Source organism: Phasianus colchicus, chromosome Z (genome assembly GCF_987193195.1).
Source record: "Phasianus colchicus chromosome Z, bPhaCol1.hap1.1, whole genome shotgun sequence".
Classification (NCBI taxonomy): domain Eukaryota; kingdom Metazoa; phylum Chordata; class Aves; order Galliformes; family Phasianidae; genus Phasianus; species Phasianus colchicus.
Genome location: NC_143476.1, coordinates 7,292,188 through 7,360,820, shown reverse-complemented (window position 1 = coordinate 7,360,820; position 68,633 = coordinate 7,292,188). Strand labels below are relative to the sequence as shown.

At 48.9% G+C, this 68,633-nt stretch overlaps 3 protein-coding genes and 4 long non-coding RNA genes across 8 annotated transcripts; 3 read left to right on the top strand and 4 right to left on the bottom strand.

Moving 5' to 3' along the window:
- Window positions 1–13,251: 13,251 nt before the first annotated feature.
- Window positions 13,252–16,794, bottom strand: LOC149912373 (maestro heat-like repeat-containing protein family member 2B). The gene is made up of 9 exons (XM_090131045.1): window positions 16,645–16,794; window positions 16,257–16,336; window positions 15,741–15,876; window positions 15,533–15,625; window positions 15,053–15,148; window positions 14,756–14,879; window positions 14,446–14,555; window positions 13,828–13,980; window positions 13,252–13,569 (listed from the first exon to the last, which is right to left on the bottom strand). The coding sequence occupies exons 1-9, from the start codon at window positions 16,792–16,794 to the stop codon at window positions 13,252–13,254; spliced, it is 1,260 nt and encodes a 419-aa protein (XP_089987171.1).
- A 254-nt stretch (window positions 16,795–17,048) lies between these two features.
- Window positions 17,049–17,635, bottom strand: LOC149912372 (uncharacterized). The gene is made up of 3 exons (XR_016462056.1): window positions 17,560–17,635; window positions 17,266–17,388; window positions 17,049–17,142 (listed from the first exon to the last, which is right to left on the bottom strand). It is a non-coding gene; the product is annotated as an uncharacterized LOC149912372 (long non-coding RNA).
- An 86-nt stretch (window positions 17,636–17,721) lies between these two features.
- Window positions 17,722–23,592, bottom strand: LOC149912371 (maestro heat-like repeat-containing protein family member 2B). The gene is made up of 18 exons (XM_090131044.1): window positions 23,523–23,592; window positions 23,132–23,253; window positions 22,851–22,973; window positions 22,561–22,726; window positions 22,327–22,425; window positions 22,060–22,175; window positions 21,062–21,154; window positions 20,636–20,708; window positions 20,480–20,593; window positions 20,321–20,394; window positions 19,870–19,989; window positions 19,619–19,726; window positions 19,276–19,435; window positions 19,108–19,148; window positions 18,820–18,961; window positions 18,375–18,427; window positions 18,005–18,062; window positions 17,722–17,726 (listed from the first exon to the last, which is right to left on the bottom strand). The coding sequence occupies exons 1-18, from the start codon at window positions 23,545–23,547 to the stop codon at window positions 17,722–17,724; spliced, it is 1,692 nt and encodes a 563-aa protein (XP_089987170.1). The 5' UTR covers window positions 23,548–23,592.
- Window positions 23,593–31,046: 7,454 nt separating this feature from the next.
- Window positions 31,047–33,991, top strand: LOC149912370 (uncharacterized). Of its 2 annotated transcripts, none has more exons than XR_016462172.1 (2): window positions 31,047–31,422; window positions 33,680–33,991. It is a non-coding gene; the product is annotated as an uncharacterized LOC149912370 (long non-coding RNA). The 2 variants fall into 2 exon arrangements; XR_016462173.1 differs by lacking the exon at window positions 31,047–31,422 and adding an exon at window positions 32,651–32,792.
- Window positions 33,992–35,042: 1,051 nt separating this feature from the next.
- On the top strand, window positions 35,043–35,857 carry LOC149912369 (uncharacterized). The gene is made up of 3 exons (XR_016462311.1): window positions 35,043–35,208; window positions 35,328–35,621; window positions 35,740–35,857. It is a non-coding gene; the product is annotated as an uncharacterized LOC149912369 (long non-coding RNA).
- An 8,457-nt stretch (window positions 35,858–44,314) lies between these two features.
- LOC149912368 (uncharacterized) lies at window positions 44,315–44,566 on the top strand. The gene is made up of 2 exons (XR_016461484.1): window positions 44,315–44,385; window positions 44,504–44,566. It is a non-coding gene; the product is annotated as an uncharacterized LOC149912368 (long non-coding RNA).
- Window positions 44,567–54,379: 9,813 nt separating this feature from the next.
- LOC149912367 (rho GTPase-activating protein 32-like) lies at window positions 54,380–62,914 on the bottom strand. The gene is made up of 9 exons (XM_090130791.1): window positions 62,563–62,914; window positions 62,163–62,244; window positions 61,540–61,683; window positions 61,161–61,263; window positions 60,933–61,065; window positions 60,685–60,767; window positions 60,217–60,324; window positions 59,718–59,863; window positions 54,380–54,393 (listed from the first exon to the last, which is right to left on the bottom strand). The coding sequence occupies exons 1-9, from the start codon at window positions 62,611–62,613 to the stop codon at window positions 54,380–54,382; spliced, it is 864 nt and encodes a 287-aa protein (XP_089986917.1). The 5' UTR covers window positions 62,614–62,914.
- Window positions 62,915–68,633: the final 5,719 nt, after the last annotated feature.

The following is a 68,633-nucleotide window of genomic DNA, read 5'->3' as shown; positions in this document are numbered from 1 at the left end:
AAGTCTCCAGTGGAGCTGCTGATTTTAACCAGAGATTGAATATTTTGATAGCTGTTAAATCCCTTCTGTCTTCAGCATCTGCAGAGCTTTGGAGAGGTACCAGCTAGTCCTAGTGAGTTGTTGTTTGCCAGTTTGTGCCAGCCTCGTTTGCGGTACTTTTCATCTTCAGTCTCTGTTTGAGGCCCATCTTCATTACTTGAAATTACTGATCCTGGGTTGGTGAATGAATACTTTTGTTGTGACATGGTGGGAAGGGATTATTCAAAGAATTCTTTAAGTTTATTTGCATTTTTGTTGTCTTTTAGTTCGTGGTCGTCTTGGGCTTGGAGATAACTAATTCACTTCTGACTTCCTGCTTCTGTAATACCTAGAAAGTTTCATTGGGTTTGTTGTATCCCGTGCAGTTCTTCTCCAAATTCCTGCTTTGCTCTTCTGTCTTCTTTTCTGCACACTGTCACTAATGATTTTCCCTTTCCTGTTGACTTCTCTTCTCTTGGGTCAGATTTCTTTCTTCTCAGTGAGATTAAGTGCACGTCAGTAGATTTTTAACTTTTTTTACTTATCTAGCTAACTTCCTCAGCTACTGGCTTATATTTCATACTAGTCTTTCTTAAGTATGTATATATACATGAGATTCATTGTATCATTTTTCCCACAAAGTAAAACTTCTAAGATACTTTTGTTACTGCACAGAAAAATCCAGCTTTAAATAATGTTTTGTGGAAAACCCAGCTAATCATGAAATCTTTAGCTGTCAAGAAACGTGCTGCTCAGTCCAGTAAAGCTACTTCTGTTAATTCAGGATTCCGTTAATTAAGCATTCACTTCATCAATGGAGACCACAGTGGAAATGTCAGGAGATGAGGAAGTGGGAGATTTTCCAGCAAGAAACGTTTAAAGCAGTAACCCTGAAGTCAGCTTTAACAATAACCAGAGAACAAAAATTTCAGAGTGCTTGGCAATGGCCTTTAAGGTGAAGGATGAATACTGAGGGAGGAAGAAAGAAGCCACACTCATGTAAAAACAGGTTTTGGATTTATAGCTTGCTACAGGCTACTGAAGATGCTTATGTTCTTCAGTTTCTATAAATCTTTCTGTGTGAACTTGTTCATCCAGATGGAGACTCAGTAATGGTACTGATACTGCAACCTGCAGAGTGGAGTTGTAGATTACTTTCTTAAAGATTACTTGTGAACTTTTGTTATAATTTCACAGAGATCCACATATATTCATGATTTTTAAGAGTGAAGAAACTTTTTATTTATAGCTAGAAGATAATACTTTCTCTGCACCAGCCCTCACGTACCAGATTTATTTCTCTAGCTTTGTTATTCTTGGCAGCAACTGAAACCCACAAGAACTTCCTCTTCATAATCTGCAGCTTTCACTACCCTGCAGCAGTTCTGAGTACTTAACAAGTACATTTCTAAACCAGACATAGAAAGGAGATGTATTTACGATAAAAAGAAATTGCCAAAGGAATTCTGAAAGCTAAGCAAGCTATCACTTTCTTTCTTTCCCCAGTTCCGTCACAGTATGATGAATCACAAATCAAGTTATCTTTTATTCTCTTGGAAAAGCTTCCAACCAAATCCGTGTTTAATGTCATAGGCAGTGTTTCAGCTGGGTTTTCTCAAGAGAGTAGCTCTATTTCATGAAACAATTAAATTCAAATTTGCTTGGTGGCCTAAAAGTCCTCAACTGGATTTCAAGCTTGTAAACACAGTGGGAAGAAAATGATTCCTGAGAAATGAGAACGGAGTCAAGCTGGGGATAAATACTCTAAATAGTAATCTCAGCCACAAATCCTGCTTCAGGAGCAGAGAGAATGCAGGCAAGGTGGTGATCCAGACTGACAAGACATGAAACTGCAGTACTGGTTTATTAAGTCTAGCACAAGCATGTTAATCAAAGTCAGTGAAAGAAAAAAGGAGTTGCTGGACTGAAGTGATAAAATCAGATACAAAATCTGATTTGCTAAAACAATCTGCAAGAGGCAAAATTTCATTGTAGGGAGCACGGTCACAAAAAGGTAGAGAGTGCTGTGCTCACTTACACTGAAGCAAAAAGCTGTGAGGGAGAAAATGAGTATCATATAGGAATAAACAGAAAGAGTATGTGCCAGCAGTAAGTCCTTTCATTCTGTTTGAACTCTAGGAAGCTGTGGGGACTGCACTGGAATCTGAATGCTAACTGCATTGCAACTGTTTTCAGGTTAAAGGTAAGGATCACCCCCAGACTGTCTGATTTTCCACTACATTCACATCAGTGCATATAAAAGCAGTTAAGCAAGATAAGAGCTATGCCTGAATCATAGAAACATATAATCGTTAAAAGGTTGGAAAAGACCACTAAGATCATCTGGTCCAACCATTCACCTACCACCAGTTAAACTGTTTTTGGATATTCTGTTTTAGGAAAGCCTCAGTCAATGTCTTGCTAGTTCATACTTGCCTTCTGCAACACTTTTTGAACAAACAGTTTAGTAATACATTCTGATGGGGGGACATAGCTCTGGTCTTTGGCACTATGTCTGACATTTTCCTTAACTTGCTAGCAGTACCTTACTCCCCTCCCATATACTTACTCTACCAGGCTTTCTCCCTGCTCTGATCCAAAGGATCACTGCATTTTCTGTTGTACGTGGCCCAAATCTTGGTCTTCAGCAAAGTACGTATTTCTGTGTAGACGTTCACTGTTCCAATTGGTCTTTTCCATGGAAGGGATGACTAGGTTCAACTGAAAACAGATTGTTGTAAAGTTTTTTTCCATGCCATATTTTGTCCCATGGAAAGGATGGAATAATGCTGCTCCACTGCCACACTTGTGCTGCTTTTGAGTTGTGTCAGGGAAGATATGCTGCCACAGAGAGACCCGGTGTGAAGGGCTCTTGCCAGTGCAGTGGCTGTTTCCTGAATGCAGTCCCTGTAAAGATGGGAAACAGATCTGACTGTCAATTCTTTTTCTGCTATTTTGTAACTGCTGGAACTTTTACTATTTGATGCAGATGCTCTTACTAAAACCTCTGTCAGTTGCCATCCCTAGGGAAGTGGTGATACTTGGCTGAGAGTAGAAAAGGGAAACCTCAGTTAGAGAAAGCGAGAAGCCTGGGGCAGGGAGCAGGGGGAGCACCCACCATAGATTTTCCTGCTGGAACCAGCTGGGAAAGGCTTCATGCACTTCTCTTTCTGCTCCCTCTTTGCTGAGTGGGAGGCAGAACACTTCTCCCCAGACATCCCCTGGTGCCTTCTGACGTGTCCTGTGCGGCACCTCTGAAGCACACAGCAGTCCCTGCAGATGAGAGAGCTTCCTTCCATGCTTTCCTGGGGACGTTCGAGCAGATTGCATTCTTCAGGATGGTTACTTTTTGTCCTAATTACCAAGAACAGCTTTACAAGGTTACTCAAACAGTGGTCTATGCAGAGGAAATTGTGTAACTTGTGACCTGATGGCACTGTGACTGACTCAAATGGGTTTTGAACGTTCAGATCTGGTGTTATTGGCTCTTGTTGTCCAGTACAGTTTCTTTTCAACATGGGCAGAGTGTTGAAATATTTCTTCAGTACACTGCATCTTCAACATCACACAGGCAAACAAGAGCCTCACAGCTCCTCCCTTCAAATTCGTGACAATTATTTAAATACCACAAGAAACATCACAAGAAGGATTGTATTTTTCTTTTTCTTTTTCTTTTTTTTTTAAATATATATATTTTTTCTCTGTTTACAGCCTTTAAATTTATGGCTATGGTGGATTGCCTCCAAGTGGCAGCTAAGTCCCCACTCAGTTTCTCACTCCCTACCTGCAGTACTTGGGAGAAGGAATTGGAAGAGCAAGAGTAAGAACAGATTATGGTTCAAGACAAAGACAATGTCTGTATCCCCAGCTTTTATGGTTGAGCATGACGTCATATGATATGGAATTTTGTTCAGCTGGAGTCAGCTGTCCCTCCCAGCTTCTTTTGCAGCCACAGCATCCTCACTGGCAGGGCAGTATGGGAAGCTGAAAGTCCATGACTTGGTGTATGCACTGCTCAGCAGCAATCAAAACACTGCTGTGCTATCAACATTATTTTCATCCCAAATTCAGAACACAGAACCACCCCAACTGCTATAATAACTCTGTGCTACCTGAGACCAGGACACCTCCCAACCCCTTCCCTTCTCTCCAGCCTACTTTCAGTGGGGCCAGAAAGGGAAAAAAAGACAAGGCCTATATACCGTGCAAGCGCTGCTCAGCAAAAGCTGGAACACCAGTTTGTTATCACCACTCTCTTGGTCACCAATCTAAAGTAAAGCCCCAAAGGAGCTATTAAAAATTCCAGCCTAGCTGGACTCAGTTCAATCTCTGCCCCTTTTTCCATGCCATTTACATCATGGTCAGTAATGCCCCACTATCTAATGCCTCTTTGTCAGCCACACCTCTCAACCTCACCTTCAGCACATCTACCCATTCCCTGTGTAACATCTGTAAAATGTACAGCAAATATCCACCAGGTTCATTCAACTCTGCCTGTCCATGCCCACCCCTGGGCCTTCCCTTGCCCAAGCCCAGGCCCCCACACCATCCTGGGGCTGTGGTCCCTTTCCCAGCAAGACAACAGCAGGCTGGGCTTCGGCCCTTCACAGCCCTGCCATGTCAGCCCTTTGCCCAGCTGAGCCCACCTGTGGCCCAAACCCACCCCAGCTTGTGGGCCTGTCCCCCCCCAAGGAGACTCCACACCCAAGGTCTGCACCACTGTCCCTGACCGCCTTCCTGTGCTTGGGAACACAGGATGGGATCAGGTTGCCAGGGCCTGCCCTGAACTCCCCATGGGGACCCCCAACACTCTTGTCTTACAGGGTGCCCCTGGCCCATCTTCCCATGCTGTGTCACTGAGTGGCAGAGAACTCTTCCATCCTCTTAAAAAAATTGTTGTTGTTTTCAGCTTTTGTTTGTTTCTTACTTTCTGCATCCAAGCTGTGTTTCTTGCCCAAGCGTGAACCTTAGAGATGAATCTTTCAAAACAACAGAACATAAAACCATACTTCACAGCAAAGTTGTGTTTGCACTTGTGAATGTGTTGACAAAAAGGCCAACTTTCAAGAAAGAAAGAAATTCAAGGGAACACAAGAGACACAGGAATAGAATGTAGGCAGAAATATGGCCTGCCTTACGTATGAATGGGAAAATACTTCTTCTAATGTAATATGTAAATAATTATAGATGACGACCCCTAAGAAATACCTTACAAAGAGTTGCTTTTTCCAACATCTTCTACTTTGTTTGGTTCAGGTTGTTGTTTTTTATTCAGTTTTTGTGTCTCCTGGGCTGGATCTTATTGCCTTCTCTGGGCTGAACAGTTGAAACCTATCATTAAAATATTCCTTCTGCTAGATCTTTGAGAGTGAGCACTCAACCTCTGCAAATCCCCATTAGTTCTGTATTTTAAGTTGCTGTGGAAGTTTGTTCTGCCGTGTCACATGCACAGTGTGCAAAGTGCAGTGTGAAGGGTCAGGCTGTGTCAGGTGGAATTCCCAGTCCGAACTGAACGTTGCTCAATTTTCCCACTGCCCAGAAGCATTTTGAGAAATGCCCTTTCAGTCATGCCTTTAAGCAGGAATCTTCAGACTGTCCGACTTGATCCACCAGCCCTCACAACATGGGTATATGAAAGCTGGGGCCAGGACTTTATTCCGGACTACAGGATATTTTAGTACTGCTCATCAAAGCCGCTGGTTACTCTTACCAGTGTAGTGCACTCCATGTTCTTAGAGAACATACTTCTAAACAACTTAGCTGGCCTTTCAGCATGTTCTGCTTCTCACCTGAGTTAACCATTAAAGAAGGCTGAACAAAGGACATTATTTTCCTACTGATGGCAAACAAATCCAAAGAGAATGATACGGTAGAATTGACAAAGCAGCATGAAATAGAAAGAAGGAGAGCTCTGACACTGATGACTCAAAACCAGCAAATACTCCAAATTTCAAAGCCAGCGTAATTTGAAAACTGTGATGAAATCATAGGAGTATGTTTAGCAAAAAACACTGTGATTACCTCTTTCTTGACAGTCTGCTGCTTCATGGATACTTGATGGATATTATGTGCATTCATAGCAGTACACAGTTTGAGCAAATGAGTTTCAAAGTACAAAGCTAAATGTTTTCATAATTCAGTATTTTAGGATGAACATAGTGCAGGTGTGACCTAGAAAATCAGTTCTCTAGAAACATAGTCCATTTCTTTTGTTACATTTTGGCTTATTGAAGGATACAGGTAAGATTGCATGTTACAGTTATCACTGAAGCACATATTTTACATAAAATATGAAAGAGGGGAAGGTTGAGCTCATCACAGCACCAGTACTTTTTGTGAGAGCACTTACATAGTGTATGTTAGCCTCCAGAACTGCTGGATGTTCTTTCCCCAGGTCAGGAGGTAGTGCTTAAAATGGAGATTGCTTATGTTACCTGAAAGCAAGTAAACTGTGTTACAAATACTGATGAAATGATTTAATCTTCTTCATTCATACAAATACAATTAAACCACTTTTCTCCACTCTTCCCTCTAATCCTCACATTGACACAGAGTCAGTGGGACAGTTGTTATTCTGGGGTTTGCTATCTGATAGAACAAAAAAATAAAGGACTTATTCATTACAGAATGGTTTATGGTCAGTGAAGCTCTGACTACCTGTTCTCTTTAGCTGTACTGTATTCTCATGTCAGGAATGAGAAAATACAAATTTGTCCATTTCATCTCTCTTTTGGGAACAAAAAAAGTTGTAGCAATTTTTGTTTGGACACGTGCTAATATTTCTTCCTGATTTAGGACAGAATGGTTTGGAAATGGCTTTAACAGAGTGCTTTGGAAACTGTTCCCAGCTAATGAAAGCTATTAAGTAGCCAGATCTAGCTGAAGGAGGATGGCTTTGGTAACCTGTGTAGAGCAACATGCTGGTTTTGCTTTGCAGTATAATTAGTCTCTGGATGAGACTAATTTTATGAACTTTTTTAAATTTTAAATGTAAAATATATGTGTGGTTTATGAAAACCAAGCATCTGCCACAGAGACACTAAAATATGTACCCTAAAATATCTGCTGCTAATACACTGCTAAGTACATTAAACAAATTAACAACGATCCAAACGGACATTTTAACACTGAAATTATGGTTACCTGTCACTTAACTCATGTATCTTCCTGTTAATTATACTCCTGATATACAGACCTTACTTGCTTTAAAAATATATCTTCCATGTTTCTGAATCATCTTTTCGTCTACTGACCACAAGACTTGCTTCACTCCCAGAATGAGCAGATCTCATACATTTTTCCTCTTAATTGTATAGGATTGATTCCTCTTTATCATTGCTCAGTGATGTCTACCCTAGAAAAACAGAAGACCAGTTTGTCACCTGTCAGATGCTGGCAGAATAAGAGACACTGATTGATGGAACGATGACTTCAATCTCCCCACATATGCCGAAACTGCCCTAAATATTCTTTTGGCTGTGGTATTTACAGGAAAAAATGCTGGAATATGCCAATAAAGGAAATGAATATGAAGGGCAGACTGACTTTTCTGCTGGTGGTTTTCGCTACACAAAAACTTAACTCCCAGGCGGTGACACCTTGTACTAATGAGAAGCACCGTTATCCAGGGTCTTTCTTAACAGCACATGAAGCTTACTTGAGGTTTCAGCTTTCTCTCCCCTACTAATTGAAACTAGAAAGCACAACTAATGCATTTGATAATTAAATTGCCAAGTTACTTCATGGGAAACCGCTCACACCACTTCAGCTTGTGTTCAAATCAGCAACCGGCTGGAGAAACGTGGTGTCTTTTCATCATTCTGTTGTCAAAGGGCAAGCTTGGAAAACAAACTGAAACATGCATGCTGGCTTTCTGTCACTGAATAGGCGGTAGCCAAAAAGTGAATGCTGACACGGACTTAAAGATTGGAGATCCTGAAAGTGAGGGAGGCAAGTTTTCCTAAGATTTCATTAGAACTCTCCAATAAGGTAAGGCAAGGCTGCACTTACAGGCACTGAAACTGTTGAAAACAGAAATAATTTCTGTTGAGAGTCAGAGTTGTAGTTCATGGGAGGAACTACTCTCAAAATCACCTCGTCTGAATGCAGTTTGATAGCTGGATAAGCTAATGGTGTGAATTAAGTTTCTGTCTGTACATTCCCTTTTATTTATTTGTTGATTTGTTTAGTTTGCTTTTCAGGGAGGAGGAGGCAGTAGGACAAGACCAGCTGTTTTAACATCAGGCTGTGAAAAACAGCCACCAAATAATGCAGTAAATTATTCCTCTTGTCCAGTGAGCAGCACTATGGAACCACCTTCAGTGAGAAAATAGAGATTATTAAATACAGAACACTTCACAAGGATTATATTAAGAAATCTTTGAAAATAATTTGTTTCGACTTCATTTAGAATAAAAAATGTGTGCATTTCTTATGCTGCATGTTGGTGGTAAACTTGAGACACACACAAAATGAACATACTTCTACATGTATAATAAGCCATGGTGCAAATGAGAAATCTTTTTTAAAAGAAATAGGTTGTTTTTCACTGAGGGCATTCTGAGTCTTCATGCTGGAAAACTATGGCTCTCATTTCAGTACGATTTTAATTGCAAAGTCTCTTTCAGCAGAAAAACAATGAACTGCTGGATGGGTAGATGAAGGTACGTGATTAATGGAGTTGTTACCTGGAAAGGGAAATATTCAGCCACATTAGAAGCCTAGCCTGTTTCTGTTTGCATATTTGGCAGCCTTAAAAAAAAGACATTAACCAGTACTGCTGTGTCAGTGGGGTTATGTCATATTGTGTGGGGACACCAGTGGTTCTTCCCTATATGATATTCTAAGGTTAAAAAGGAGAGGGAAAGAGAAAAAAACATAAATCAAAACCAAGTTGTTCATTTTTGCTGTTGTAGTGTTCCTTTTAGTGCATAAATTAAAACATAGTTTTATTTTATCTTAGCCATTTGTCAAGGAAATAAGGAAAAGTTTAAACTTGTGCTCTTGTTCTTGAAAAAGCAACGAGCAACTAGTGCATGATGTAGTAACCTTTTCATCTTAGCAGCATTTCAGTGCTTGTATATGTTTGCAGAAAATAACACTTTTTTTTCCTGGCATCTGTCTGTAACGCCATCTGCTGCTGTGCTTCAGGCAGCTTCAACTGTGTGAACTTAGCTTTCCAGACAGTTTGCCAGATGTGGAGCTGCTGAAGATGTATCCTCCTTCATCCCCTACTGAGACCTTTGATGGTGTCCAGCAGACGCAGTGCAGAATGTGCAGACCTCAGCTGTAGTGAAAGCATTTCTTGCTTCCTCAGTTCTGCTTGTGACTTCACACGTCTGAGTCAGCAGGATGCGCACTGGGGACAGATAACAGCATTCTTCCTGCCGCTCCAGGTTTGAATTAAACACACGCAAGGAGAGCTTTATTTCTCTTTGCACATGACACACAAAGGAAACAAGTTACATGAGTAAGTAACAGCGTGGTCTCCAGGAGAGACACTGGGCCACTTTTGCTTTTCGTCCATGAATTGCAACAGAGAAAACCATTAAAAACGTTTCCCAGTCTTCTTGTATTACCAGTGGTGAATCTTTGCATCTCATTTTCCACCTTGTGACTGTCACTATTCTCTCTTGCTCTTTGTTTCCTATTGTGAATACCAAACTTGCATTTAGGAATTACAGAAAGAAAATCATTTCTTCTGTTAGAGTCTCTGAATAGATTGTGTAGGTGTATGTAAAGTCCTTTATTTTTTAAATGTTTTCCTACTGTTTGTCTTCAAGTAGGCCATGGGTAGTTGCTGAAGGAAATAAACTAATAAAAGTATGTACCGAGAGATCTTCTGGTTCTTAATTTGTAATTCCAGGGAAAAAAAATCTTCTAATCTTTTTCGTTTTCCCTTTCTTTAGGTACACTTAATTTTATTTATTTACGTATTTATTTTTCTGTCATGGACATTTATGGAAAATGAAATTAAAACTTCCTTGCTTAAGCATTCCCTTAAAGCAGACCTAAATTCTCTCTCCATAAGTAATTTTCTCATCAGATAATCACATTGTGATCTGCTGACTCATAGACCTGCCCCTGTGACACAGCCCTGCTCTGAGCTCTGGGTTTATTTACCAAACAGGCTGAACACACATTCATTTCTTTCTGCTGCAGAGTTCGTATCTGATCCCATGCAGCAAGTTAACAGATATTGTGTGCACGGATAGAGAGGATTGTTTTTGTATTTTGCTATTCTGTGTCGAGGACATGCAGCTGCTGCCATCTTCAAAAGATCAAGATAACGTGTGAGCTAATAGACCTGACACGATTGCACTAAAGCAGTTTCAGTCTGAGTTTATGGAAGTAAGCTGTAGTGGCAGGTTTATGAATCAGCAGATCATAAAGTTGCAGTGAATGGAGGTTGAAAGCTTAGTATTTCTGTGCTGAGAAAATCACCCAGCGTCCAGAGGAACAGACAGACATTACAGCCATGACACCTCTGTGGATTTTGTTATGCCTGTCCTTCTCATGGACGTAGGCCCTGAGTCTTCAGAATTTGTAGACAGAAGTGCCTTTAAACAACCTGTGCGTCAGTTTTGGACTGGGCCCTAGGGAAAAAATAGCCTCCTACCACCCCCTCTCCTCAATTTTGCATGCGTGTAAGAGGCTCTCCTGTAGGCTCTTGGTCTGTGCTTAAGAAGCAATCAGAAACGTGCCAGAACATCCAGGTGCATCTCATGTAATAACTAAGTGCTGCTCCTGGGCCAGCAGTCGGACCTGTGCTTTTTCTTCATGATGCTTTTCTGCAACGTACAGCAAGGCATGTGACCTTTGTCTGTGAATAAAATGTATCATAGAATCATAGAATCACAGGATAGCCTGGGTTGAAAGGAACAATGATCACACAGTTTCAACACCCCTGCTGTGTGCAGGGCACCAAGCACTCAACCAGGCTGCCCAGAGCCACATCCAGCCTGGCCTCAAATACCTCCAGGGATGGGCATCCACAGCCTCCTTACTCTTCTCCAGTGTGAGAAATGCTATTGCTGGGCTACCTTTGAGTTTGTTCTGTGTCCTCACGATGTTCTAGTGAGGCCAAACATCTGCCAACCTGTCTAATTGAGCGTGGCTGACAGCTGCTTTTGCTTCTGGAAGTCTGTAAACCCACTGAATCTAACTAGGAGCACAGCGTAGTTGTGAGAGATGTGTGAACTTGCAGCCTAATTCCACCCTTAGCTGTGCAGCCCATCTGCCACTGCTGAGAGTGGCTTCTATTACTGTTGGTTCACATTTCGTGCTGTTGCCAAAATAATGCAAATTATTGTGTGAATATTTCCAGATTTGCTGCCAAGATAAGCAGAGCTGGCAGATAAATACCTCTTTGGCATCTGAGTTGCCAAGAGACATTGCTGAGCTTTGAACGAGCGTCAGCCACTCAGTGAGGAACCACCCACAGCTCCAACATGGACCAGATTCTCTCAGTGGTACTCATGTCTGACTGCACAACTGAGGAGCCTCCAAATTTAAGGCGTCTGCAGCAACTACACTTGAGTGTCTAAATGTAAGTGTCTGAATCTAGAGCTGAGCTACACAGCTTCTGGTCTGAAAGACTGTTAAAATTAAAGCCTGCCACCAAGCACTATCTGCCAACATATTATGACACACTTTGTCATAGATGCTAGGGATGTGAGGAATTTAAGGGGGAAAAAGAGACGTGTAGATGTGTCCTAGTTTCATGAGAGACACATGCACTTAGACTGCTGAGGTAAACTTGTACAGTTCATAGCTCAACTAGTTTTTCAATTCTGAAGGCCACTCAGACTTTCAGACCCTTCAGTAAGGGTGATGGAGCACTGGAGCAGGTTGCCCAGAGAGGCTGTGGGTCTCCTTCTCTGGAGACATTACTCAAAACCTGCCTGGATGCGTTCCTGAGTGACCTAATCTAGGAGTTCTGCTAAGGCAGGGGATTGCACTCGATGAGCTTCCCAGGTTCCTTCAGCTATAAATAGGAAGACTGCTAAAAAAATACCCTTTTCACATCTCAGCCAGGATTCTCGCATTTATTTATTTATAATAAATGATACAATCTTCTCCTCTTCTCTTCTCTTCTCTTCTCTTCTCTTCTCTTCTCTTCTCTTCTCTTCTCTTCTCTTCTCTTCTCTTCTCTTCTCTTCTCTTCTCTTCTCTTCTCTTCTCTTCTCTTCTCTTCTCTTCTCTTCTCTTCTCTTCTCTTCTCTTCTCTTCTCTTCTTTCTCCTCTCTTCTTTCTCCTCTCTTCTCTTCTTTCTCCTCTCTTCTCCTCTCTTCTCTTTCTTTCTCCTCTCTTCTCCTCTCTTCTCCTTTCCCCTCCTTCCCTTTTTCCTTCCCTTTTCCTTTCCCTTTCTCCTTCCATTTTCCCTTCCCTTTTTCTTCTACTCCTCTCATTTTAAATTTCTTTTTCATTCCCTTTTTCCTTCCCTCTCTGTTTCCTCCTCATTCCCTCTCCTTTCCCTTTTCCCTCCTCTCCCTTCTCCTCCCCTTCTCTCTTTTCATTTTCTTTCCTCTCCTCTCTTCCCCTCCCCACTCCTCCCCACTCCTCCCCACTCCTCCCCTCTCCTCCCCTCTCCTCCCCTCTCCTCCCCTCTCCTCCCTTCTCTTCTCTTCTCTTCTCTTCTCTTCTCTTCTCTTCTCTTCTCTTCTCTTCTCTTCTCTTCTCTTCTCTTCTCTTCTCTTCTCTTCTCTTCTCTTCTCTTCTCTTCTCTTCTCTTCTCTTCTCTTCTCTTCATTTCTATTTTTTCTCTTCTCTCCTCCTTTCCCCTCCTTCTCTTTTTCCTTCCCTTTTTCCTCTCCTCTCCTCTCCTCTTTTCTCTCCTCCTTTCCCCTCCTTCCCTTTTTCCTTCCCTTTTTCCTTCCCTTTTTCCTCTCCTCTCCTCTCCTCTCCTCTCCTCTCCTCTCCTCTCCTCTCCTCTCCTCTCCTCTCCTCTCCTCTCCTCTCCTCTCCTCTCCTCTCCTCTCCTCTCCTCTCCTCTCTTCTCCTCTGCTCATTTTAAATTTCTCTTTTTCATTCCCTTTTTCTTCCCTCCCCTTTCCTCTCATTCCTCCTCATTCCCTCTCCTTTCCCTTTTCCCTCCTCTCCCTTCTACTCCCCTTCTCATCTTCTTCTCTTTTTTTCTTTTTTCTCTTCTTTCATTTTCTCTTTTTCCTTTCGTTTCCTTTTCTTTTTCTTCCTTTTTCTTCTACTGGCTCCACCGTTGAAGGCAAAACTCTCTTATTCTCTTCCACGTCTCACTAGAAAATGGAGAGTCTCAAGTTGTGACTGAGTAATTTCCACCTCACACAGACTTTGAGAGGAAAAAAGAAAAGCTGCCTCCTCCCTGGATCCCTCTGGCAGAGGCAAGCTACAACAACAGCAAAGGCAGGAGTGCCAGTACCTGTCTGTGGGTCCAGGCGGCCGGGAGAAGTTGTTCATCACGGCCTCAGTGTGACAGCGGGTGAGGATGACCACCGCCTGGCACAGGAAGGGCACGAACGTGCTCTGCTGCGTAGATGACGCGCAGCTGCGCAGGATGTAGAGGATGGGTGGCACCTGGAAGAAGAAGGGGAGAAGGAATGACTTGCTGCATCCTGGACTCTGCAGGGCCTGACCATGGACATTCAGCGCGTGAGCAGTGCCTGCTCCCTTGACATGCTGCAACGCCTAAGCCTAAATTTCAAACCAGCCCCCCTGTCCAAGCCCTGGCTCTGCGCTCAGGCTGTGCTGCTTTAGTACCAGAGCAGACGGCACAGGGCATGGTGCAACAGCCAGAAACAAACCAAGACACGTGGAAGAAAGAAAGTCTCTTACGTTCCAACAGATGTCCTTCCCGTGCATCTGCAGAAAGGTGGTCACCCACTTCCCAGCAGCACGCACGCGCACTCCTGTGGCTTTCCGGATGGTCTCCTTGGTGGCCATCATGAAGTCGACGGTGCGTTCGACGGGGAAGTTTCTGCACACGATCTGCAGAGAGATGAGAAGCAGGAGAGATCCCATCACTGCTCTGCGCAGCTCTTCAGAGCACAAAGCAGGCTGGAGGGCATTCTTAGCTCAGTGGCTTGCCGGCCATTCACAACGCTCCTGCTGTCCGTACCCTGCTATTTACACGGAAGGCGGCTGAGCCTTCGCTCAGCTTCTGCACCCATGGTGTCTGCTGACATGCAAAGCCTACCTCCCAGCAGCCACAGTCACACATGCACGCAAGTGCACACACACACACACACACACACACACGCACATCATGGAGTCAGCCCCTTGCACTGCGTGCCTGAAGGCCAGCCATAGCTCAGAGCCTCCTGCTGCTTGCTGAGAACAGCGGTCTTAGGGTGACAGCTCATTTTGGAAACGGTGTGAAAGGCTGGGAGCAGCACAGAGTCGTGCAGAAGCCTCCGCACAGAGATCCCACCACCCCTTTCTGGGTCCACTTACCATGGCCATTTTGGACGTGGTCTGGAGCTGAGAGACACTGCTGCAGGCATGCAGTCCCTCAGACAGGCTCCCGATGTCTCCTGGCTCCATGACTCCATTGGCTGCTTTGGCTGGAAAGAGCCCAGGGAGAAAAGGGAAGTCATGCTTCTGGAAATGGAACCGCTCTCCACGGGGGAGAGACAGAGGACAGGGTGGGGACGAGAAGAGAGCTGTGCACGGTGCCTCTCCCTCCTGTAAACAGGGCCCAGCCCATGGGCTCTGGCAGTGCTACGGAGGAGGGCAGAGGGCTGGTGCAACCTGCTCTGCTCACCTTGGATTCGGAGAAGGGAGCTCAGACAGGAGACAGCCAACTGGCGGGATGCAGGCATGGGGTCGCACGTCAGAGGCGCCAGCAATCCCACCAGGGAGCCAAAGTGCTCGCAGGCATCTGCTCTCTGCAGGGGTGAGAGGCAGGAAGAAAGCTGTAGGCAGCCCCGGCTCTCCCTGGCTTCTCCGCCTGTGCCTTCCTCACGCCGTGGCACAGCATGCACAGCTGGGCGGAGCTCGCCTTCCAGCTCAGGGGCTCTGGGGAGGGAGCAGGGGGCATGCGGTGGGGCTCTTTACTCACTCGAAGCTCTTCACAAACAGCCAGAAGCTGGGAGCAGGTCTGCAGGGCCCTCTTGCGCTCCCACACGTTCTGCGACACCAAGGATTTCTGCAGGACCTGGGGTAGAGCATCTGTCTCACTGAGGACATCTTTGCTTTCCCTCCTGCCACCCCTCTCCCTGTCCCTCCTTCCCCAGCACTTTCCCCCAAGGCTGCCCTGTGGCTCCACGTGGCCTCCAGCCTCACTGAGCGCCGGCACTGCTGCCCCCGCTCTCTGCAGTCATCCTGCCTGCCAACCCGGGAGCTTTTCCTCGGCTGTGGCCTGCCAGGGGCTGGCTCCTGCCTTTCCCCTGCAGGGCCCATCGCTCTGCCCATTTCTGAGCTCGCAGTGAGCTGGCACGTCAGCAGGAGATTGCTCCCCTCTGATCACCCTCTCAGTCCCCAGATCTGCCCCCACTGCCGACAGGCACCATGCTTTCTCCCTTGCCCCACACATACTCACATGCACTATGTTCTGAAAGAAGCCGCCGCTGGGCTCTGTCTGGAGCAGAACCGCCATGAGCCGGCCCAGAGCTTTCAGGGACGTTTGCTGAAGCTGAAAGCAGAAGAGGGCAGTGAGGTTTAGCATCACGGCTGCTGCCAGAGCACAGGCTGTGTGTGCTGAGGTCGGGTTTGACCGAGAGGTGGCCGGGAAAGTTACGGCAGGTTACCTGCAGGTACTGCGCTGCGTGCTGTGACTTCCTGATCTTCAGCATCATCTCTGCTGAAGGGTGCGTCACGATGTTCTTGCAGCACAGGACCAACATCTCCCGCATGTCCTTGCTTTCAAAACAGGGCTTCAGCTTGCTGACAGGAGGAAGAAAGGAAGAGAAATCAGAAAGGGCCTTTAGCAGTGCTCTCCAGTCTGGTTCAGACAGCATCTGACTTTCTCCTAATCGACAGCTACCAAGCCAATACCCCCAGCTCCTGCTGCTGAGCACTGTCTTCAGTTCCAGCAGCGCCCACCTCCTCCCAGGCAGCAGTGAACCAGCTCCCTCTCTGAAGGGAAGGAGACCCCAACTCTCCCTTCTCTTCCCTGCCAGGGGACAGGAGCACCAGGGCCTTTCTCCCTGCCCAGAACCTCAGCTCTGCTGGGCACAACAGCCCAGTCTTCACTCCTATAGATGCGGCTCCTCGCCCCCTACCCCCTCCAGACCTTCAGGAGCTACCCAAAATGGGGACCTTACCTCAACTGCTCCAGGGCCAGGACCACCTTGAGGGGCACTGGGGAGACAGGGATGCCCGAATAATATTTCTTCAGCAGGTCCTGCAAGTCCAGAGAGACACTGTCAAGGTGGGCAGGGGGCACATGAGAGCTTTTCCACCCGGCTCCGAGACAGGCACAACTGCCACACACCAGCCCCATCACTCCCATGTTTCCCATGGAAGCACTGCAGGATGCAGCAGCTCGACAGCTGGTGCACCTAGCCCGCTGCCCAGCCGCTGCATCCAGCACCCAAAGTCCCCACCAGCTGGAGACGTGTGGCTGATGGAGACCTGTGTGCCCCCAGGGAAGTGGGCTGCGTGGCACAGCCCAGAACTCCGCTGCAGACAGCCCTGCCTCTAGGCACTCACCATCAGGATCTCCAGAAGCTTTCCCTTCAAGGAGGGGTTAAAGGATGCAGAATCACCCACGACTGCTTGGAAGGCAGAGCTGAAGTCGGTGATGCTCTGCACCAGCGCGAGGTTATTCTGCAGGTCCTGAGGCCCAAGAGAGAAGAACATTCTTTGAACTGCGGGATGGGACAAGGGCTGCAAGGGGGACAGGGCAACGCTAAGGGAAGGGCTTGGGTCTTCATCTGGGCACAAACCATTCCCCGGGGGACCGTTGGAAAGGGAAGGCCCCTCTCAGCATCCCCCCTTGTGGAGGGGCTGCAGCTGGGCGCTCAGACACCCTGGCACGCTTTGAGCTCTCACCCGGCAGCTGCAGCTGTAGAGCATCAGGATGTTGCCCACGATGTCTCCCTCCAGGTGGGCGAGCAGCTGTTCCTTGGAGGCACGCAGTGCCAAGCTGCCGTGGGCGAGCACGAGAGCGCTGCGTGTGGCCTGAGCTCTCGTGCTGTCCAGCTCCATCTGTGTGGGAAGAAATGCCTTGAGACACTCGCTCAACGGCCCCCAGTGCCCCGCGATGCACCTGGGCTCCAGGGCAGAAAATAAGGCAGAAGAATGCCAAGATGGAAACCCGTAACGCTTTACCTTCTTGCGCCTGGAAATCCTCGCGTTGCGGCCTTTGCACAGCCTGGACGCAAACGTGGTGAGCGTGGCCAGGACTGCTTGGAAGTTACTCTCAGCCGCGTGGCTCAGAAGAGAGACCATTCCCTGCACAAAAGAACAAGGGGCAGTTGGCACAGGCCTGAATCTACAGATCCTCTCCTGAGGAAAAGGGCAGCAGGGAGGAGATGGAAAGGCGCGGAGCAGGGCCAGGAGAAGCCCTCTGCCCCAGGGACGGAGCGGGGATGCTCGCAGGAGCTGGAGGAGAGCAGGGCTCACCTGGGCCTCACATGGGTCCTCCGCGTTTGCTTCCTCCAGGTGCTGCAGCAGCTTCTCCTGGACGTGGAGGACTCCCTTACAGGCTCCCAGCACTGTGCCCAGAGCCTTGTACAGGAAAGACTGCAGGGGAAGGGAAGGAAGAAGTTGAGATGTGGCAGCAGCTTAACCTGTTGGGGAAGGGCCAGGTGGAAGGAGCCACGCTCCCCGGGAGTCACTGAGAGCAGCTGCAGGGTTGAGCTTTATCCATCCCTGGGCAGATTGCAGGGAAAGGCCCTCTGGGGGCACAGGCTGGGGAATCAGCACCAGCATCCCGCGTGGGCAGAGCACCAGCCGCAGCCCCAGCCCCAGTTGGACACCTGCAGCTGCACCGCTGGGTGGAGCCGGGGGGAACTCACCTTTTCTGCAGAGCTGCTGGCAGAGCTGCTCAGCCACCGGCTCAGCTCACAGCTCAGGGCCTCGATCCAGCCCTCATCCCGTATGGTGTCCATTGACGCCCTGAGGAACTGTTGGAGAACAGGAGAAGACGATGTTCCCTTGCCCTTTGCCTCTTCCCTCACTCCCAATTGCTGCAGCCCTCTGGGGAGAGGTGTCTGGAAGAACAGTTCCTCTCCCAGCTCCCCCAGCATTCCCTCCCTTAAAGCCACCTGCCCCCCTTCTCCTAAGACCCCCCTTGGGCTTGGGACAGAGCGGAAGAGGCAGCGCCTCAAAGGCTCCTCAGCAGCACTGGAGAGGCTGTTCCTGTCCCGTGGTGGCTCATATGGGAGCGGGGCTACTTGGGGCAGGCAAGCACTTCTCTGCACCCAGCAGTGCTGTACCTTCAGCAGACGGCGCTCCCACCCTGCAGTGTCCAGGAAGCTCTCATCTTTCCCTGCACAGCAACAGGAAGAAAAAGACCCTTACTTGGGATCAAGGCACAGAAGAAGAGCTGCTGCAAACCTGGCTTGGCCTGGGCACTTGACACTGCCAAGCTGGGACCCGCACCCCCTCCACAAACTGACTTGTCCCTCCCCACAAACACTGTCCCCGCAGGAACACAGAACTAACTGAGGGGGCGTGAAGGGCCCATCCGTGTCCTGGAAGGGGCAGATCCCCGCGGGGAAAGATCCCCGGGCCTCAGCGCTGTCTCCCTGGAATGGGAACAGCAGCAGAGCAAGCACTGGGCTGCAGGCAATGCTTCCCCTCTGCCACCCTGCAGAGAGAGCTGCATTTTCACTCCCGCCCTTCCCTGCCTCCGCCTCTCCCTCCCCACCAGCACTTTACCTTGGAGACACTGCAGCAGCAGGGGGATCTCAGCGGCCCACATGGCCCCCACAGCTCTGTGGAACCTGCTGTGGAGGTTTTGCATCAGCTGTAAGGCAGCGGCCTGGAGTTCGCTGCCTGCAACAGGGCTCCCTGCCACCACCTGAGCGAGAGCAAGGAGAAGCAGGGTCACTTCTGCAGCAAGAGCAGCGGCTTCCCCCCAGGATGGAAGCAGCCAACAGCTCTGCCCGTGGCCGTGCTGCTTCCTCCCGGGGGCTGGTGGCACTGGGCTCTGGAGCATCTACTCACCAGCAGGCGCGCCAGCAGTGTCTGGGGAGTCAGTCGTGGGCCTGTGAGGAGAAAAAAGTGCTGAGTCAGACTCCAAGACGCTCCGTGCCCAGCCACGCGCAGCTCCGCTGTCCCTTCTGGGTGGTAGCACAGGTCAGCAGAGCTCACTGGCGGAGCTTCTGCTCCTACCTTGAAACATGGAGCTGAGGAAATGGGGATCCAGCTCCTCTACTCGCCGTCCTGTCAGATCCTCTCTCTCGGCCAGGGCTCGGACACAGCGCGAGACCGGGATCAGCATGCCGGTGTGCTGGGCTGGCACCACGAACAGCAGCAGCCGTGGCCACAGGAGCTGTCGGGAACGAGGCAGTTGAGCGTGTCAGCATTCCTGCCTCCGCTCAGAGACGAAGAGGACTCTGCGAATTTCCCTGAGCCTTGCGTGCTTCAGAGCACGCTGGAGGAGAGACCTGGGGTGGTGGGATGAGGAACAGGTGGTGCGAAGGCAAGGAGCAGCAGCAGGGCAGATGTGACTTACTTTGGACATCCCTGTCGCAGAGACGTCCAGAGACCCCAGGATGTCCATGCACAGCTCCTGCAGAGCTCCTTCTTCCTGGGCTTCCCAGGCAGAAAGGTCTCCAGCTGCCTGCACAACAACGGTGTTGAAACCTGGTTACCTCAGTTCTCAGGAGCCTCTCAGGAGGCTCAGGTGCGGCCCCAGCGGTGCTTCTGTGCCACCCTCTGAGCAGCACAGGTCTTCCCAGAGAAGATGCTGCCCACTGTCCTTACCCTTCTTCCAGCGGTGCGGCTGAACTCAGTGAAGATGTGCCCCACCACATCCCAGGCTGAGCAGCTCCGGGTGTTTGAACTGAGCAGGTCCTTGATGAAGTGCAGAACTGCTGTCCTCACCTGCCAGGGGTCAATTGTGGGTGTGATTTTTCTGGTCAGAAGGCAAAGGGAAGCCACCTGCTCATCGGGGCAGCCCTTTGGGCACGAGCAGAGGCAACAGGAGCAGAGGAGAAGCCTTGGCTCCTGAGGTGAGGGCCAGGCCGTAGCACCAGGCTGTGCACTTTCCATGCACAGCACAGGGACCTGCCCGCTCCACTCTGCCTGCTCTCCCACAGGAGCCATCATGACCGTGTGGTCAATGCCCCAGCACCTCTCTAGTCACCCCAGCCCTGCCCGTGTTGGCAGCAGCATCACCACCCCAAAAGAGCTTTCTTTTCCCAAAGCAGCTCACCCGGATCCTGAGGTCGCTGCACAGACACTGCACAGCCTCAACCACCTGGGGCAGCTTCTCCATCATCACGGGCTCTGCAAGACATGCACAGAAGCATGAGCGGAGCCACAACCCCGATGGCAGAGGGGATCCCTGGAAGTCCCAGCCTGTGGTACTGACCATCAGAGCGAGCCAGAGCACCGAGCAGACCCAGTGCTGCCACGCGTCCAGCCTCCCAGTCCTCGCCCAGCTGTGACTGCAGAAACAGGACCATTTCCTCTGGGCAGATCTGGGCTGCAGGAAGGAAATCCCAGGCTATGTTAGCAAGAAACTCACGCCTATTCCTGAGGTTTATGAGAGGGGTTTTGGCCAGGGCACTGCAAGCATTGCCAAAGCTCCTCTCCTTACCCTGCAGCAGGATGCAGTGGGTCAGCTCCGCACGATCAGCCTCGCTGTGCTGCTTGGTGTTGTCATAGAGCTGTGGGAACAAAGTCCATATGAGAAAATCACATCAGCACTGAGGACGGAAAAGACGCTGTGCTGCTGCTCTCGTCTCCCTGGGCACTCTCAGGAAGAGGACAGGCAGACAAAACCCAGCCTGCCTCACAGCATCCCCGGGGGGACAGGCACAGCTCTGGAACAGCCATGAGCATGCAGGAGCCAAGGCTCAGCTGCATTAGTCAGGGGCTCAGACCTGTGCACTCCTCCTGAGACTTAGGCAAGAGGGAAACTGCTGTGGGCACAGGGATAGGCTCCCCTTACCTCGTAGAACACGGCACTCGTGACGTCCAGAAACCTGTCCTTCTGGATGACAGACTCAATGCCCTCTAAGGCCTCCAGGAAGACAATGAGGCTCTGCAAGAGACCAGGAGAGGAAGAAAGGGATGAAGCCACATCTAGCCACTTGGGAGTGGAAAAACTCCCAATTGTTTCTTGCAGGGAGAAGCTCCTGCACAGGCTTTTTATCCCCCACCTCCCAGCAGCCCCGTGAGTCTCTCTGCTCTCAGTCGAGCCGTGTTTGGGCATCATTTGCAGGCATTTCCCACCCAGCAGCCCTCTTCTCCCCCATCAGATGCAACTGGATGTGGTCCCCCCAGTTGCTAGCACAGAGCTCCTCAGGCTCTCAGGCACCCATTCCTCCTTTCTCCAAGGGCTCCCCACCTCCTCCCTGCACCCCCCGACCCCTCGTGGCACTTGCACTGGCCCCACGTCCACCCTGAGCCCTGCACAGCGTCTCACCTTGGCCACCCTGCAGGTGTCTTGGATCTCCTGACACGGGTGCACGAGCCAGAGGAGCTGCTCCCAGACGTGCTCTTGGTGCAGCTCCTCTTGCAGGAGAACATCCAGCATGGCAGCCACGGCCCCGAGGACAGCCTGTTTGTCCTGGAGAGGGATGGCAGAGGCCCGGCATCAAAGACCGAAGGTCTGCCCTTCCTACAGAGAAGGCTTTCTCTTTCCCTTCCCCTTCCCCAACCCCCACGCCCAGCAGGAGATGAGCTCGCTCTGGAGGGCAGGCAGGTTTTCCCCAGACCCTCATCCCCAGCTCTTCCTGCCACATGCTGTGACATGCAGCTGCTCCCTGCCACAGAGCCACTTCGGGGCCCTTTGCAGAGCCAGCCCACTCCCTCCCATCACTGCTCAGCTGCCAGCCCACTGGGCACAGACAGAGCTGCCACATGGGTGCCCCCACTGCCACCCTGGGCTGGGGGCGCAGCAAGGCTCACCTCCTCCTCCTGGCAGTCCTGCCAGTTCCTCAGCACAGAGAAGAGCAGCTCCTGAAGGTTCTCATAGATCCGCTCTTTCTCCATGGCAGGCCAGGGGCATTGGGATCCAGAGGACAAGTTAGACTTCACTCCATCCAGCCACTGTTTCAAAACTGAAAACAAACAAACAAACAAAAATAATGAATAATATATATATATATTTTTTCTAAAACAGAGTGAGAGAAAAGGGAGCCTGTGAGAGCCTGCAGCAGGGCGAGGTGCAAGGGCTGTCCCAAGGCCCCCTGCTCTGGAGCCAGCACTCACCAGCACAAGCGAGGCGCAGGGTCCGGCCGCTCCTCACCTGGCCCACCACACTGCGCAGGCCAGCCAGCATCAGCCACGTGAAGGGGATGCACTGTGGAGCTGCAGAGGAGAAGGAGAGGTCCACAGTCAGAGCCCTGGCAGCAACAGAGGAGGGGGCGAAGCCCTGCATCCCCCAGAGAGGAAAGACCCCTTTCCCCAGTTGTCATAGGTGTAAGGTGGCTGAGAGCACTCTACCGTAGATGCTGAACAGTTTGCTGAGGGTGATGAGCACGAAATCCTTGGATACCTCCCCGATGGCCTTCAGATGGCCCTGGAGCTCAGCCATCACCAAGCTGAAATGCATCCGGGCCAGAGCCACCAGGACGTTGCTGGCAGCCATCCTCACGTTGTCCCTGACACCCTGAAAAGGAGTCACTGGTGACACACCGTCCAGGAGACTGCCTGAGACCCCGGGAAGGGCTGAGTCACCGCCGTCCACCAGCACAACACCAGCACGGGCTTTGCCTTTGGCTGTAACCCCTCACCTGGGCTGCCGTCAGGTCCCGGGACACCTCTGCCAGCAGCCGGTTCACCACTCCGCACGGCGGGCGGCTGTCGTCTTCCCACAGGGCGCCCTCCAGCTCGCGGTACACCTGTGCTCGATCACCCTGGGGACAGGGACCAGTCATGCTTTGCTTTGCCCTTGCTCTCGGGGAGCCGCCCACTGCCACCCATCACCGTGCCGGTGTGGTGCCGCGGCCCGGCACCCACAGGACCACGGCACTGCGCCACGGCAAGGATTCACGGCCGGACGTCCCCAGCTCACCTCCCGGTCTTGCAGGCGCTGTTGCAGCACAGTCACAGCAGAGACAGGGACAGGGCTCGGCACCCTGCTTCTCTCCCTGCGACGCGTACGTCTGGGCACGCAGCCCACACAGGCAAAGAGACCTGGAAGCAAAGAGCGGAGCAGCTGCCGCCGGTGTCGCTCGGAGCCAGGGCCGAGCATCCGGCCGGCTCTGGGAGGAACGCTCCTCCAGCCCCACGGTTGGCGGGGACGGGGGAGGGAGCTTTCCCCTTGCTGGGGTGCCGGGGAAACCACGGCGGGCAGCTGCGCTCAGCAGAGCGAGGACGGTGCTGCCGGCGCGGCCTGAACTGACTCTGGAGGCACACGTGCGCTCGGGCGGCGTCACGGCGTGCGGAGAGGTGGAGGGACTCACCTCGAAGGGCTCTCAGCCGCTCCATGACAGCAGGAAATCTCCAGGTAGACGCAACGCTCTCTCTGGTTCCGCTTCCTGCGGGTCCCACAAGCGGACTGAGCCACCGCTCCCACCGCTGCCACGAGGGCGCACGAGGTACCACTGTGACATCACAGCGCAGTGTCACCTCACAGGGAATGGCTGGGGACCAGGCAGCACGCAGGGCAGCCCTGCAGGCCCCCAAACGCAGCATGTTCTGTGATGCACTCGGCTCTGGGGTTCCGGTTCCATGCGGAATTCCAAGCAGGGAATGACCTCAGCTGAGGGAGAGCCCCTGCCAGGGAGCAGCTGCTGGGCACCGCTGCCCGGCACTGTCTCAGTGACTGGGGACTCCATGCCGGGAGGTCCCTCTGGATCGCATCCCTCCCTTCTACTCTGCCAGCTGTACCACCTCACTGGGTATCATCAGCAAATTTGCTGAGGGTACACTTGTGTCATGGAATCATAGAATCATGGAATGGCCTGGGTTGAAAAGGACACCATGATCACGTAGTTTTAATCCCCCTGCTGTGTGCAGTCACAACCAGCAGCCCAGGCTGCCCAGAGCCACATCCAGCCTGGCCTTGGATGCCTTCAGGGATGGGGCATCCACAGCCTCCTTGGGCAACCTGTTCCAGTGCCTCACCACCCTCCGTGTGTTGTTTCCACTGCCTGTGACATTGATGAAAATGCTGAAGAGCACCAGTCCCAGGATGGACCCTTAGGGGACACCACTCACGACTGGCCTCCACCCGGACTCAGAACCGGTGATAACAACCTCTGGCTGTGACCATCAGACCAATTATTTACCCACAGAATGATTCAGCCTTCAAATCCATCTCTCTCCAACTCAAAGAGAAGGACGCAATGTGGGAACATGTCAAAAGCCTTCCACAAGTACAGGGAGATGACAGCAGTTGCCCAATGCCCACTGATGTCGTCACTCCAGGAAGGCTTCAAAATACATCACTAGAATTTCAAACTGTGCATTCAGCTGGTTTTATTGAAATGAAAATAAAGTGATAAATACATAGGAAAATAAAGAAAACACACCTCTTGAAAGTACTGCAAATCTTATTGTACCAATTTCAATAGGCTAGTTAGGAGTAGAGAGAATAACTTTAAAATAATGGAATTTGAATTGCTTAAGCATTTCTTCACTAAATGCTGGCTTAAATATTAAATCTCTGTCACTTACAGGTATTTGTATTGAGCTCAAGCGTTTGGCTTATTAAAGGAAAAAAAATCTGAGACATTACCATCTCAGTTTTTGTACTAATACGATTTGACAGCAGCAGTAAAACGGAGCCATTGCTAATTGCTTCTACATAGAGATTATTAAGGAATTTCTATCTGAACAGCAGAATACTTGCATTTCTAATAAAACCTCCAGAAGAGAAATCACGCTTTGGTTCTGCTGATGTGTTCTTATCAGTTATTGCAGCTTTCAGGTAACTCTTAGTTTGCCCTTATCAAACTTTCTGTTTAGGGGAGCAACTCATGTGAGAAAGGAGGAAAGATGATACGTGGAAAGTATTATACACACTAATCTCTATTGTAGAAAATGCTGGCATACAAAATAATCTCCTTTATTAAAAAGTGTACAGTTAAGAGTCCAGCCCACATGAAGATAGAAGCTTCACTTCTTTTGGTGTCTATCTGGAGCTCTGCTGCTACATTTCTAATAACATTAGAAACATGACAAACCTAGCTAGCAACACTAACCTTAGAGTCTAAACCATGAAAAAGAAAAGGGAAGGCAGCAATTTCACATTTCCACTGCTGTCACCGTCCCAGGAGGTGACTAGGCTGCATTATTTTCAACAGCTGAAGTCATCAGGGCCCAAACTGTTTAACTGTAACTCTGAAAGTCACAATTAATACAGTACAAATACAAGTACTCTGCTATGCAGTGTGTCCTGACTCAGACTGAAATTAAAACATGATTGCTTATCTCTGTGGCTGAAAGGAAAAACTGAAATCTTCCATTGAGTGCAGCAGTCAGCTCCTCCAGCTGACACAAGGCCAAATGTTTATTGCACTCACTCATAAATAAAGCATGGGGCAGATCTGCTAGGTTTACAAATTGCTGGAGGAGATGGTGTCTGCAGATTGCCTTTCCTTTGCCCTCTTCTACTACATGTGAGAGGAATCCAAACTGAGTTCTTCCTCTGCCTGGGGCATTTGGAACCCACACAGTCAGATCCGATACTAGGAGAAAAATTCTAAGAGTGGTGAGGTGCTGAACACCTCAATAGAAAGCAGAAAACTCTCCAAATCCTGTCCTTATTGCTTGTGTCCCACACTGAAGTTAGCTTTTCCCTTCCCACCAAGGGCTGCAGTCTTTGATTCTCTCCATCTTCCCCCATCTTGCTCCCTTGCCCGTCACAGGAAAGCTCTACTTTCTAAAGTGCACACGATGCCTTGTTTACCTGCTGCCATGCTGCTCAGTACTGTCTCTTCTCCTGCTCTGTGCTGGAATACATTCAGACACAGCCTGATTTTCCAAGAAATCAAGCTCACAGTTCTGTTCCGACCATTACTGGATTGTGGAAGGATGCTCCCAGCAATATGCCATTCAGCAGGTAGAGCTTGTTGCTGGGAGGATGGTAAGATTTGACTCAGAAAGAAGGCTGTCACTGCAGCCAAAACCTTGTCAGAAGAGAGACGTGAGCTTGTCATTTGTCCATTGCATTCCTTGCAGGTTTGATATAGCACATGAAGATTTCGGTACATCAGCAGTGAGCTTTCACCATTCTCATCTTCACTTGTGATTGCTTGGGTGATTTACATACCAGCAGCACAAGGAGCCTTTATACTTCTTCTTCCTTTGTTTTCTTATTGGAAAATCACTGTGAGACAGGTAAAATGGTTTACAAGTGTCAGTGCAATATATTTGCTTCTAGTAATGCAGATGTATTGATGCCTTGTTTTTCATCTGGCGAATGTACTTTGTAAGTTATGTACTTCTTTGTAAGCAGTAAGCAAGTACTTTTAATTACTGATACAAATTATTTTACCTGGACTTGAGCAAGGCCTTTGACATGGTCCCCCACCACATCCTTCTCTCCAAACTGGAGGGATGTGGATTTGATGGGTGGACCACTCGATGGATAAGAAACTGGTTGAAAGGCCGCAGACAGAGGGTGGCCATCAATGGCTCCATGTCCAGGTGGAGGCTGGTAACGAGCGGCGTCCCCCAGGGGTCTGTCTTGGGACCGGTGCTCTTTAACATCTTTATCAATGACATCGATGACGGAATCGAGTGCACCCTCAGCAATTTGCTGACGACACCAAGCTGAGTGGTGTGGTTGACACGGTTGAAGGACGGGATGCCATTCAGAGGGACCTCGAGAGGCTAGAAAGGTGGGCCTGGGTGAACCTGATGAGGTTCAACACGGCAAAGTGCAGAGTTTTGCACTTGGGCCGGAGGAATCCCAAGCATCCCTACAGACTGGAAGGAGAAGTCCTTGAGAGCAGCCCTGTGGAGAAGGACCTGGGGGTCTTGGTAGACGAAAAACTTAACATGAGCCAGCAGTGTGCCCTTGCGGCTCGGAAGGCAAATGGGATCCTGGGCTCCATCAGAAGAGGGGTGGCCAGCAGGGACAGGGAGGTGATTGTTCCCCTCTACTCTGCTCTTGTGAGGCCCCATCTGGAGTACTGCGTCCAGGTCTGGAGCCCCCAGTACAAGAAAGACAGGGAGCTGTTGGAGAGGGTCCAGAGGAGGGCCACAAAGATGATCAGGGGACTGGAGCACCTCCCCTATGAGGACAGGCTGAAAGAGCTGGGCTTGTTCAGCCTGGAGAAAAGAAGGCTGCGGGGTGACCTCATTGCAGCCTTTCAGTACCTAAAGGGAGCCTACAAACAGGAGGGAAATCAACTCTTTGAAAGGGTGAGTGACAGCAGGACAAGGGGAAATGGTTTTAAGCTGAGGGAAGGGAGATTTAGGTTGGACGTCAGGGGGAAATTCTTTACGGAGAGAGTGGTGAGGTACTGGAACAGCTGCCCAGGGAGGTTGTGGATGCCCTGTCCCTGGAGGTGTTCAAGGCCAGATTGGATGGGGCCCTGGGCAGTCTGGTCTAGCATTAGGTGGGATGGTTTGTGGCCCTGCGTGTGGCAGGGGGGGTGGAGATTCATGATCCTTGAGGTCCCTTCCAACCCTGGCAGTTCTGTGATTCTGTGATTCCTTGATAAAATTCCTTACTACCTTCAGTTTTATAGTCAAAGCAGTGTTTGAGCTGGTAATGTATTCTTGAACAGCACTGCTGCCTTTAGCATTTGTATGTTTAGATATGAAAAGAGAACTTGGTCATTATTTCACGATGAGAGAACCTTGATTTCACACAACAGAATTACAATACTGTAAAATGCCACTGTAAGAATGTGGCTTTTCTTCTTTCTTTTTTTTTTCTTTCTTTCTTTTTTTTTTTTTTTTAATTGCAATGGTGAGTGTATGATTGATTCAAGATAAACATTTTTTTATAAGTCAATCTCTATACCTGTTTTGAAAAATATGTGTTTTTATTTCTCATTATTTAAAAATTGTCAGGCATGAAGAATCAGGAGGTCACTCATGCTACAAGATCAGTAAATGTCTCATATCAAGGTTAGAGAACATTCTCTCTGTACATTTTAACAGAGGAGCTGCCTCTGTACGTAACTGTAGCTACACACGATGAGCTTTTCTTGAAGGTAGGCAGGAAATTTGGTCTGCCCTGGAACAAAAATCCAGTCCTGTTCTGACTGCTATACTTTTCACTGAGATAAAAAAATGGCATCATTCTGCAGGATGAACTAGATATACGGAATTTGGCACTGCCCTTAAATTTTGTGTAGTGAACTGAGGGACATCAGAGCTTTACAGATTTCTACATATTCTCATGGAGAAATCTAGAGAGGTCACAGGACGTAACACTGAGCTTCCAAATGAATAACAAAACACTGATGTTTTTCAGAAGACCAGAAGCTGTAGAGGACCAAGTAGCCTGGCTAGAAAAAGAGTGCACTGAATAATTGGCTGGATTAAATGAACTGCAGTGTATTTGCAGTGTTTATTCTGGAGTACTGCAGGACTTGACTGATTTTTGGCATCCTATGAGGAGATACTACAGCATTTACATTCTGATTAAATCATAGAATCACAGAATGGTCTGGGTTGAAAAGGACCACAACGATCATCTAGTTTCAACCCCCTGCTATGTGCAGGGCAGCCAACCACTAGACCAGGCTGCCCAGAGCCAAATCCAGCCTGGCCTTGAATGCATACAGGAGTGGGGCATCCACAACTTCCTTGGGTTTTGCCTCTCTGGTAGTATTCCAAAGACGTCATGCAGCCTGGAGGAGAGGACCAAAGTTCCACCTGATGAGGACCTGCTGAAAACTGAGAGATTCTTCAGTCTGTGTTTGTCTAGTCTGAACTATGGGCAAATTGTCAGGTGGATCCTCAGGGTCCAGAAGAATGTGTGATTGCCAAAGTGAAAGACAATTTGCTGATAGTCCATGGAAACAGGAATCCTCCTGGCATCTGGCACTCAAAGACAAAGAGAACAGGAAAACCAGATGTGTTTCCCTGCCCATGGCAAACACCAGCCTTTCCATCCTTCCTGATGCCCACAGACGCCAACAGCTGATGCCCTCAAGTACAGGCAGCCTGGACTTATTTTCATTACATATCTTTGTCCTGATGTCCTTCTAGAAGATTGGATATTTCTCCATCTCAGGAGCAGAGGGCAGGAGGGGTCCAAGGTGAGGGCACACTCTCCTCTATTTTTCTGGCACTCAAAGACAGAGAACATGAAAACCAGATGTGTTTCCCTGCCCATGGCAAACACCAGCCTTTCCATCCTTACGGTCCTTACTGCCTTCAATAGTGATATTTGGCTGTCTTTTACCACTTCATCTGTTTAGCTGCTGTCATTCTAACGAAAAAGTACTTACAAGCATTTTTAATGTTTTTATATTAAATGTCAGAATTAAGGAACCATTATTATTACCAAATATTTAAAACATTCAACCCAGTGAGAAGTGAACTGATGTTGCATTTAGCATTCAGATAAGAACTTGACATTTCTCCGGGAAATTCTGTAATCATCATAGTGTTTCACAGTTTTCAGTTTATGAATACTAGTTAAGTCTTCACTAATACATTATCTTCTTCCCCCTTTATGCTTTCTATATTGCTTCTGAAGCAGACTTACCTCATGATTGAATAAATGTATAGTAACGTCCAAGGTGCTTGGATTGAACAAAAATAATCCCAGTATGGGGTTCAGTCAGACTTCTATAGAATAGGTGAATCTTATGCACTGGTGCCAGAGATTTCCAATAGACGACAGGAAGTTCAACAGATGAAAAGTGCACCTAAGTAAAAAGTGCTACTTTAATAAACTATAGTCTCATTGTCAAGCCTTGCACTGTCTCAGCAGATTATTACAAAATGTTCATTCAAGCAGGAATTCAGAGATGCGTCTGAATTGATAACAACAACGAGTAATTAAGAAAGCTTGACTGCAGTCTGCTTGAGGATTCCAGTCTGAAGTGTGTTCCACCTGATGACAACTGGGAATGTCTTTCTCTCACCATTAGAACCATTGCACCTCTGACTAAACACATAGCTAATCACCACTGAAAACCTAGGTGCAATTTCTGCAGTGCACAGACCAACTACGCGTTGATTAACATTCAGAGAGATTGTGCAGGTGTCCTTTTAGGAACTGGCCTACAGTATGCTAAGAGGGATGGATGTGGGGACATTAGGATAACGTGCCCTCTGCCTTTTAAGACAGCCCCAGCAGAGCAGGTCAGCAGGCTGAAGAGCTGAGTGGGTCACCAGGGCTCAGAGACTTCACTCGGCCATCTGCAAGTTGAGGGACTTCAGCCCAAGCTGCCCTTTTCCATGCAGGCAAGGAGGCCAAGAGAAGGTGGATCGGCACGGTTCTGGTGCAGACAGGGGCTGCAGTGTGAGCAGGCCTACACAGACAAGGCTGTGCCCACACAGAGTGACAGCAGCTTTCGCTGTGAGCAGATTCCCAGGGGGCCTGAGCCATGGCAGTTCTTGATGGCAGCATGTTCCAATCAGCCCTGGAAGTCTTCTCTGGACGTCTGTCGCATTCTGGAATCCACACTGAGGACGCAGTCGCTGTGTCAGAGCAGCTGGCAGAGTCACGGGGAACCGTGACGTAGTTGGCCCAGGGAGCAACAACAAGGCCTGCACTGCTCAGCCAGCCCAGGCCAAAGGGGAGCACGAGAGAGAGCAGAGGAGAGAGGGGGGGAAAGAGGGCCAGGAAGGAAAGGCCTGTGCCTGAATGGACGTGTAGCAGCAGCTGCTGACAGCAAACTCGGTGATGGCAGGGGCACAGCAGAGCAGTGCAATGCTGGCAGCTTCCTGTGTCTTTCACACAGGCACTGCAGACATGGCCAGCACTGGGAGATCAGCAGAACTGCTGCACACCTCTGCCAGCCCAGGCCAGAGGAGTGCAGAACAGTGAGCTGCTGCTGAGGGGAGAGAGGATGGCCTGAGAGCTGACCTGAGAGGCAGGGCTGGCTGTGTTACAGCAGCCTCTGTGTCCTCCTCCTGTGTCTGTGAGGGCCAGAGGGCCAGAAGAGAACATGCCCAGACAACGAAGCCCTGCTGTCCTCTGCTGCTCAGCTGGAGAGATGTTCCGCCTTCCTGAAGGACGCTGATCCAAAGGGAAGGAATCAAAGGAAGTCCAGGCTGGCTGTCCTTGTGGGCATCAGCTGCTGGCAGCTGCCTCTGTGCTGCCATGGGCAGGGCACAGCACACACAGTGTTTGCAGTTCCCTGTGTGACACTGGCCCTGGTGACCTGACAGCCATAGGGAGACAAGAGAAAGAGCTGCCTCCCTCTGCCAGATGAGGCAAAGGTGAGAATCCCAGAATCACAGCATGGCCCGGGTTGGAAAGGAGCTCAAGGTTCATGAATCTCCAACCCTTGGCTCTCCAAGGGTGCACAGGGGGCTTTGTTCTCCCTGTGGTGCAGCTTCAGTGCCAACTCACAGCTGAGCTGGTTGGCACACTGTGACAGCCTGCCGCTCTGAAGCTCTTGGGGCAGTGCTCAGTTCTTTCTGAAGTACTCTGGAAAATGCTGCTTCTCCTTCACCAAGTCTGTTTCCAGACAGACGTCTTTTTCTCCTCTGTACACACAAACAGTATCTTGTAACTCCCTGGCACAGTGCTCAGAAGTGATACTTCTGGAAGCACGTCAGAGAAAAGTGGCCTTGTCCCAGTGGACTTTCAGAGCAGATGAGAACAAGTCTTGGTTGACGGCTTTCTTCTGCTTCTGGAACTGCACAGGCAGGTTGTGTGTTGTCATACTTTATGCCAGAGTGCCAAACTGAAGCAGTTTCTGCAACCTCTTTTTTTCATACTTGTCACTCTTTGCTATTTCTGAGACCTTAACTTAGTCATTTTTAATGCGCTCTCATCTAAACTACTGTGTCCTCCAGTGTCAGTGTTGTATGAATCAGGACTGTGGGATTTCATCAGTGAAAGGATTCTGCTCTAATGACTGTCATTCTAAAGCTGATATTGTTTCTACCGCATCAGGCTTGCAGGAAGCATCTTTGATCAACAGAGAAATCAGAAAAATTGCTTTTCCTATTGCAGTTTCCTTTTAACTAGTGATGAAAGCTGTCAGTTTATTTTTGGCACCAGAAATCCTGGGATGCAACCAGGTTAGATAAGAAGTGACACTGAGTGCACAGTAAAGGAGCATAGATGAGATAGCATCACACAGCTCTGGAAAAGATGTTCCAGCTCTGTGTCTACCTACACCTTCAGAAGATGAAAAGTACTGGCTTACTGAGGTGTCCTGGGTTGCAGGTTCTGTTAGTCTCCTTTTTTGGAAGAGCTGCTTGCATTAAATACCTTGTAAGGTGAATGAGCTTGATAGAATCAGGGTGTGAAGGAGATGGATTGCTGTTTCCCTGAAGGTGCAGGAGTATTGCTGTGCCTACAGTCAGTAAACAAGGCAGAAATCACTGTGTTCCTCAGAATGAAAAACAAAGAATAAAAATCTTTTTGTGAGTGACAGCACACCTGAATGAAGCACAAATCTAAACATTTAAAATAAGGGCTAGTGTCAAAGGGACTTGCAGTATTTCTCGTGAAGAAATATTTGATGCTTCTTTAGGAAAGTCATCATAACAAAAGTGTACTGATGTCTTTGCTGAGGATTTCCTTGGTTCCAGCCTGAAGGTGTGCGCAGGCATGAGCAGGCAGTGCTGAGCTGCAGGTGAGTGCCTGTGTCCCACAGCAGGAAACCCGTGGGTGTCTTCAGGGGGTTGAAATGGGCAGAGCTGTGAAACCTGCAGGCTTTCACTGAAATTGTCCTCTGCTTTATTTTGTAATCTTAGTTTCACCAATGCTTTCCAATATACTTTTCGTATGAATGCAGATACATGGGATAGGATTTAAAGTTTTTATGGTGCTGCTGTACAATTTTCTGTGGTCATCATAAGCCAATAAAAAAAATAAATGGTAATCAGGCAATCTATTAACAACCTGTGGCACGTGTAAAACAATGAAATTCCTTGCAGGAAGACAATATTGCTATATAATACTGTGGCTATCCAAAACTGTTAATTATACTTGATGAGCTGGAGATAATCCTGAAATGCGGGACTTTGATCTTAGCCAAGAATAATAAAAGTTATTATCGATCTTAAATTGGCAGCTGCTATCAAAAGCCTGTGTCTTATTTCCCTTTTAGTAACACTGGCTAAATCAGAGAAACTGCTAAAAGAATTTCATGATTGCAGCTTAGGGATTCTTTCCCACTTGACCAGAAGTAATCAATGTCCAAAAATGTCTGTAAATAATTATTCTATCTTATTTTGCCAGATGAATTGATATTTGAGATGAATGGCAAAAACATTTTGCGTACATAGATAAGCAATGCATATTTGCTGGATAGTTCTAGAGAAAAAGCTCCAGTTATCAGATCGTTTCCATGCAGAAATAAGATTTACAGAAAAATTCTCATTATTATTATTCATGCATGAATAAGTTCAAAAAAGAGATGTGGAGGATGTTGTTTCAATTCCAGGTGATTTTAGGAAGGACTGTCAGTATGGAAAGGCTAGTGTCTGCCATGGGCAAAGAAACACTTCTGGTTTTCAGGTTCCCTTTGGCTTTGAGTGGAAGAGGCCATGAGGAGAGTGTACCCTAAACTTGGAACTTTTTTGACGATTGCAGCAGAGATGGAGAAGTGTTCAACCTTCTAGAAGGACTTCAGGACAAAGATATGTAATGAAAATAAGTCCAGGTTGGCTGTCCTTGTGGGCATCAGCTGCTGGCATCTGCATTGCTGCTGCCATGAGCATGGCACAGCAGGTAAAAGATTGCTTTTCCTTGTGTGACAGACGAGCTCTTGACCTGACAGCTAGAGGGATGTAATAGAAAGAGCTGCAACCTCTGCCAGACATGGCAAAGGTGAGTGGGATGTTGTTTCAATTAGTGCTGATGTCAGGAGGACTGTAAGGATGGAAAGGCTGGTGTTTGCCATGGGCAGGGAAACACGTCTGGTTTTCATGTTCTCTTTGTCTTTGTGTGCAGAAAAAGAGGAGTGTGTGCCTGCAACTTGGACCCCTCCTGCCCTCTTCTGCTGAGATGGTGAAATGTTCCAGCTTCTAGAACGACATCAGGACAAAGATATGTAATGAAAATAAGTCCAGGTTGGCTGTCCTTGTGGGCATCAGCTGCTGGCATCTGCATTGCTGCTGCCATGAGCATGGCAGTGCAGGTAAAAGATTGCTTTTCTTGTGTGACACAGGAGCTCTTGACTTGAAAGCTAGAGGGATGCAATAGAAAAAGCTGCAACCTCTGGCAGACATGGGAAAGGTGAGTGGGATGCTTTTTCAGTTGCTGCTGATGTGAGGAGGACTGTAAGGATGGAAAGGCTGGTGTTTGCCATGGGCAGGGAAACACATCTGGTTTTCATCTTCCATTTGTGTGCCAGAAAAAGAGGAGAGTTTGCCTGCAACTTGGACTCCTGCTGCCCTCTGCTGCTCAGAGGGAGAAATGTCCCAGCTTCTAGAAGGACATCAGGACAAAGATATGTAATGAAAATAAGCCCAGGCTGGCTGTCCTTGTAAGCATCAGCTGCTGGCATCTGCATTGCTGCTACCATGAGCATGGCAGTGCAGGTATAAGATTGCTTTTCCTTGTGTGACAGAGGAGCTCTTGACTTGACAGCTAGAGGGATGTAATAGAAAGAGCTGCAACCTCTGGCAGACATGGCAAAGGTGAGTGGGATGTTGTTTCAATTAGTGCTGATGTCAGGAAGGACTGTAAGGATGGAAAGGCTGGTGTTTGCCATGGGCAGGGAAACACATCTGATTTTCATCTTCTCTTTGTGTGCCAGAAAAAGAGGAGAGTTTGCCTGCAACTTGGACTCCTGCTGCCCTCTTCTGCTGAGATGGTGAAATGTTCCTGCTTCTAGAAGGACATCAGGACAAAGATATGTAATGAAAATAAGCCCAGGCTGGCTGTCCTTGTAAGCATCAGCTGCTGGCATCTGCATTGCTGCTGCCATGAGCATGGCACAGCAGGTAAAAGATTGCTTTTCCTTGTGTGACACAGGAGCTCTTGACTTGAAAGCAAGAGGGATGCAATAGAAAAAGCTGCAACCTCTGGCAGACATGGCAAAGGTGAGTGGGATGTTGTTTCAATTAGTGCTGATGGCAGGAAGGACTGTAAGGATGGAAAGGCTGGTGTTTGCCATGGGCAGGGAAACACATCTGGTTTTCATTTTCTCTTTCTCTTTCAGTTCCAGATAAACAAGGGAGAGTGTGTCCTCACCTTGGAACTCTCCTGCCGTCTTCTGCTGAGATGGTGAAATGTTCCAGCTTCTAAAAGGACATCAGGACAAAGATATGTAATGAAAATAAGTCCAGGCTGGCTGTCCTTGTAAGCATCAGCTGCTGGCATCTGCATTGCTGCTACCATGAGCATGGCAGTGCAGGTATAAGATTGCTTTTCCTTGTGTGACACAGGAGCTCTTGACTTGAAAGCAAGAGGGATGCAATAGAAAAAGCTGCAACCTCTGGCAGACATGGGAAAGGTGAGTGGGATGCTTTTTCAGTTGCTGCTGATGTGAGGAGGACTGTAAGGATGGAAAGGCTGGTGTTTGCCATGGGCTGGGAAACACATCTGGTTTTCATCTTCTCTTTGTGTGCCAGAAAAAGAGGAGAGTTTGCCTGCAACTTGGACGCCTCCTGCCGTCTTCTGCTGAGATGGATAAATGTCCCAGCTTCTAGAAGGACATCAGGACAAAGATATGTAATGAAAATAAGCCCAGGCTGGCTGTCCTTGTAAGCATCAGCTGCTGGCATCTGCATTGCTGCTGCCATGAGCATGGCACAGCAGGTAAAAGGTTGCTTTTCCTTGCGTGACACAGGAGCTCTTGACTTGACAGCTAGAGGGATGTAATAGAAAGAGCTGCAACCTCTGCCAGACATGGCAAAGGTGAGTGGGATGTTGTTTCAATTAGTGCTGATGTCAGGAAGGACTGTAAGGATGGAAAGGATGGTGTTTGCCATGGGCAGGGAAACACATCTGGTTTTCATTTTCTCTTTGTCTTTCAGTGCCAGATAAACAAGGGAGAGTGTGTCCTCACCTTGGAACTCTCCTGCCGTCTTCTGCTGAGATGGAGAAATGTCCCAGCTTCTAGAAGGACATCAGGACAAAGATATGTAATGAAAATAAGCCCAGGCTGGCTGTCCTTGTAAGCATCAGCTGCTGGCATCTGCATTGCTGCTGCCATGAGCATGGCACAGCAGGTAAAAGATTGCTTTTCCTTGTGTGACAGAGGAGCTCTTGACTTGACAGCTAGAGGGATGTAATAGAAAGAGCTGCAACCTCTGCCAGACATGGCAAAGGTGAGTGGGATGTTGTTTCCATTGCTCCTGATGTCAGGAAGGACTGTAAGGATGGAAAGGCTGGTGTTTCCATGGGCAGGGAAACACATCTGGTTTTCATCTTTTCTTTGTGTGCCAGAAAAAGAGGAGAGTTTGCCTGCAACTTGGACTCCTGCTGCCCTCTTCTGCTGAGATGGTGAAATGTTCCAGCTTCTAGAAGGACATCAGGACAAAGATATGTATTGAAAATAAGTCCAGGCTGGCTGTCCTTGTAAGCATCAGCTGCTGGCATCTGCATTGCTGCTGCCATGAGCATGGCAGTGCAGGTAAAAGATTGTTTTTCATTGTGTGACAGAGGAGCTCTTGACTTGACAGCTAGAGGGATGTCATAGAAAGAGCTGCAACCTCTGGCAGACATGGCAAAGGTGAGTGGGATGTTGTTTCAATTAGTTCTGATGTCAGGAAGGACTGTAAGGATGGAAAGGCTGGTGTTTGCCATGGGTAGGGAAACACATCTGGTTTTCATCTTCTCTTTGTGTGCCAGAAAAAGAGGAGAGTTTGCCTGCAACTTGGACTCCTGCTGACCTCTTCTGCTGAGATGGTGAAATGTTCCAGCTTCTAGAAGGACATCAGGACAAAGATATGTAATGAAAATAAGCCCAGGCTGGCTGTCCTTGTGGGCATCAGCTGCTGGCATCTGCATTGCTGCTGCCATGAGCATGGCAGTGCAGGTAAAAGATTGCTTTTCCTTGTGTGACACAGGAGCTCTTGACTTGAAAGCTAGAGGGATGCAATAGAAAGAGCTGCAACCTCTGGCAGACATGGCAAAGGTGAGTGGGATGTTGTTTCAATTAGTGCTGATGTCAGGAAGGACTGTAAGGATGGAAAGGCTGGTATTTGCCATGGGCAGGGAAACACATCTGGTTTTCATCTTCTCTTTGTGTGCCAGAAAAAGAGGAGAGTTTGCCTGCAACTTGGACTCCTGCTGCCCTCTTCTGCTGAGATGGTGAAATGTTCCAGCTTCTAGAAGGACATCAGGACAAAGATATGTAATGAAAATAAGCCCAGGCTGGCTGTCCTTGTAAGCATCAGCTGCTGGCATCTGCATTGCTGCTGCCATGAGCATGGCAGTGCAGGTAAAAGATTGCTTTTCCTTGTGTGACACAGGAGCTCTTGACTTGAAAGCAAGAGGGATGCAATAGAAAAAGCTGCAACCTCTGCCAGACATGGCAAAGGTGAGTGGGATGTTGTTTCAATTAGTGCTGATGTGAGGAGGACTGTAAGGATGGAAAGGCTGGTGTTTGCCATGGGCAGGGAAACACATCTGGTTTTCATGTTCTCCTTGTCTTTGTGTGTAGAAAAAGAGGAGAGTTTGCCTGCAACTTGGACCCCTCCTGCCCTCTGCTGCTCAGAGGGAGAAATGTCCCAGCTTCTAGAAGGACATCAGGACAAAGATACGAAATGAAAATACGTTCAGGCTGGCTGTCCTTGTAAGCATCAGCTGCTGGCATCTGCATTGCTGCTGCCATGAGCATGGCAGTGCAGGTAAAAGATTGCTTTTCCTTGTGTGACACAGGAGCTCTTGACTTGACAGCTAGAGGGATGTAATAGAAAGAGCTGCAACCTCTGCAAGACATGGCAAAGCTGGGTGGGATGTTGTTTCAATTAGTGCTGATGGCAGGAAGGACTGTAAGGATGGAAAGGCTGTTGTTTGCCCTGGGCAGGGAAACACATCTGGTTTTCATGTTCTCTTTGTCTTTGTGTGCAGAAAAAGAGGAGTGTGTGCCTGCAACTTGGACCCCTCCTGCCCTCTGCTGCTGAGATGGTGAAATGTTCCAGCTTCTAGAAGGACATCAGGACAAAGATATGTAATGAAAATAAGTCCAGGTTGGCTGTCCTTGTGGGCATCAGCTGCTGGCATCTGCATTGCTGCTGCCATGAGCATGGCAGTGCAGGTAAAAGATTGCTTTTCCTTGTGTGACACAGGAGCTCTTGACTTGAAAGCAAGAGGGATGCAATAGAAAAAGCTGCAACCTCTGCCAGACATGGGAAAGGTGAGTGGGATGCTTTTTCAGTTGCTGCTGATGTGAGGAGGACTGTAAGGATGGAAAGGCTGGTGTTTGCCATGGGCAGGGAAACACATCTGGTTTTCATCTTCTCTTTGTGTGCCAGAAAAAGAGGAGAGTTTGCCTGCAACTTGGACTCCTGCTGCCCTCTTCTGCTGAGATGGTGAAATGTTCCAGCTTCTAGAAGGACATCAGGACAAAGATATGCAATGAAAATAAGTCCAGGCTGGCTGTCCTTGTAAGCATCAGCTGCTGGCATCTGCATTCCTGCTGCCATGAGCATGGCACAGCAGGTAAAAGATTGCTTTTCCTTGTGTGACACAGGAGCTCTTGACTTGACAGCTAGAGGGATGCAATAGAAAGAGCTGCAACCTCTGGCAGACATGGCAAAGGTGAGTGGGATGTTGTTTCCATTGTTGCTGATGTCAGGAAGGACTGTAAGGATGGAAAGGCTGGTATTTGCCATGGGCAGGGAAACACATCTGGTTTTCATCTTCTCTTTGTGTGCCAGAAAAAGAGGAGAGTTTGCCTGCAACTTGGACTCCTGCTGCCCTCTTCTGCTGAGATGGTGAAATGTTCCAGCTTCTAGAAGGACATCAGGACAAAGATATGTAATGAAAATAAGCCCAGGCTGGCTGTCCTTGTAAGCATCAGCTGCTGGCATCTGCATTGCTGCTGCCATGAGCATGGCAGTGCAGGTAAAAGGTTGCTTTTCCTTGTGTGACACAGGAGCTCTTGACTTGAAAGCAAGAGGGATGCAATAGAAAAAGCTGCAACCTCTGGCAGACATGGGAAAGGTGAGTGGGATGCTTTTTCAGTTGCTGCTGATGTGAGGAGGACTGTAAGGATGGAAAGGCTGGTGTTTGCCATGGGCAGGGAAACACATCTGGTTTTCATTTTCTCTTTCTCTTTGAGTGCCAGATAAACAGGGGAGAGTGTGCCCTCACCTTGCAACTCTCCTGCCCTCTGCTGCTGAGAGGGAGAAATGTCCCAGCTTCTGGAAGGACATCAGGACAAAGGTATGTAATGAAAATAAGTCCAGGCTGGCTGTCCTTGTGGGCATCAGCTGCTGGCATCTGCATTGCTGCTGCCATGAGCATGGCACAGCAGGTAACAGATTGCTTTTCTTTGTGTGACACAGGAGCTCTTGACTTGAAAGCTAGAGGGATGCAATAGACAGAGCTGCAACCTCTGCCAGACATGGCAAAGGTGAGTGGGATGTTGTTTCAATTAGTGCTGATGGCAGGAAGGACTGTAAGGATGGAAAGGCTGTTGTTTGCCATGGGCAGGGAAACACATCTGGTTTTCATGTTCTCTTTGTCTTTGTGTGCAGAAAAAGAGGAGTGTGTGCCTGCAACTTAGACCCCTCCTGCCCTCTTCTGCTGAGATGGTGAAATGTTCCAGCTTCTAGAAGGACATCAGGACAAAGATATGTAATGAAAATAAGTCCAGGTTGGCTGTCCTTGTGGGCATCAGCTGCTGGCATCTGCATTGCTGCTGCCATGAGCATGGCAGTGCAGGTAAAAGGTTGCTTTTCCTTGTGTGACACAGGAGCTCTTGACTTGAAAGCAAGAGGGATGCAATAGAAAAAGCTGCAACCTCTGGCAGACATGGGAAAGGTGAGTGGGATGCTTTTTCAGTTGCTGCTGATGTGAGGAGGACTGTAAGGATGGAAAGGCTGGTGTTTGCCATGGGCTGGGAAACACATCTGGTTTTCATCTTCTCTTTGTGTGCCAGAAAAAGAGGAGAGTTTGCCTGCAACTTGGACCCCTCCTGCCCTCTGCTGCTCAGAGGGAGAAATGTCCCAGCTTCTAGAAGGACATCAGGACAAAGATATGTAATGAAAATAAGCCCAGGCGGGCTGTCCTTGTAAGCATCAGCTGCTGGCATCTGCATTCCTGCTGCCATGAGCATGGCACAGCAGGTATAAGATTGCTTTTCCTTGTGTGACACAGGAGCTCTTGACTTGAAAGCTAGAGGGATGCAATAGAAAGAGCTGCAACCTCTGGCAGACATGGCAAAGGTGAGTGGGATGTTGTTTCCATTGTTGCTGATGTCAGGAAGGACTGTAAGGATGGAAAGGCTGGTATTTGCCATGGGCAGGGAAACACATCTGGTTTTCATCTTCTCTTTGTGTACCAGAAAAAGAGGAGAGTTTGCCTGCAACTTGGACCCCTCCTGCCCTCTGCTGCTCAGAGGGAAAAATGTCCCAGCTTCTAGAAGGACATCAGGACAAAGATATGTAATGAAAATAAGTCCAGGCTGGCTGTCCTTGTGGGCATCAGCTGCTGGCATCTGCATTGCTGCTGCCATGAGCATGGCACAGCAGGTAAAAGATTGCTTTTCCTTGTGTGACAGAGGAGCTCTTCACTTGACAGCTAGAGGGATGTAATAGAGCTGCAACCTCTGCCAGACATGGCAAAGGTGAGTGGGATGTTGTTTCAATTAGTTCTGATGTCAGGAAGGACTGTAAGGATGGAAAGGCTGGTGTCTGCCATGGGCAGGGAAACACATCTGGTTTTCATCTTCTCTTTGTGTGCCAGAAAAAGAGGAGAGTTTGCCTGCAACTTGGACTCCTGCTGCCCTCTTCTGCTGAGATGGAGAAATGTTCCAGCTTCTAGAAGGACATCAGGACAAAGATATGTAATGAAAATAAGCCCAGGCTGTCTGTCCTTGTAAGCATCAGCTGCTGGCATCTGCATTGCTGCTGCCATGAGCATGGCACAGCAGGTAAAAGATTGCTTTTCCATGTGTGACAGAGGAGCTCTTGACTTGACAGCTAGAGGGATGTAATAGAAAGAGCTGCAACCTCTGCCAGACATGGCAAATGTGAGTGGGATGTTGTTTCAATTAGTTCTGATGTCAGGAAGGAGTGTAAGGATGGAAAGGCTGGTGTTTGCCATGGGCAGGGAAACACATCTGGTTTTCATCTTCTCTTTGTCTGCCAGAAAAAGAGGAGAGTTTGCCTGCAACTTGGACCCCTCCTGCCCTCTGCTGCTCAGAGGGAGAAATGTCCCAGCTTCTAGAAGGACATCAGGACAAAGATATGAAATGAAAATAAGTCGAGGTTGGCTGTCCTTGTGGGCATCAGCTGCTGGCATCTGCATTGCTGCTGCCATGAGCATGGCAAAGCTGGTAAAAGATTGCTTTTCCTTGTGTGACACAGGAGCTCTTGACTTGACAGCTAGAGGGATGTAATAGAAAGAGCTGCAACCTCTGCCAGTCATGGCAAAGGTGAGTGGGATGTTGTTTCAATTAGTGCTGATGTCAGGAAGGACTGTAAGGATGGAAAGGCTGGTGTTTGCCATGGGCAGGGAAACACATCTGGTTTTCATCTTCTCTTTGTGTGCCAGAAAAAGAGGAGAGTTTGCCTGCAACTTGGACCCCTCCTGCCCTCTGCTGCTCAGAGGGAGAAATGTTCCAGCTTCTAGAAGGACATCAGGACAAAGATATGAAATGAAAATAAGTCCAGGCTGGCAGTCGTTCTGGGCATCAGCTGCTGGCATCTGCATTGCTGCTGCCATGAGCATGGCAAAGCAGGTAAAAATTGCTTTTCCTTGTGTGACAGAGGAGCTCTTGACTTGACAGCTAGAGGGATGTAATAGAAAGAGGTGCAACCTCTGCCAGACATGGCAAAGGTGAGTGGGATGTTGTTTCAATTAGTGCTGATGTCAGGAAGGACTGTAAGGATGGAAAGGCTGGTGTTTGCCATGGGCAGGGAAACACATCTGGTTGTCATCTTCTCTTTGTGTGCCAGAAAAAGAGGAGAGTTTGCCTGCAACTAGGACCTCTCCTGGCTTCTGATGCTCATAGGGAGAAATGTCCAAGCTTCCAGAAGGACATCAGGAGAAAGATATGTAATGAAAATAAGTCGAGGTTGGCTGTCCTTGTAAGCATCAGCTGCTGGCATCTGCATTGCTGCTGACATGAGCATGGCACAGCAGGTAAAAGATTGCTTTTCCTTGTGTGACACAGGAGCTCTTGACTTGAAAGCAAGAGGGATGCAATAGAAAAAGCTGCAACCTCTGCCAGACATGGCAAAGGTGAGTGGGATGCTTTTTCAGTTGCTGCTGATGTGAGGAGGACTGTAAGGATGGAAAGGCTGGTGTTTGCCATGGGCAGGGAAACACATCTGGTTTTCATGTTCTCTTTGTCTTTGTGTGCAGAAAAAGAGGAGTGTGTGCCTGCAACTTGGACCCCTCCTGCCCTCTGCTGCTGAGATGGTGAAATGTTCCAGCTTCCAGAAGGACATCAGGACAAAGGTATGTAATGAAAATAAGTCCAGGCTGGCTGTCCTTGTGGGCATCAGCTGCTGGCATCTGCATTGCTGCTGACATGAGCATGGCACAGCAGGTAAAAGATTGCTTTTCCTGGTGTGTCACAGGAGCTTTTGAGTTGAAAGCTAGAGGGATGCAATAGACAGAGCTGCAACCTCTGCCAGACATGGCAAAGGTGAGTGGGATGTTGTTTCAATTAGTGCTGATGTCAGGAAGGACTGTAAGGATGGAAAGGCTGGTGTTTGCCATGGGCAGGGAAACACATCTGGTTTTCATTTTCTCTTTCTCTTTGAGTGCCAGATAAACAGGGGAGAGTGTGCCCTCACCTTGTAACTCCCCTGCCTTCTTCTGCTGAGATGGTGAAATGTCCCAGCTTCTAGAAGCACATCAGGACAAAGATATGTAATGAAAATAAGTCCAGGTAGGCAGTCGTTGTGGGCATCAGCTGCTGGCATCTGCATTGCTGCTGCCATGAGCATGGCAAAGCAGGTAAAAGGTTGCTTTTCCTTGTGTGACACAGGAGCTTTTGAGTTGAAAGCTAGAGGGATGCAATAGACAGAGCTGCAACCTCTGCCAGACATGGCAAAGGTGAGTGGGATGTTGTTTCAATTAGTGCTGATGTCAGGAAGGACTGTAAGGATGGAAAGGCTGGTGTTTGCCATGGGCAGGGAAACAGATCTGGTTTTCATTTTCTCTTTCACTTTGAGTGCCAGATAAACAGGGGAGAGTGTGCCCTCACCTTGTAACTCCCCTGCCCTCTTCTGCTGAGATGGTGAAATGTCCCAGCTTCTAGAAGGACATCAGGACAAAGGTATGTAATGAAAATAAGTCCAGGCTGGCTGTCCTTGTGGGCATCAGCTGCTGGCATCTGCATTTCTGCTGCCATGAGCATGGCACAGCAGGTAAAAGATTGCTTTTCTTTGTGTGACACAGGAGCTCTTGACTTGAAAGCAAGAGGGATGCAATAGACAGAGCTGCAACCTCTGCCAGACATGGCAAAGGTGAGTGGGATGTTGTTTCAATTAGTGCTGATGTCAGGAAGGACTGTAAGGATGGAAAGGCTGGTGTTTGCCATGGGCAAAGAAACACATCTGGTTTTCATCTTCTCTTTGTGTGCCAGAAAAAGAGGAGAGTTTGCCTGCAACTTGTACCCCTCCTGCCCTCTTCTGCTGAGATGGAGAAATGTCCCAGCTTCTAGAAGGACATCAGGACAAAGATATGTAATGAAAATAAGTCCAGGCTGGCTGTCCTTGTAAGCATCAGCTGCTGGCATCTGCATTGCTGCTACCATGAGCATGGCACAGCAGGTAAAAGATTGCTTTTCCTTGTGTGACACAGGAGCTCTTGACTTGACAGCTAGAGGGATGTAATAGAAAGAGCTGCAACATCTGCCAGACATGGCAAAGTTGAGTGGGATGTTGTTTCAATTAGTGCTGATGTCAGGAAGGACTGTGAGGATGGAAAGGCTGCTGTTTGCCATGGGCAGGGAAACACATCTGGTTTTCATCTTCTCTTTGTGTGCCAGAAAAAGAGGAGAGTTTGCCTGCAACTTGGACCCCTCCTGCCCTCTTCTGCTGAGATGGTGAAATGTTCCTGCTTCCAGAAGGACATCAGGACAATGATATGTAATGAAAATAAGTCCAGGCTGGCTGTCCTTGTGGGCATCAGCTGCTGGCATCTGCATTGCTGCTACCATGAGCATGGCACAGCAGGTAAAAGATTGCTTTTCCTTGTGTGACACAGGAGCTCTTGACAGCTAGAGGAATGCAATAGAAAGAGCTGCAACCTCTGCCAGACATGGCAAAGGTGAGTGGGATGTTGTTTCAATTAGTGCTGATGTCAGGAGGACTGTAAGGATGGAAAGGCTGGTGTTTGCCATGGGCAGGGAAACACATCTGGTTTTCATTTTCTCTTTCTCTTTGAGTGCCAGATAAACAGGGGAGAGTGTGCCCTCACCTTGCAACTCTCCTGCCCTCTGCTGCTGAGAGGGAGAAATGTCCCAGCTTCTGGAAGGACATCAGGACAAAGGTATGTAATGAAAATAAGTCCAGGCTGGCTGTCCTTGTGGGCATCAGCTGCTGGCATCTGCATTGCTGCTGCCATGAGCATGGCACAGCAGGTAACAGATTGCTTTTCTTTGTGTGACACAGGAGCTCTTGACTTGAAAGCTAGAGGGATGCAATAGACAGAGCTGCAACCTCTGCCAGACATGGCAAAGGTGAGTGGGATGTTGTTTCAATTAGTGCTGATGTCAGGAAGGACTGTAAGGATGGAAAGGCTGGTGTTTGCCATGGGCAGGGAAACACATCTGGTTTTCATCTTCTCTTTGTGTGCCAGAAAAAGAGGAGAGTTTGCCTGCAACTTGTACCCCTCCTGCCCTCTTCTGCTGAGATGGAGAAATGTCCCAGCTTCTAGAAGGACATCAGGACAAAGATATGTAATGAAAATAAGCCCAGGCTGGCTGTCCTTGTAAGCATCAGCTGCTGGCATCTGCATTGCTGCTGCCATGAGCATGGCACAGCAGGTAAAAGGTTGCTTTTCCTTGTGTGACACAGGAGCTCTTGACTTGACAGCTAGAGGGATGTAATAGAAAGAGCTGCAACCTCTGCCAGACATGGCAAAGGTGAGTGGGATGTTGTTTCCATTGCTCCTGATGTCAGGAAGGACTGTAAGGATGGAAAAGCTGGTGTTTGCCATGGGCAGGGAAACACATCTGGTTTTCATCTTCTCTTTGTGTGCCAGAAAAAGAGGAGAGTTTGCCTGCAACTTGGACTCCTGCTGCCCTCTTCTGCTGAGAGGGTGAAATGTTCCAGCTTCTAGAAGGACATCAGACAAAGATATGCAATGAAAATAAGTCCAGGCTGGCTGTCCTTGTAAGCATCAGCTGTTGGCATCTGCATTCCTGCTGCCATGAGCATGGCAGTGCAGGTAAAAGATTGCTTTTCCTTGTGTGACACAGGAGCTCTTGACTTGACAGCTAGAGGGATGCAATAGAAAGAGCTGCAACCTCTGCCAGACATGGCAAAGGTGAGTGGGATGTTGTTTCAATTAGTACTGATGTCAGGAGGACTGTAAGGATGGAAAGGCTGGTGTTTCCATGGGCAGGGAAACACATCTGGTTTTCATCTTTTCTTTGTGTGCCAGAAAAAGAGGAGAGTTTGCCTGCAACTTGGACTCCTGCTGCCCTCTTCTGCTGAGATGGTGAAATGTTCCAGCTTCTAGAAGGACATCAGGACAAAGATATGTATTGAAAATAAGTCCAGGCTGGCTGTCCTTGTAAGCATCAGCTGCTGGCATCTGCATTGCTGCTGCCATGAGCATGGCAGTGCAGGTAAAAGATTGCTTTTCCTTGTGTGACACAGGAGCTCTTGACTTGAAAGCTAGAGGGATGCAATAGAAAGAGCTGCAACCTCTGGCAGACATGGCAAAGGTGAGTGGGATGTTGTTTCAATTAGTGCTGATGTCAGGAAGGACTGTAAGGATGGAAAGGCTGGTATTTGCCATGGGCAGGGAAACACATCTGGTTTTCATCTTCTCTTTGTGTGCCAGAAAAAGAGGAGAGTTTGCCTGCAACTTGGACTCCTGCTGCCCTCTTCTGCTGAGATGGTGAAATGTTCCAGCTTCTAGAAGGACATCAGGACAAAGATATGTAATGAAAATAAGCCCAGGCTGGCTGTCCTTGTAAGCATCAGCTGCTGGCATCTGCATTGCTGCTGCCATGAGCATGGCAGTGCAGGTAAAAGATTGCTTTTCCTTGTGTGACACAGGAGCTCTTGACTTGAAAGCAAGAGGGATGCAATAGAAAAAGCTGCAACCTCTGCCAGACATGGCAAAGGTGAGTGGGATGTTGTTTCAATTAGTGCTGATGTGAGGAGGACTGTAAGGATGGAAAGGCTGGTGTTTGCCATGGGCAGGGAAACACATCTGGTTTTCATGTTCTCCTTGTCTTTGTGTGTAGAAAAAGAGGAGAGTTTGCCTGCAACTTGGACCCCTCCTGCCCTCTGCTGCTCAGAGGGAGAAATGTCCCAGCTTCTAGAAGGACATCAGGACAAAGATACGAAATGAAAATACGTTCAGGCTGGCTGTCCTTGTAAGCATCAGCTGCTGGCATCTGCATTGCTGCTGCCATGAGCATGGCAGTGCAGGTAAAAGATTGCTTTTCCTTGTGTGACACAGGAGCTCTTGACTTGACAGCTAGAGGGATGTAATAGAAAGAGCTGCAACCTCTGCAAGACATGGCAAAGCTGGGTGGGATGTTGTTTCAATTAGTGCTGATGGCAGGAAGGACTGTAAGGATGGAAAGGCTGTTGTTTGCCCTGGGCAGGGAAACACATCTGGTTTTCATGTTCTCTTTGTCTTTGTGTGCAGAAAAAGAGGAGTGTGTGCCTGCAACTTAGACCCCTCCTGCCCTCTTCTGCTGAGATGGTGAAATGTTCCAGCTTCTAGAAGGACATCAGGACAAAGATATGTAATGAAAATAAGTCCAGGTTGGCTGTCCTTGTGGGCATCAGCTGCTGGCATCTGCATTGCTGCTGCCATGAGCATGGCAGTGCAGGTAAAAGATTGCTTTTCCTTGTGTGACACAGGAGCTCTTGACTTGAAAGCAAGAGGGATGCAATAGAAAAAGCTGCAACCTCTGCCAGACATGGGAAAGGTGAGTGGGATGCTTTTTCAGTTGCTGCTGATGTGAGGAGGACTGTAAGGATGGAAAGGCTGGTGTTTGCCATGGGCAGGGAAACACATCTGTTTTTCATCTTCTCTTTGTGTGCCAGAAAAAGAGGAGAGTTTGCCTGCAACTTGGACTCCTGCTGCCCTCTTCTGCTGAGATGGTGAAATGTTCCAGCTTCTAGAAGGACATCAGGACAAAGATATGCAATGAAAATAAGTCCAGGCTGGCTGTCCTTGTAAGCATCAGCTGCTGGCATCTGCATTCCTGCTGCCATGAGCATGGCACAGCAGGTAAAAGATTGCTTTTCCTTGTGTGACACAGGAGCTCTTGACTTGACAGCTAGAGGGATGCAATAGAAAGAGCTGCAACCTCTGGCAGACATGGCAAAGGTGAGTGGGATGTTGTTTCCATTGTTGCTGATGTCAGGAAGGACTGTAAGGATGGAAAGGCTGGTATTTGCCATGGGCAGGGAAACACATCTGGTTTTCATCTTCTCTTTGTGTGCCAGAAAAAGAGGAGAGTTTGCCTGCAACTTGGACTCCTGCTGCCCTCTTCTGCTGAGATGGTGAAATGTTCCAGCTTCTAGAAGGACATCAGGACAAAGATATGTAATGAAAATAAGCCCAGGCTGGCTGTCCTTGTAAGCATCAGCTGCTGGCATCTGCATTGCTGCGATGAGCATGGCAGTGCAGGTAAAAGATTGCTTTTCCTTGTGTGACACAGGAGCTCTTGACTTGAAAGCAAGAGGGATGCAATAGAAAAAGCTGCAACCTCTGCCAGACATGGCAAAGGTGAGTGGGATGTTGTTTCAATTAGTGCTGATGTCAGGAGGACTGTAAGGATGGAAAGGCTGTTGTTTGCCATGGGCAGGGAAACACATCTGGTTTTCATGTTTTCTTTGTCTTTGTGTGTAGAAAAAGAGGAGAGTTTGCCTGCAACTTGGACCCCTCCTGCCCTCTGCTGCTCAGAGGGAGAAATGTCCCAGCTTCTAGAAGGACATCAGGACAAAGATATGTAATGAAAATAAGCCCAGGCGGGCTGTCCTTGTAAGCATCAGCTGCTGGCATCTGCATTCCTGCTGCCATGAGCATGGCACAGCAGGTATAAGATTGCTTTTCCTTGTGTGACACAGGAGCTCTTGACTTGAAAGCTAGAGGGATGCAATAGAAAGAGCTGCAACCTCTGGCAGACATGGCAAAGGTGAGTGGGATGTTGTTTCCATTGTTGCTGATGTCAGGAAGGACTGTAAGGATGGAAAGGCTGGTATTTGCCATGGGCAGGGAAACACATCTGGTTTTCATCTTCTCTTTGTGTACCAGAAAAAGAGGAGAGTTTGCCTGCAACTTGGACCCCTCCTGCCCTCTGCTGCTCAGAGGGAGAAATGTCCCAGCTTCTAGAAGGACATCAGGACAAAGATATGTAATGAAAATAAGTCCAGGCTGGCTGTCCTTGTGGGCATCAGCTGCTGGCATCTGCATTGCTGCTGCCATGAGCATGGCACAGCAGGTAAAAGATTGCTTTTCCTTGTGTGACAGAGGAGCTCTTCACTTGACAGCTAGAGGGATGTAATAGAGCTGCAACCTCTGCCAGACATGGCAAAGGTGAGTGGGATGTTGTTTCAATTAGTTCTGATGTCACGAAGGACTGTAAGGATGGAAAGGCTGGTGTCTGCCATGGGCAGGGAAACACATCTGGTTTTCATCTTCTCTTTGTGTGCCAGAAAAAGAGGAGAGTTTGCCTGCAACTTGGACTCCTGCTGCCCTCTTCTGCTGAGAAGGTGAAATGTTCCAGCTTCTAGAAGGACATCAGGACAAAGATATGTAATGAAAATAAGCCCAGGCTGTCTGTCCTTGTAAGCATCAGCTGCTGGCATCTGCATTGCTGCTGCCATGAGCATGGCACAGCAGGTAAAAGATTGCTTTTCCTTGTGTGACAGAGGAGCTCTTGACTTGACAGCTAGAGGGATGTAATAGAAAGAGCTGCAACCTCTGCCAGACATGGCAAAGGTGAGTAGGATTTTGTTTCAATTAGTGCTGATGTCAGGAAGGACTGTAAGGATGGAAAGGCTGGTGTTTGCCATGGGCAGGGAAACACATCTGGTTTTCATTTTCTCTTTCTCTTTGAGTGCCAGATAAACAGGGGAGAGTGTGCCCTCACCTTGTAACTCCCCTGCCCTCTTCTGCTGAGATGGAGAAATGTCCCAGCTTCTAGAAGGACATCAGGACAAAGATATGTAATGAAAATAAGTCCAGGCTGGCTGTCCTTGTGGGCATCAGCTGCTGGCATCTGCATTGCTGCTGCCATGAGCATGGCAAAGGAGGTAAAAGGTTGCTTTTCCTTGTGTGACACAGGAGCTCTTGACTTGACAGCTAGAGGGATGTAATAGAAAGAGCTGCAACCTCTGCCAGACATGGCAAATGTGAGTGGGATGTTGTTTCAATTAGTTCTGATGTCAGGAAGGAGTGTAAGGATGGAAAGGCTGGTGTTTGCCATGGGCAGGGAAACACATCTGGTTTTCATCTTCTCTTTGTCTGCCAGAAAAAGAGGAGAGTTTGCCTGCAACTTGGACCCCTCCTGCCCTCTGCTGCTCAGAGGGAGAAATGTCCCAGCTTCTAGAAGGACATCAGGACAAAGATATGAAATGAAAATAAGTCGAGGTTGGCTGTCCTTGTGGGCATCAGCTGCTGGCATCTGCATTGCTGCTGCCATGAGCATGGCAAAGCTGGTAAAAGATTGCTTTTCCTTGTGTGACACAGGAGCTCTTGACTTGAAAGCTAGAGGGATGCAATAGACAGAGCTGCAACCTCTGCCAGACATGGCAAAGGTGAGTGGGATGTTGTTTCAATTAGTGCTGATGTCAGGAAGGACTGTAAGGATGGAAAGGCTGGTGTTTGCCATGGGCAGGGAAACACATCTGGTTTTCATTTTCTCTTTCTCTTTGAGTGCCAGATAAACAGGGGAGAGTGTGCCCTCACCTTGTAACTCCCCTGCCTTCTTCTGCTGAGATGGTGAAATGTCCCAGCTTCTAGAAGCACATCAGGACAAAGATATGTAATGAAAATAAGTCCAGGTAGGCAGTCGTTGTGGGCATCAGCTGCTGGCATCTGCATTGCTGCTGCCATGAGCATGGCAAAGCAGGTAAAAGGTTGCTTTTCCTTGTGTGACACAGGAGCTTTTGAGTTGAAAGCTAGAGGGATGCAATAGACAGAGCTGCAACCTCTGCCAGACATGGCAAAGGTGAGTGGGATGTTGTTTCAATTAGTGCTGATGTCAGGAAGGACTGTAAGGATGGAAAGGCTGGTGTTTGCCATGGGCAGGGAAACAGATCTGGTTTTCATTTTCTCTTTCACTTTGAGTGCCAGATAAACAGGGGAGAGTGTGCCCTCACCTTGTAACTCCCCTGCCCTCTTCTGCTGAGATGGTGAAATGTCCCAGCTTCTAGAAGGACATCAGGACAAAGGTATGTAATGAAAATAAGTCCAGGCTGGCTGTCCTTGTGGGCATCAGCTGCTGGCATCTGCATTTCTGCTGCCATGAGCATGGCACAGCAGGTAAAAGATTGCTTTTCTTTGTGTGACACAGGAGCTCTTGACTTGAAAGCTAGAGGGATGCAATAGACAGAGCTGCAACCTCTGCCAGACATGGCAAAGGTGAGTGGGATGTTGTTTCAATTAGTGCTGATGTCAGGAAGGACTGTAAGGATGGAAAGGCTGGTGTTTGCCATGGGCAAAGAAACACATCTGGTTTTCATCTTCTCTTTGTGTGCCAGAAAAAGAGGAGAGTTTGCCTGCAACTTGTACCCCTCCTGCCCTCTTCTGCTGAGATGGAGAAATGTCCCAGCTTCTAGAAGGACATCAGGACAAAGATATGTAATGAAAATAAGTCCAGGCTGGCTGTCCTTGTAAGCATCAGCTGCTGGCATCTGCATTGCTGCTACCATGAGCATGGCACAGCAGGTAAAAGATTGCTTTTCCTTGTGTGACAGAGGAGCTCTTGACTTGACAGCTAGAGGGATGTAATAGAAAGAGCTGCAACATCTGCCAGACATGGCAAAGTTGAGTGGGATGTTGTTTCAATTAGTGCTGATGTCAGGAAGGACTGTGAGGATGGAAAGGCTGCTGTTTGCCATGGGCAGGGAAACACATCTGGTTTTCATCTTCTCTTTGTGTGCCAGAAAAAGAGGAGAGTTTGCCTGCAACTTGGACCCCTCCTGCCCTCTTCTGCTGAGATGGTGAAATGTTCCAGCTTCCAGAAGGACATCAGGACAATGATATGTAATGAAAATAAGTCCAGGCTGGCTGTCCTTGTGGGCATCAGCTGCTGGCATCTGCATTGCTGCTGCCATGAGCATGGCACAGCAGGTAACAGATTGCTTTTCTTTGTGTGACACAGGAGCTCTTGACTTGAAAGCTAGAGGGATGCAATAGACAGAGCTGCAACCTCTGCCAGACATGGCAAAGGTGAGTGGGATGTTGTTTCAATTAGTGCTGATGTCAGGAAGGACTGTAAGGATGGAAAAGCTGGTGTTTGCCATGGGCAGGGAAACACATCTGGTTTTCATCTTCTCTTTGTGTGCCAGAAAAAGAGGAGAGTTTGCCTGCAACTTGTACCCCTCCTGCCCTCTTCTGCTGAGATGGAGAAATGTCCCAGCTTCTAGAAGGACATCAGGACAAAGATATGTAATGAAAATAAGTCCAGGCTGGCTGTCCTTGTAAGCATCAGCTGCTGGCATCTGCATTGCTGCTACCATGAGCATGGCACAGCAGGTAAAAGATTGCTTTTCCTTGTGTGACAGAGGAGCTCTTGACTTGACAGCTAGAGGGATGTAATAGAAAGAGCTGCAACCTCTGCCAGACATGGCAAAGTTGAGTGGGATGTTGTTTCAATTAGTGCTGATGTCAGGAAGGACTGTGAGGATGGAAAGGCTGCTGTTTGCCATGGGCAGGGAAACACATCTGGTTTTCATCTTCTCTTTGTGTGCCAGAAAAAGAGGAGAGTTTGCCTGCAACTTGGACCCCTCCTGCCCTCTTCTGCTGAGATGGTGAAATGTTCCAGCTTCCAGAAGGACATCAGGACAATGATATGTAATGAAAATAAGTCCAGGCTGGCTGTCCTTGTGGGCATCAGCTGCTGGCATCTGCATTGCTGCTACCATGAGCATGGCACAGCAGGTAAAAGATTGCTTTTCCTTGTGTGACACAGGAGCTCTTGACAGCTAGAGGAATGCAATAGAAAGAGCTGCAACCTCTGCCAGACATGGCAAAGGTGAGTGGGATGTTGTTTCAATTAGCGCTGATGTTTGGAAGGACTGTAAGGATGGAAAGGCTGGTGTTTGCCATGGGCAGGGAAACACATCTGGTTTTCATTTTCTCTTTCTCTTTGAGTGCCAGATAAACAGGGGAGAGTGTGCCCTCACCTTGCAACTCTCCTGCCCTCTGCTGCTGAGAGGGAGAAATGTCCCAGCTTCTGGAAGCACATCAGGACAAAGGTATGTATTGAAAATAAGTCCAGGCTGGCAGTCGTTGTGGGCATCAGCTGCTGGCATCTGCATTGGTGTTGACATGAGCATGGCACAGCAGGTAACAGATTGCTTTTCCTGGTGTGACACAGGAGCTCTTGACTTGACAGCTAGAGGGATGCAATAGACAGAGTTGCAACCTCTGCCAGACATGGCAAAGGTGAGTGGGATGTTGTTTCAATTAGTGCTGATGTCAGGAAGGACTGTAAGGATGGAAAGGCTGGTGTTTGCCATGGGCAGGGAAACACATCTGGTTTTCATTTTCTCTTTCTCTTTGAGTGCCAGATAAACAGGGGACAGCGTGCCCTCACCTTGCAACTCCCCTGCCCTCTTCTGCTGAGATGGTGAAATGTCCCAGCTTCTAGAAGGACATCAGGACAAAGATATGTAATGAAAATAAGTCCAGGCTGGCTGTCCTTGTGGGCATCAGCTGCTGGCATCTGCATTTCTGCTGCCATGAGCATGGCACAGCAGGTAAGGGATTGCTTTTCCTTGTGGGACAGCTGTTAAGCCATTCTGATTCACCCTTTTCATCCACAGCATACAGATTTTTCCCACACTGCTGTTTCTGTCCAGCAATTTTCATATGTGCAATGGTACAGAGGTTGGTGGCCCTGCCTGTGGCAGGGAGTTGGAGATTCCTGATCCTTGAGGTCCCTTCCAACCCGGGCCATTCTGTGTGTGTGTGTGTGACTGGCTAAACACCAATTGTTGCTAGCTCAGCAGGTATACTGCTAATTATTGAACGTCTGACAGCTGCTTATCAACACTTGGCCACTATTTCTGGACAGCTGCTCATCCCTGAAAAGAGAGAAGTTTGGAAGGAGGACAGAGGGGAGTCTCTTGATGCCTGCCTGTTGCATCCCAACCTGCCCACAGTGTGAGTCAGTTCGGCCTTGTGTGGAGGCCCTGGCTTCTTTGGAGTCTGTTTTTCTTTTGCTGAGCTTCTCCTATCCAAACAGAATGGCCTTACAACATGCTTTCTGGTCCTTAATACTATAGCCATGCAATTTTTAACTATTACAGTTCTGTAAGTGAGAATTGATCACATGATTGAACAACTGTATTTCTAAAACATGTTATGAAATAGCTTCTTTTTACTAATACTAATAAAGTCTTTCTACTTTTTCAAACTGTTTCTAAGGGCAAATTACAAAACACATGGTGCTGTACTGCTTCAGAGCAATCCCACATTTGATAGCCAGTGCAGAAACAACATTCCATCCTACAGCATTAGCTAGTTCAGAGGTACCAGACATGTATCTGGATGTGTCTGTTGTGCGTAACTGGGGCTGAGGGATCAGAAATGACAGCTCCACTCTTGGAGACCACAGAACTAAAATGGAAAGATAAAATAGTTGCAGGGCAATTGTTCTCTGTGCCTGAAGCAGGGACCGATTTATGGGGGAGAGATTTAACAGTTAAATGAGGATTACAGCTGCAAGTCTGTTAAACACATATCAGGGGTCAATGAATGTGTTAACAGCTGGTGATGAGAAGAAATGAATCCAAAGGTGTGGGCAGGGGAAGGAAATCGGGGTGGACTCACAATTTTCCCTTACAAAGAACTGCCCAAGGAGGGAGTGGAGCTGTGAAACAGCAACAATATCCCATAGCCTTAGAAGGGAGAGTGGGTCTAAAAGCTGTAACACAGACACTGGTTAAGGATGTCTTCTGGAACCTTGTCTGTTGCCTTATAACACCCCAGTCCTGTCGGCACGGAAGGCAGACGGCACGTATCGGCTGGTGCAAGATGTAAGGAAATGACTGAACCCGTTCTCAAAAGACAGCCTGTGGTTCCTAACCCCTATACCCTAATGAGTCAGATCCCACACGGGCAGCAGTGGTTTGGTGTGAGAGACCTCAAAGATGCTTTCTGGACAGCCTTTGGACTCAGAGAGAAGTGGCTGCGTTTGTATGAGGACACATTGTAATCCTATCGTGATTCATGATGATACTGTAGATACTGGAACTCGTGCTAATCCTTGTCTTTGCAGCATGTGAAGCAAGCAGCTGGTGCTGCTGTCATGCAGAAAGCTCCCTTCCAACCACTCAGCAAGCATTTGGATGAGACAGCTTCCTGCTGGGGAGCCCTCCGACATCACTGCTGCCTCCTCCAGAACCATACCTGCAGATGCTTCAGAGCTCTTCAGCATGGACTTCCTTCCTCCCATCAGCAGCTGCTCCTGCACTGACCTTCATTCACACTGGGATACCATCTGCTTCCAGCAGGAGCTGACCTGCGAGACAGAGAAAGGAAACGTGGGATGAGCACCAATGCAGAAGCACAAGGCTGTGTCACCACCACGTCTTGCAGCCTTGGGAAGTCAGCTGCAACTGCAGCCTTGGTCAGAATTACAACGGGCACCGTAAATTAAGTGTGACCTCTGAAGTTGTTGCCATGATCAGAAATAGACGCTGAAATCGCTCACATAACTGTCGGTGGTTCCCTCCAAATTCTTTTGCTTTGGGGAACAGATGGACTCGGAATGGAAGGACACGAGAAAAAGGACATCTGTTTGAGCTCAGCAGACTTGAGAGGTGGGCCTGGGTGAACCTCATGAGGTTCAGCACAGCCAAGTGCAAGGTTTGGCATTTGGGCCGGAGGAATCCCAGGCATTCTTTTGTCATCGTGGTGGTTTCCAATAGACCCCAACAATGAGACATCAGGTCGCCGTGTGGGCTCCTGGGTGACACTGCCATTGCCCAGCCATTGCAGCCTAGGGGCAAATAAAGTAAAATACTTCAGAAAGATCTCACACTGATTGCATATTTTACTGTTCTTTTACACAAAACAGAAGGGGAGGACAGCAGATGCATGCAGCTGCATCAACACCCAGGCTGCTAAAGGAATGGAAAGACAGAAACATCAAATATCAATGCCTTATTCTAATGCAAGGAGGGAAGCTTTTTTCAATGTTACTTTTTATCATTTAAAATAAGCAGTTGGCACTCTTACAGGAAAATCCTAGGCCCCAGGTTCTGACAGTGTGGCAATCTGGCACGGACTCAGGTGTGAATGATCCAAACAGTCTGTTCCAGATTTTAACATCCCTTATATGCATTCACAAGTTTTCTCTCTTGACTTCCCCTTACAGCCGTTAGATGCCAGCAAAACATCCCACAAACACTCCTTACCTCTGTGCACACAGGCACCCATCCAACCAGAGCCATCAGTCATTCCCAGCCATGCGCTCTTCCTCCAATCATGGTCAGCATCACACGGCCGTCACGCAGCTCACTTGACTCAGTTTTTCTCTTCTTTCTGGAGGTGGCCTTGCTTCTCAGCCTTACCTTCTCGTGATGTTTATCTCGCTCTGCAGCTCCTGCTCTGAATAGGCTTTCTTGGATTCCCGCATGACAGGCACAAAATGCAGCCACAGCCCCTGCCACCAAGGTCAGCTCTTCAGCACACATTACCTGAGGAGCACTTGGCAACTCATGCAACCTGAGCAGTGCCAGGAAGACTCTTTCACTTCTGCTTCTCCTGGCTCAGAAATTCATTTTCCTACCTAGAAAATGGAAGAAGAAAAGAAAGAAAAAGAATCCTGACATAAAGCAGACACAATTGATACTATGGAATTCTGGAAGGCAAGGGATTTGCCTTCTATGATGAGAAGTTGAGTGCAAAGAACTAAGAAGAGCCATGAGCAGGTTGTGAACTTGTGGGTAAAATTAGGAAGTGCAGCAGTGCAGGGCTTCTGGAGGTGAGGGTCTGCTACAGCCGCCTGGAAAGAGAGCCTGTTGGTGGGAGCTGCTTACTGCAGCCAGCAGAAGCATCGCACTCACTGACTCTCATGCTGATGGGGGATTCCAGTCAGTCTGGGAAATCAGCATGGCTGGCTGCAAGCAATCTGACAGACTCCTGGAGTGCAGTGAGAATCACTCTGTGGTGCAGGCATTGGGCACAGCAAGCAGAAGGGAAGCATTGCTGGACATGGTGCACACCAGGGGTTACGACAGGAGGCGGTCAGGGCTGCAGTGACCATGCCCTCCTTGAGTTGGTGATCTCAAGGAATGCGGGCCTGGCAGGAAGCAAAGGCAGGAGCCTGAACTTCAGGAGAGCCAGCTGCAGGCTGTTCCAGGAATTCTTGGACGAGATCCTCTGGACAACTGTTTGTAGGGGCAAAGGGATGGAAAAGAGCTGGTCACTTTCTCAGAAAAAAACTTGCTCAGGGCTGAAGAGCTCTCCATCCCTGCCACATGAAATCAAGCAGAGGAGGCAGAAAACCTGTTTACTTTTTCTTGGGAGGGTGGGAAGGAGCTTTGGGTTAGGGGCACATCCTGTGCCAGAGCATCCCGATGGGACGCGTGGGATCAGCAGGTCTGTCAGAGAAGCGGGTGAGGTTGCAGGAGAGGAAGGGGAGGAGGTGCCAGCACGGTTCTGCACGATGCTCTGCCACACTGGGCAGCTTGATCATGGCTCAGCAGTGGGATCCGATGTGGAGAAGGGGAGACGGAAATCAAGGATGGGAGGGAACCATCAGACACAGTCGGTGAGTGTCTGTGAAGTCTTGCAGACCCAGAGATTCCCAGGTTGTTTCTGCTTTTGTATCACTTGTGTGCTGCAGGGTGAGCAAAAGGTTCTGCTGCTCGATTCTTCTGCAGGAGCCGCCTAAAAGGGAAATGGCCACTGAGCTGCAGACCAAGCAGTACTGCCTGACGTTGGCCAGGGGGAGCTTCTCCTTCCGCAGTGTGCTGATGACAGGTCTGGAGATGATCTGCAGGGCCAGTTCGTAGATGGGAGCCAGGAAAGGACATGATGGGAGGAGGGAGGTGTTAAGCAACATCCAAGGCATCAAAATGCATCAGAAAGCCCTGAAAAGCATCACAAAGCCACAGCCAGGAAGCTTGGGAGTATCATGAGCAGCATCCAGGATGCGAGAGATTATTTGCTACCATGCCAAATGGTTGCAGAGCTCCCCCTGCAGACATCCCAAAGCCAGACAAAACAGGAACAAACCCGGAGCTGTGCTGCACGCACCCCACAGCCACAGCATTGCAAGCTGGGGTGCCTTGCTGTGTGCTGCATTCATCCCAGTCCGTGTGAATGAAGACTCTGGAGGCAGTCAAGGCGTTGATTGAGCACGAGTGTGCTTTTATTATTATATAAAGGACAGGAGGGTGTGAGAGGTCCACGGTGAAGATGGGACTCATCCTGTCTTGTCATGGAGAGAGTGGCTCAGAGCTCTCAGTGCTGCTCTCTGATGCCTGGGACTGGAGGCCTGATTGAAAGTCCTCCTGCAAGAGGCTCTGCTCCTCCTCACTGACACTGACCTGCTCCTGCATGGAGGTGCTGCTGTTGGGGCACTCACACTGCTCTTGGGATGGCCTGCACTGCAGAGACTCCTGGTTACAATCCAGGCTGGTGACTGTGGTTTCTGGCAGGCCCAGGTCAGCATTTTCAGCAGAGCCAGGTGTAATGAGGGCATGAACTTCGATGAGCTCCTTCTCTCCATTAATGTTGTCAGACGGAAGGCTGCTGTTGGAACTGCAGCAATTTGTGCTTCCTAAGAGCTCTCCACTGATGGAAGCACAGAGAGCATCCTCGCTACTTGCCCTGGATCTTGTGGGTTGGCAAGGGCTCGATTCACCTAGAAAGGATACACAGGGGTTAGTGTCAAACTTTCACAAGCTGAATTACGACAGTGGTTCTTGATCAGGGGTGAACTGAAGATGTTGGGCAGGGGCTGGAACGCCAGAAAGAGATACAAGTGCAGAGCAAGCTTGAATTCTATGCTCCTGAAAAGCAGGGATTTGGAAGCTGCATTTGCACCCTTACCTGCCAGGACTACCACTGCTGTTTCTGAGGGCTGCCTGGCATTGCGCTGCAGTTGGCGTTTGCTGCCAGAGGATGGCTTCCTGAGGCTGAAGCAGCAACACCAACTGCTAGCTGGTGATTCCTCCTTCTTGCTGTGTGGATTTTGTCTGGAGAGAGAAAACAGCCAACGCTGTGAGTCGTGCGTGGTGCAGGGTGAGGGAAGAGCTGCACTGAGCTCTTGGCAGCAGTTGCTTGTTCCTAGCACTGCCTGGTTTCTGCAGGAAAACACAAAAACCCACCCAAACAATGATGCTAGGTGCTGGAAAAGAAAGTCCTCTTTACCTGTCAGATGGAAAGTCGATGACAGTGTGGAATTTGCCCTGCCCAGCTGCAGGGCTTTCTTCCACTTCAATGTCCCTGCTGCTCTCTGTTACCACAGAAGAGGTGCTGTGGCCTCGCCTCTGTGCCTGTGCCTCCTCCAGGCTGAGCAGCTTTGTGGCAGCAGAAGAGACCCCCACAGACTTGGGCCCTGGGAGAGAATTGTGCCCTGTCAGGGAAAAGCACAGGTAAGAGTGAGGATCAGAAAGCAGCAGCACAGCCACCACGGTTCTGGGGGAGGTGCTGTATTTTTCTCAGGCTTGCTTATCCGAGCCACTGGAAGAAGAGGAGCTCAAACTAACCATGTGGGCAGGGGTCTGTTTATGGCAAAGGACATGGTCATCATTAAGAGAGCTCACCCCTAGATAAAAGGGGCAGGGAACTGAGAAAGCTTCGCTGCAACGCTTGCATCAAGCTTCTCCTGCGTGCAAACATAATAATGACAGTTTCCTCCTTGTGAAGTTTGGGCTTGGACATTCTCAGCATCCAGCAACAGGATGCCATACCCTAATGGAAGTCCAGAGGTCTGCTGTCCCCTTGATGGTAAAAGAGTATCTCAGAGGTCCTGGAGAAGGCCTGCATTTGATCAAGGTGTCAGGTCAAGATCAAGCTAATGGAGGAAGACACTCACCTGCTGCATCTGCAATGTCTGCTCCGGATTTGGAGCAGAAGAGGACGTCTGTGTGGTTGATGATGAATTCCACCACATCCGACTGCATCTGCAGCTCCATGCAGGCAGCTCTTCCGCTGGCGCAGGCAGACTCGTTCTGCTGTGATCTGTAGAAAAGGCAGATTTTAGAAGTCATTTCTCCAAGACCGTTTCCCCGAGTCTGAATTGTTGCAGCCAAAAGCTGTCAGCTGAGGCTCTGGAGACTTCCGCAGTGGGCAATCAGTGATGCCACTGCAGAAATTCCCCTGGATGATCAAGGACACGTCAGTCCCATCTCAACAAGACTGCAGAAACTGTCACCTAGACATTGTGCCCGTGGGGTTGGAGAACAGCCCAGGCTCCTGCTCTTCTGTCAGCCACAGATTTTACAGGAGAAGAGCACATTTGATGGAGAAAAAGAGAGGACTGCTTTTCTTAACTGGAGAACAGAGGAAGTGTTGAAACAGAACCAGAAGTTTACCTTAAGAGGTTTGGAGCCCACACAATGGCTAGGTTCTTGGCATGCATGTTTGTGATGGTGGAGCTCCCAGCCAGACACGCCAAGTGTCTCATCAGGAACTCCAGTGTCCTGGAAAACAAGAGAGGCAAACGTTCAGCACCAACGAGCATGCCGTGCTGCAATTCAGAAAGCAAACCTCCATTCATGCTACTTCTTGTGATTGCTACTGTCACCAAAGGTGAAGTAGATCCAACTTGACTGAGTGCCACGCTGCAGCACCAAGCCCCAGCACAGCACAGCCGCAGCCATCAGCTGCACCAAGCGTGCCCCCGTGCCCAGGAACTGACCCCATAAAGTAAGCCCATGGAGCCTTCAACCCTTCAGCATACACAGGCATCGTGTTGCCGGCGTGAGACAGAGCCTGGAACCGCATCGTTGCCCTCTGCAATGCAGCAGGGCTGAGCTCAGCAGGCTGAGGGCAGCACTGACCTGTAGTGAGGAGCGGGCAGCTGCTGGATGACGTCCTGCATTCTGAGCAGCCGCTCCTCCTCTGTAGCGGCACCAACAGCATCCTGGAGTAGTGCAGAAAGGGAGCGAGACACCAATCAGGCTAGTACACCACTGCGAGTAAACCTCGTGGGGCTGACAGCAAAAGGGCCTCCGAGCTGGGGCACTGCTGCAGCCATCTGCCAAGAGGCCCAGGAAGAGGGAAATGAAAGACGTGGCCTTGTGCTTACCGAGAACTTGCCGTACAGCTGGTGGGTGAGCAGAGGGTTCGGGAGCTCCCTGAAGTACATCTTGCAGAGGGAGCTCACGCTGTGAATGTCGCGGACGGTGAGCTCAGGAATCTGCTCCGACTCAAATTCCTGCCTGGAGAGAGGGACGCAAACCCGGTTGAGCGAGAGGAAGGCAAGCCCAAAGCCACACCAGATGCACTCAGGCTGTGTCAGTCGCAGCACTCTTACCGCAGTCTCTGGATGTTGGACGCGACGCCGGACAGGCGGTATATCCCCTGCACCACGCCGTGCTGCTCAATGAACTCAGCGCAGCTCTGGAGGACCTGGGGGACTGAAGAACACGTGCCAGCCGTCAGTGGAGCTCCTGATTCAGTCGTGCTGCAGGCTGTGCTTCACATCCCATCCACTAAGCCCAGCCAGGCTTGGCTGAAGCAAATACAGATGTGCTTGTCTCTTAGGAGCATCCGCCTCACTTTATCCTTCAGCCATCAACTCCCATTACACGTGTCTCCACTGCTGTCAGCCTGCCCCCTGCTAGATACGAGCTCCCTTTCATCTTCTTTAGATGCCCAGCAGAGGAAGATCTCAGGAATGGGCAGCTCCTTACCATCACGACCCGAGCGGAGAAGATGCTCTCCCAGGTCACCGCCAAACACCCTTTCCTTCTCCACCTCCCGCTCGGTTGGTTTCTTTGGGCGGGCCTTCACCAAGGAACGAAGGAAGGTGAGGATCTTGCTGCGTTTCTTGGGCACTGCACAACAAAAGGAAGAAACCAGGTCATTTCAGGTCTGGCTCCGTTGGACGAGGCCGAGCACAGCACATTCTACAGAGCACGTCAGAACGGGAAGAACATTACCAACCAGTACATACAAAAAGGGATTTTCCCCATCTCTGGAGGAGCCCAAGGCCAGGTGGGATGGGGCCCTGGGCAGCCTGGTCTAATCTGACATTAAATGTGGGGGCTGGGAGACCATCCTGAGGCAGGAGGGTTGGAGCATGATGATCCCTGAGGTCCCTTCCATCCCAAGCCATTCTATGAAGATTCTATAGTTTCCCCAAGTCCAATCATAAACACAGGAGGATTGGGCCAAATCCCTGCCCCATGGTGTGCATGAAGAATCATCAACCCAGAGGACAATGTGGCATGGATAAAGGAGGTACTAAACATGGAACACACCCCAAAAAAGACTTCATTTTGCTTCCCCACACCATGAAATGTAACATCCGTACCTGGCTTTGGCACAGAGTTGATGAGTGCCTCAGGAATGTTCTTATTAATGAGTTCCACACACTCCCCTGGGAAAAATCCCACCTGTAACAAGAAGAAAAGAGAGGCCAACTATTGCATGCAGCACTTCTCAGATCTGAACTGTTAAACCTAAAGCCACATAACATTTCCCTCGGAACGTGCTTGCCTGACGTTCCATAAGACTATCCAGCAGAAAATGGCCATAGTTCACAGCATAAAGGTAATAATTTTTCAACATTTGCAGCCAAAGACAAGGTCCTCTGACACCGACACAGGGAAACTGTTTATGTCCACTAGGCATCCTATGCAGGCAGAGCAGCTCTAAGCTGAGATTCCTGCCTCTACTGAAGTTGCACTCTCCAGTCTGAAGCTTGTGCCTACCTGGAAGCCGAGCTTGCCTCTCCACCAGGGGGTCAGCTCCTTTGGTGGCATGTCGATGACACAGATGATGTCTCCCACCTGCAAGAGATTGCAACGTCAATCCCAGCTTCAGCACAGCTGGGAGGAAAGCACAGCTCAAATGTCTGCATTCTTCTGCACTGCCAAACATCGCCGAGCATTAAAGCACTTGCACCAGTGCAGCTCTGAAGGCATTTGCCATTGTAAAACTGAACAACAAGGAACGCCTTGAACTGCTTACCTCAAAGGAGAGTTCATCCGCTGCCTGGGCAACGTATCTCTTAATAGCATGGGCAGCAGCAATAGCTGGAACATTCACAGGTGCCACCTCATGGTCCAGCAGGGGCTTCCCCTTGTTCTCAGCCTGAAACAGAGAGCACAGGCCACAGTGAGGAGCAGAGAACAACCGAGGAGGATTTCAAGGTGAGGAGCACATCTGCAGAGAAAGCTGCAGGAAATGCACTCGGTCCTTATCATGGGCACTTCAGAAGGAACTGCAAGTCTAATAACGGCTGTTTCTCTCCCTGGTGTGCAGCAGCCTAATCAGCAATGGCACTGACGCAGACAGGTGGCCTTGTCCATTTTGCCCCCTCCTTTCCTGCGCTCTTTGTGCAGGAAGGCTGACTGTTTCAGATGCTAGGAGACCGTGAAGAGGGAAACCAAAGCTACGGCTGCAGTTACAAGGTGCAAACAGTGCCATTGCAAGCACCAAGCAGCTCTCTTGAGCAGTCCAACCAACAGCGAGGCCAAGCTGAGCAGAGAATGATTGTTGTTTCTGCAGCCATTTCAAGGGAAAAGTCAGTAGAGGACAAACACAACAGCCGAGATGGCTCTGGTACTTTTATAAACTTGCCACGCTTGCACTACTGTCTTGCCACAGAGGAGCTCTCTTGGAAAGCAGGAGAGCACATCTGCGGCTCACTCTGCTGGCTGCAGTCAGGGAACAAAGACCAATCAGAGCTTCATACTCTACCTCTGTCCATGCCAGGTCAGGCCCACAGCTGATCTCGCTGCATGCCACAGCCATCAGCGTAGGTGTGACAAGCTGGAACTGAAAAGAAACACACTTTTATTTTCTCTGTTCACATCTCTGCTGTGCTCCCTACAGCTGTCGGGCACACTCACACAGCCCAAGCACGCCTGCTGGTGTCCCTGGTGATGCTGTGCAGCTCTGCACAAGCTGGGGCTGGGACTCTTTGCCTAAGGGATTGGATTCCTGTAGACCAGCTGGTCACAGCACCACAGACAGCATCCTTCTGAGGGCTGAGCTGCAGAGCACGTGGAGAAAACCCACACGTGACCAGCGTCCCATCAAAGCTGGATGAGGCTGTGTTACCAAACACGGGGCGTCACGGGCTGCTAAAGCATGTGGGGGGACAAACCATGGCAGGTACCTGGCAAGAGATCAGAACGAGGGAGAGAAATCTCACGAATCCGCAGCCGTTCCTTGTCACTTTGCTCTGATCTTCCACGAGCAAAAGCTGCAGCAGGGAAGCAGGCAGAGGGTGGAGAGAGGAGAGAGAAAGAGCAGGTCAGTTTGCTTCCACGGTTTAGCAAAGATTACGAGGGAAAAACCAAAATCTGCCCTCCCTCAACTTAAAAACTCAAGTTTTCAACTTAAAACCATTTCCCCTTGTCCTGCTGTTATCTACCCTTTCAAAGAGGTGATTCCCCTCCTCTTTTTAGGCTCCCTTGAGGTACTGAAGGCTGCCATGAGGTCACCCCACAGCCTTCATTTCTCCAGGCTGAACAAGCCCAGCTCCCTCAGCCTGTCTTTGCAGGGGAGGTGCTCCTGTCCCCTGATCATCTCTGTGGCTCGCCTCTGGACCCTCTCCAGCAGCTCCCTGTCTTTCTGGACACTGTAGTGCAGCTGGGGCCTCACAAGAGCAGAGCAGGGGGGGACGATCACCTCCCTGTCCCTCATGGCCACCCCTCTGCTGATGGAGATAATGTGATCCTATGAGCTCCGCCAGCCAGCAGTTCTCAGCACTCACTGTCCCCCCGTCTCTCCCACACTGTCTCAGCTTACCTACAAGGTGCTGCACAGGACGGTGTGAAGACAAAGGGACGCAGTCGGTGCACAAGTGCAACAAGCGAGCTGCTCAGTCAGAGCTCCAGCGCTCCAATGAAGGGACGCAGCACGCACTGCTCCTCCCCTCATTCTAGCCCTTATGACATCACTGAGGGCCACCAGGCTGCTCCACCACGACGGACAGGGTGGGGAGGCAAGACCAGGCACAAGGGCAGAAGATTCCAACAGCCCAGCCCAACGTTCTGGAATCAGGGGCTGCTTGGAATTCTACCCCAGCCAAATCCTGGAGAAGCTGGCACGGGGTCGTCATGACCAAAGCGCAGGACCTGGCGCTTGCTCTTGTTGAGCCTCACACAACTGGCCTCAGTGCATCCCTCTGGAGGGCCTTCCTGCCCTCAGCCAGATGGACGCTTCCTCCCAGCAGCGTACCTTGCAGTGCTGGGCCCATGTCAAATCCACACTAGAGTGGGTTTTGTTACATTCAAGGGCATGTTGCAGCACCCATCTATTTCACCTGGAAGGAAATAAAGCAGGAGATGGGAGAAACACAGAACTACTGCCAGACTGCTTTATCCCTTTCTCAGCCCAACTTCCCTTGCCTCATCCCCTACCCCAACTCCTGGATGATGCCCACAGGCTGATAGTTGGATCTCAAGTCCATAGGACTCCATTCACAGGGCTCCATCAAAAAGGCTGTCACACTTGTTCCGTACACTCACACTGACCCAGCAGTGGTATCACAGTCACTTAACACACACACAACAACCAAACCCCGAGCATGCACATCCCTTCCTGCGTGACTGCAGCCCACAGCTCCCCTTCACACCTCCGTGGATCTCTGGTGTTTTACACGGATGCAGCCTCGCTGCAGCTCCGTGGCTGTCACACAAGGCCTGCAGGACCTCTTTCTCTGCAAACCCCGTCTGCAGGCATTGGTTCATGAGGTTCACCTCCTGCCCTCCTGAGACTCATCCCCAAAGCCTGGCTGGACATCAGCACAGGCATCCTTCTTCAAACGCCCCATCCAAGCAGCAAGGGATCAAAGCGTTGGCACAGCTGAAACAGAAATGCTGTGTGAGTTTCCTGTTAGCACTGAGCAGGAACAAATCTACCGCTGAGCAGCAGGATGTGAGACAAGCAGCAGAAGACACCCAACCTGCAGAACCAGCTCGTTTGGGGTCGGTCCAGATGTTTGTCTGCTCCCTTCCCTGGCCCAGGCCAAGCTTGTGAGCTGCTCCTCCTTGGTGCAGGGGGAAATGGTGCAGATGCCATGTGGTGGCTATGCACAGCATGCCTTTCACTTGCTTTTCCTCTCTCCATCTGCCATCTTCCATTAGCAAACAGCATCTCCAGCCTCCAGAGATCACTGAGTCCAACCCCTGCACAACAGTGAAAGAAAAGATATGATAAGGGGTACTTAAAGCACAGCATCTGTAATCAGATCAGACTCCTGCACTGTGAAGACTTCCATGGGTATTCCTGCAGAGTGCATCACTTAGTCTCTCTCTAGCCTTGTGTTCATGGTTTTCCTGTAAGAGCTTGTCTAAACACTGCCTGTAATCGTGGTTATGCTAGAAGCATTTGGATTTATTGATCCTCAGTGTAATTTCAATAACAAATCCAGATGTTTTTTTGTTAGGGACAGCTTTCAATTTCTCAACTGAAATTTCAATATTGCATTAGGTGTTGACAACCACGGGGCTGCAGTACAGAGAATTACAGGAAGATTAATTTCTCCATCTCCATGCTCCTAGACATTTATGGTTACAGTGATGTAGTTATATACAAAGTTGCAAGATACCAAAGCTAGAATAACCTCTTGGTGCAGCAGGATGTCTGGAGCCCAAGTGCAGAGTCTCAGTGTTGCAAAGCCTTGAAGAGGTGCACCGTATGTGCTGGGGCTGATGACACAGACACTGGAGCAAGGCCAGTGTGCTGTTAGAAACTTGACCAGCAGCTGATCTGTTGTCAGCCATTTCTGGACACAAACGGGATCTGGTCGACTTAGGACATGACCTTTGGGCTGGAGAGCAACTCCCCGAGGAATCACACAGCCACTGCAGACCGTTGGCAAGAACCCCATACCAAAACAGCTCATCTGCAATCAGTTTTTAATCTGTGCAGCAGTGAGTGGAACAGGCGCACGCTCTCTGGAATTGCAGGAATGTTCACAAGTGGAATGTACATCACCTGTGTGCTCCAGCTCTTCTGTGTGCATGCTAGGAGCAGTGATCCCCCTGCACCCAGGGCTGCAATAAAGTCATGCTGGGTTTCTAACCTGCCAACCAGCAGCCCAGGCTGCCCAGAGCCACATCCAGCCTGGCCTTGGATGCCTGCAGGGATGGGGCATTCACAGACTCCCTGGGCAACCTGTTCCAGTGCCTCACCACCCTCTGGCTGAAAAACTTCCTCCTCACATCCAACCTAAAAATCAACACCCCCCGTCTCAGTTTAAAGCCATTCCCCACTTGTCCCATCACTATCCACCCTCCAAAACAAAACACCTCGGCTGTTCAACACTGAAAGAGCAAAATAACCCACAGCTCTTACTTCCACTGTATGCATTTAATTCCAAACTTAAGGTCACAGGTTAATTACTCATGTGATCCTTCCTGACAGAAGAACTACTCGTAGTGATGTGTAGGAGTAAGGAACTGTTTGAAAAGGTCATGGACATATTAGAACTTGCAGCATTTATCTTAATAGATGCCTACATTGCAAAGCATTTTGTAAAACACACGTTACAAGTACTGTGCATTGGATTACACTATATCAAACTCTAAGTAACAATACAGGTTGCTTTTAAATCTACACTTACATGCTAACTCCTTGATAAAATTCCTGACTGCCTTCAGTTTTATAGCCAAAGCAGTGTTTGAGCTGGTAATGTACTCTTGAACAGCACTGCTGCCTTCAGTATTTGTATGTTTAGATCTGAAAAGAGAACTTGGTCATTATTTCACGATGAGAGAATCTTATATGACAAAACAGAATTACAAAAATCTGACAATACTGTAAAATGCCAGCGTAAGAATGTGGCTTTGATTTTTTTTTTTTCTTTTTTTTTTTTAAATGGTGAGTGTACCATTAATTCAAGACAAGAATTTTGTTTGTAAGTCTATCTCTATAACTGTTCTTGGCATCATTCTGTAGGATGAACTAGATACATGGAATTTGGCACTGGCTCCCCGGGGCAGTGGTTTGGCACTGAGCTGACAAAGGCCAAAGAGCATTTGCACAATGCTCTCAGACACAGGGCTTGACCCATAGGAGGTCCGGTGTGGAACCAGGAGGTGGAATACATGACCCTCGAGGTCCCTTCCAAATAAAGATATTCCATCATCCTCTAATACTGTTATTCCCAAGTCCTGTACGCAGTGCTCAGATGCTTAAATGAAAGGTTCCATGAAACAGTGAGGTATCTATGTCCCTTTACCACCCAGTTATTCAATTTGCCACGTGGATCTTTTATCCAGTCACATTAAAAAACCCCTCAAAGTATTTCCTTCAGTCTTCCATTCTGATAGAGCTTTCTGGAGCAAATAAAGAGTTGCAACTCAGAATGTCCACACCTCCCTTCCTGCACCCTGCATACTTTTTTCATTGCACTGTGATTACGTACCATTCTATTGTCACCCTCATTCTGTCATTATCTAGGCAGTTTACTGCCATTAAATTTTCCAGCAACAGATGCCCACAAGTACAGCCAGCCTGGACTTATTTCCAATACTTACCTTTGTCCTGATGTCCTTGTAGGAGCTGGGACATTTCTCCATCTCAGCAGCAGAGGGCAGGAGGGGTCCAAGGTGAGGGCACGCTCTCCTCTATTTTTCTGGCACTCAAAGACAAAGGGAACAAGAAAACCAGATGTGTTTCCCTGCCCATGGCAAACACCAGCCTTTCCATCCTTACAGTCCTTCCTGCCATCAGCAGAGATATTTTGCTTTCTTGTGCCACTTCATCCCTTTAGCATCTGGCATTCTAACAAAAAAGTACTTACAAGGAATTTTAATATTTTCAT

Coding starts and splice junctions, on each gene's coding strand:
- LOC149912367 (XM_090130791.1), bottom strand. CDS start 62,613: ATGCCACCAAAGGAGCTGACCCCCTGGTGGAGAGGCAAGCTCGGCTTC. Junction 61,066..61,160: donor TCCAACATCCAGAGACTGCG/GTAAGAGTGCTG, acceptor CCCTCTCTCCAG/GCAGGAATTTGAGTCGGAGC. Junction 60,325..60,684: donor CTGCCCGCTCCTCACTACAG/GTCAGTGCTGCC, acceptor CTTGTTTTCCAG/GACACTGGAGTTCCTGATGA.
- LOC149912371 (XM_090131044.1), bottom strand. CDS start 23,547: ATGGAGCGGCTGAGAGCCCTTCGAG. Junction 19,727..19,869: donor GCCGCACCGCTGGAAGAAGG/GTAAGGACAGTG, acceptor GTTGTTGTGCAG/GCAGCTGGAGACCTTTCTGC. Junction 18,428..18,819: donor GCTGCTGCAGTGTCTCCAAG/GTAAAGTGCTGG, acceptor GTTGCTGTGCAG/GGAAAGATGAGAGCTTCCTG.
- LOC149912373 (XM_090131045.1), bottom strand. CDS start 16,794: ATGTTCTTCTCTCTTGGGCCTCAGGACCTGCAGAATAACCTCGCGCTG. Junction 13,981..14,445: donor CCACGTCCAAAATGGCCATG/GTAAGTGGACCC, acceptor ATCTCTCTGCAG/ATCGTGTGCAGAAACTTCCC. Junction 13,570..13,827: donor GGAAGGACATCTGTTGGAAC/GTAAGAGACTTT, acceptor TTCTTCTTCCAG/GTGCCACCCATCCTCTACAT.